Source organism: Pelobates fuscus, chromosome 2 (genome assembly GCF_036172605.1).
Source record: "Pelobates fuscus isolate aPelFus1 chromosome 2, aPelFus1.pri, whole genome shotgun sequence".
Taxonomy (NCBI): domain Eukaryota; kingdom Metazoa; phylum Chordata; class Amphibia; order Anura; family Pelobatidae; genus Pelobates; species Pelobates fuscus.
Genome location: NC_086318.1, coordinates 378,140,059 through 378,208,372, shown reverse-complemented (window position 1 = coordinate 378,208,372; position 68,314 = coordinate 378,140,059). Strand labels below are relative to the sequence as shown.

The window sequence follows — 68,314 nt, the reverse complement described above, 5'->3', positions numbered from 1 at the left end:
CACCCCTGAGCGGCAGGTGGGGGCCCTAAAGTAAAATAATGGGGGTGGGGGGAACCTATTGTCCTCCCCCCGGCCCCCACCCCTGAGCAGTGTGTGGGGGCCCTAAATACCAATAAGGGGGGGACCTAATGTCCTCCCCCTGGCCCCCACACGTGAGCGGTGGCTGGTGGCCCTAAATAAAAATTGGGGGACCTAATGTCCTCCCCCCTGGCCCCCACCCATGAGCGGTTGCTGGGGGCTCTAAATAAAAATTGGGGGGACCTAATGTCCTCCCCCCTGGCCCCCACCCCTGAGCGGTGGGTGGGGGCCCTAAATACCAATTAGGGGGGGAACCTAATGTCCTCCCCCCTGGCCCCCACACCTGAGCAGTGGGTGGGGGCCCTAAATACCAATTCGGGGGGACCTAATGCCCCCCCCCCTTGGCCCCTCCCCGTAAGCGGTGGGTGAGGGCCCTAAATAAAAATTGGGGGGGACCTAATGTCCTCCCCCTGGCCCCCACCCCTGAGCGGTGGGTGGGGGCCCTAAATACCAATTAGTGGGGGACCTATTGTCCTCCCCCCTGGCCCCCACCCATGAGCGGAGGGTGGGGGCCCTAAATTTGAATAAGGGGGGGACCTATTGTCCTCCCTCCCGTCCCCCACACCCGAGCGGCAGGTGGGGGCCCTAAAGTAAAATAATGGGGGTGGGGGGAACCTATTGTCCTCCCCCCTGGCCCCCACCCCTGAGCGGTGGGTGGGGGCCCTAAATACCAATAATGGGGGGACCTAATGTCCTCCCCTCTCGCCCTCACCCATGAGCAGTGGGTGAGGGCCTTAAATAGAAATTGGGGGGGGACCTAGTGTCCTCCCCCCTGGCCCCCACCCCTGAGCGGTGGGTGGGGGCCCTAAATACCAATTAGTGGGGGACCTATTGTCCTCCCTCCCGGCCTCCACCCCCGAGCGGTAAGTGGGGGCCCTGAATACCAATAAGGGGGGGACCTAATGTCCTCCCCTCTGGCACTCACCCATGAGCGGTGGGTGAGGGCCCTAAATAATAATTGGGGGGGGACCTAATGTCCTCCCCCTTGCCCCCACCCGTGAGCGGTGGCTGGGGGCCCTAAATAAAAATTGGGGGGGAACTAATGTCCTCCCCCCTGGCCCCCACCCCTGAGCGGTGGGTGGGGGCCCTAAATAACAATTAGGGGGGGAACCTAATGTCCTCCCCCCTGGCCCCCACACCTGAGCAGTGGGTGGGGGCCCTAAATACCAATTAGGGGGGAACCTAATGTCCTCCCCCCTGGCCCCCACACCTGAGCAGTGGGTGGGGGCCCTAAATACCAATTGGGGGGGGACCTAATGTCCTCCCCCCTGGCCCCCACCCGTAAGCGGTGGGTGGGGGCCCTAAATAAAAATTGAGGGGGACCTAATGTCTTCCCCCCTGGCCCCCACCCCTGAGCGGTGGGTGGGGGCCCTAAATACCAATTAGTAGGGGACCTATTGTCCTCCCCCCTGGCCCCCACCCCTGAGCGGCGGGTGAGGGCCCTAAATAAAAATGTAACCCCCCCAGGTGACTAGGGGTCCCCAAACCTCTCCCTAAAAATAATGAGGGGGGACCTTTAACTAAGTACCTTTAAAAATAAAATAAGGGCGTGGAGCCAGCTGCCTAAGCGAACGGACACGTCCTGCGGGAGCTCCAACTTCACAAACAGCCAAAATAGACAAAAAAACGTAGTTTTGACCCGAAAATCCTGACCAAAGACGGGCTACAGCTTGCAACCACGATGGGACGCAAGTCGAAAAAATATCGGGCAGACAAGCCCCTGCCAACCGCCGATATCGGCAATCTCCTTTGGAGGCCCCAATACTCCATGAGGCCTGACATGGCGCCTCTCACAGATGGGCCGTCGTGCTCATCCAGCGAAACTTCCCTCACCGACTTGAGAGACCTGGAGGCACCGGCACACAGTAAAAGGACTGACAAACGGTCCGATCGACTACCTGGGGCACCAGTGACGGAGATCACCCTAAAGGCCCTCCTGGACGAATTGCGACATAACATTGCCACGGACATCTCCACATTCCGGTATGAAATCAGAGGAGTCTCAGCCCACCTCCATAACACGGAGGTCACCACAGCAGGCCACGAAACAAGACTCGCAGCAATGGAGCGGGAACTCACCACCCTGAATGGCGAACAAGCTAAGATACAACACCGCATGGCCGCAGCAGAAGACCGGAGGCGGTGGAAAAATATAAAGATCCGCGGCCTACCTGATACAGTCACTACAGCGGAACTACCTCACTTAATCCGTAGGCTCCTGACCCAATTATTCTCAGCCAAACAAGCCAAAATAATGCAACTAGACGGCAGCTACAGACTCCCAGCGCCACCCGCAAGTGCTACAGGAGGGCATAGGGATGTCATAATCCGCTTCAGAAACGGCCCTGACAAACAGGCGTTCATGGCAGCCACTCAAAATAAATCGCCCTACACCAACTGACTTTCTTCCCGGACCTCTCAAGAGCGACCTTAGATTGGAGAAGGTCCCTGAAACCCCTTACGGCAATACTTACGAAATTCCAGGTGCCTTACAGATGGGGAACACCGAGGAGCCTCCTGATCACCCAAGAATCCGGGAAAGTGCAGGAGGCTGAAGACATACCCAACGCTCTACGGAATCTTGGGCTACCAACCACCCTGGAGGGATCACCGACCTCCGCTCCGGTTGCACAGCAGAGCACCTGGGACCCTGAGAGGGTCCGCCCGTTTGTTCCTGCTGCTGTGCGGGGTGATCCTGCCACAACTGCTGTGCCCTGAATGGCCACGAACTGCAACCAGTGACTATGCCTTATATTTGTTATTGTTTATTATGTGATTCACACCACTATCTTTCTTTCTGTTTAATGACCTTCGATGTTTGTCCTACACATTGATGCAAATACCATACCCCTAAGGACGCATCCCCATACCTTCAGATATACGCTGGCATTGGGAGCACACTCCCTCTATAACCCCCCCCCCCCACTCACCTACTTCTCGCTTGCAGAACTAATATATAATTGAAGTGAGTGCCAACCTCTTGCCACTCAATTGATACGCAAGTACACTCTCCTACACCGCAAGAGGATCGAGACCCGCGATACCCCCTAACTACTAGACACACTTCACCATACATTCCATAGGGATCGCGAGTTCAGTCTCCACTACTCTCTGACTCCTTACTAATAATTTTTACTTCTATTAAACCCTTATCCACAAACGCACACAACCATCCACATATAGGATTTCGATATACATCGAACATTCCAGTCGGAGCACTCGCATTCCTGAACACCACAGTGGATCAACCTACTGACAACGATATCACACAAAAAAAATTGTGCTAATGTCTGCTACAGTATGCCACTCTAATGTTATCATACGATATGTTGTGCAACTCAGCTGCTGTTGTGGCACTGCCTGCAAAGATGTATAAACCTGCACTCCTAAAATAAAGAATTTAAAAATAAAATTTACCATTTGATGTTTTCTTTCTTCTAAAATCTTATTTTTTCAGCCCCAAAAAAGGCCAAATAAAAATCTATAATAACCCACTCACTTACAAAAAAAAACAAGCGCAAAAAAAATAATCCATCTTCACCAATGGAGGGCTCCGCGCAGACTGAGCTCTGCAGGGCGGGGAAAGGCTTATGAAGCCTTGCCCCACCCTGCAATTAGGCTCAGAGCACTCTGATTGGTGGGTTTAAGTCATCCAACAGGTAAGTCTCTACATTTGGAGGGCTCTGCGCAGACTGAGCTCTGCAGGGCGGGGGAAGGCTTATAAAGCCTTGCCCCGCCCTGCAATTAGGCTCAGAGCACTCTGATTGGTGGGTTTAAGTCACCCAACAGGTAAGTCTCTACATTTACCTGTCACAGCACTCTGATTGGTTGACTTGAAATCCACCAATCAGAGTGCTCTGTGTCATTTTACACAGTGTGGGAAAGTTCTTTTGAATTTTCCCCACGCTGTGTAATTTGACTTATAACACTCTGGTTACTTAATCCACCAATCAGAGTGGTCACCTGGGTGGGGGGGGGTTAAATTTTTATTTAGGGCCCCCACCCCTGAAAAACAATAGGTCCCCCGCCCTCCCAATTTTGATTTAGTGCTCTCACCCAACGTTCAGGGGTGGGGGCCAGGGGGGAGGACATTAGGTCCTCCCCCCTTTTTTCACTTTAGGGCCCCCACCCGCCGCTTGGGGGGGGGGGGGCAATAGGTCCCCCCTTTATATTCAAAGTCCCCACTCGCACGTCACGGGTGGGGGCTCGGGAGGGGGGCCCCTTTTTTTTATTTCTTTTTTTTTTCATCTTGACAAGGATAGTTTTAGAACATAGGCAACATGGCTTATGCAAAAGCCTAAAAATTTGCGACATGTTTAAACACTGTAAAACAATTGACAACTCATAGCATATGCAACTTAACAGTAGTAGCAGGCTTGTCTAGTTACCCGTCAAGGTTTTTTCCATTTATTAATCTTAACAAAAGATATAATAACAGAGTATATGCTAAACTGTAGTATGCCACACTGTAGTATCCTGTGTGTTCGTCTCTTTGACAACCTTTCCCCATTGGTACAGTGCGGCAGGGGTGCCTAATGTAACTAGGTTGTTCCCGTGGTTACCCCCTGCGATAGGGCAGGCACTGTGTCCACCAGGGCGGTGCACTTTTCGCTATTATTATTTATCTCACTGTGCAGTAGCGTGTGGTGTCGTACATTATGTAGTACTTTGTGGCTAAAATTATGATATGGTAAAAATGAAAATTAGAAAAAGGTAACAGAACATAGAATAAGAAAGAAGGTAGAGAGTTAGCTGGAAAGGAATGGGGAGGAAGGGGGGGGGGGTACGTCAATCCCTTGTAGTATGGCATTGTGCAGAGTTCCCTAGTATATGTCCGAATCCTCTGGGGGGTTCTCAATTAGTTAATACCCCTATTCACGGGGGTTGGGAGGATGTCATTTCGTTGGAGAGGTCACAATTCTGCCAAGGTTCCCACAGTTTGTCGAAGTTGGTCATGGCCCCTTTTAGTCGGGCGGTCAGGTCGTCCATTAAATATACCTCTTTTATGTTGGATATGACCCTCCGAGTCAGTGGCATTTGTGTTTGTAGCCAGGTCTGCGCTATCGCTCTCCTGGTGGCTAGAGTGATCTTATGGAACAGCTTCTGTTCCCTCCTTGTCCAATAGTCTATAGATCTGCTAAGCAGATATATCCAGGGATTTAAGTCGGGCACTCTATGAAAAATTATTTTAATCATATTGTATATCCTTGTCCAAAAGGATTGTGCTTGGGGGCATTCCCACTACATGTGAATGTATGTGCCTCTATGGCCGCATCCCCTCCAACAGGTGTCAGTAGGTGTTTGTTTCATGCAGTGCAGTTTAGCCGGTGTGGTGTACCATTTAAACATTGTTTTATATGCCTGTTCTTGAAGGGATACTGAGCTGTTAGCTTCCCAGATTTGTCTCCCTTCTATTCCCTCTAGTACCTCCCCTAGATCCCGTTCCCACGCTTCTGTGTACGCTAGGGATCACCATTCCTCTGTTTCTGAACTTAAGTGCGTGTATAGGCTGGAGATTAGGCCTCGTTGTGTGGTTTCTTTAATGCACATCCTCTCAAAAAAGGTCTGTGGTGTTTTAGCGGCCTCTTGCACTACTGGTTGCTGTACATAGTCTCGAATTTGCATATACCTGAAGAAATCGGCTGGGGTAAGATGCGCTAGTTGTCGTAATTGATCAAACGTGATCAACTGACCTTTGTCAAAAATTTGACAAATCCGTTGTATTCCCACCCTTTCTATGTTCGTGAAATCCCTCGCTGCCATACCCGGGGGAAATGCTCTGAGGGGAGTCAGTGGGGATGGGAAGGAGTTTGTATTTAGGTACAGAGGCATCCCAGACTCTCAGAGAGTTCAGTATAGCAGGGCACGTCGTTCTTAGGATGGCCCTATCTTCCCTGGGGACCCACATGTGGTATTGCGGGAGGTCCACTTCGGTTAGGAGGGACTCCAGGTCCACCCATCTCCTCACTTCCAATGGTGCGTGCCACAGAGCAACCTGCGCTAGTTGCGCCGCTAGATAATAATAGTACAAATTTGGCAGACCCAGTCCCCCCCCTTTGCTTATGTTTGTATAGGATATTTCTGGAAATTCTATGGCGGCGATTCTGCCATATGAAGTTGCCTATGGTTTTTTGTAAGTGGGCTAGGTCGGATTTTACGATTTTTATTGGTAGTGCTTGGAAGAGGAATAAGATCCTGGGGAGGAAATTCATTTTCACTGTGTGAATGCACCCTATCCAGGAAATGGGTCTATCTTGCCATTTTTCCATGTCTCTTATTAGGGTACGAATAAGTGGAGCGTAGTTTAGTTGCTAAAGTTTTGTCGGATCGCTTGGCAGGTGTACCCCAAGGTATTTCAGGTGGTCCCTCACCATAGGAATGTTATAGGTGTCCCCCAACGCCGCTGCGTCCTCCGGACATGCCCATCGGGAGAACGCTGGATTTGTTTAAGTTTGCCTTATACCCGGAGAATGTGCCGAAACGGGTAAGGAGTTCTTGCAGTGCCTCTATGGACTCCTCAGGTGTCGTAAGGGTCAGCAAAACGTCGTCCGCATACGCGGAGACAAGGAACTCCTGCCCTCCCACCAGTATCCCCTTGATGCGTGGATGTTGTCGCATGGCTTACAGAAGTGGTTCTAATGTGAGCACAAATAGGAGTGGGGATAAGGGGCATCCCTGCCAGGTTCCATTCCCCAGTTTGAATGGTTTGGGCCCTGTCCCTGCGATCTTGACCTGTGCGGTTGCGTGGTTGTACATTGCTTTGATCGATGCAACATATCTGTCGGGGAAACCAAGATATTCCAGAAGGCTGAATAGATAAGGCCATTCGACCCTGTTGAGACCAGTAGAGTTGGTGTGTTGATAGTTTTTTGTCTCCAGATGAGGTCAATGTTCCTTCTGGTGTTCTCGAAAAGTTGTCTATCAGTTATGAATCCCACTTGGTCAGGGTGTATCAGCGTCTTCAAGCTGGGGTTGAGTCGGTCCGCAAAAATTTTTGCCAGGATCTTGATGTCTTGATTGATCAAGGAGATAGGTCTGTAATTGTCAGGCAGTAGAGGGTCTTTTCCTAGTTTATGTTGGCCCTGGACATCTCGCCATCTGTGGTTCCACCATCCATGAGGTAATGAGGAGCTTTTCCAATCTTGGCGAGAGGTCTTCTTTGAAAGTTTTATAATACGATCCATCGAATCCATCAGGTCCGGGGGCTTTGTTGCCCTTGAGTCCTGTTATTGCCTTATCTATATCCTCGGTTGTGATGGGCTCATTCAGGAGTGATGCCGCAGCCGTCGGGAGTTTTGGTAACTCCAGGTCTCGTAGGAATTCCTGCATGCTTTTCAATGCGTCTTCCTGTGCCTTTAAGTTCCTGGGTGTGTGGTTGTACAGCTTTGTATAGTAATCTGTAAATACCTTGGCTATATCAGTTGGACCATATTTAATGGAGCCGTCTGCATGTCTGATTGTAGTGATGGGGGTTCGATTCTGTCTTGGCCGTAGGGTTCTGGCTAGTAATGTGTCCATTTTATTGGATTTCTCATAGTAGGTCCTCTTTGTCCATGCCATAGCTTTGGCGGTGTCGTCCAGCAGCAGTTCTGTTATAGAGCTCCTGGTCTCTCTCAGCTGTTCAAGTAGTTCTGGTGTAGGAGCCGTCTTGTGTTTCTGTTCTGTCTGTCTTAATACCTCTTGGTGTTCTTTTTTTTTTTTTTTAATTCTTTATTTTTATCGTGCTTTGAGTGGATAACAAACAAGCTCATGGAGCCCCAAAAGCATACCCCGAGCATATTTTTCAAGCTTAACATTTGGAACAAGGAACTTATCAGCACATTTTATAATGTTAAAATAATGTCGCTCAGAACAGGATGTTAGCAAAAACATGTTACATTAGCATGGGTTATGATCACAAGAGGTGTAATAACATGTCTATCTTAGGTAGATCAAGCGATATCTGCACTCAAGTGTCGGTTGTGTAAGCTTTGCCCTCCTACCCAGGGTGGGATGGGGGGGGATGATTGCCTTTGTGCGTGGTTGACCTCTCAAGAGAGGCTTAGCCCCTAACCAAGGGGGTAGCGGGGGGTGTGCGCTTCAATGATTGGTCATGTGTGGCTAGATGTAACCGGACTAGGGTCATAGGTGGCGCAGCTTCGTGGGTGTTTGGGTGTAGTGTCGTGAGCCTGGTGTCTTTATGCCCAGTGGGCCAAGGCTGAGTATTGTGTCCTCTAGTGGGTGATTCTACCGCAAGGGACATAGACTTATGGCATGGAAAAAGAAGAAGGAAAAAAAAAAGAGAAAAACAAAGAAGGTAACCCAAAAACAAGCAGAACTTTACATCTCTACAATTTTGCAGCCTAGGGCTGTCGGATCAGTGAGTCCCTCCGTTAGATTTGGACCGGGCTGGAGATGACCCTGCCAGTCAGGAATCGGGTGGGCAGTCGGCTACAGTTCTTGGGACAAATGGTACCACTCTGGATGGGTCCCATCCATGAGCCCGATTTGAGTCCGTTGGTGCTACCGTTGCCTCTTGCATGTCTAGAGCTGCAAGGAATGCTGGGATATCAGTCCCCGTAGTTAGCCGTTGCGTGGACCCCTTGTACGAGACAAGGAGGGATCGTGGTGTTCCCCACCTGTACGGCACTCCTGCTGCCCGCAGTCGGGTGGTGACAGGGTTCAGGGATTTTCGCCATTGTAGTGTGGCCTTGGATAAGTCCTGGTAGAAGGACAGTTGCGAATCCTCAAAGAGCAGTGGGGTCTTGTCTCTTACCGCTGCCATTATTTGCCCCTTGTCTTGAGGTAGTGTGCAGCGGAGTATGACGTCGCCGGGCGTTTTGGCGGTGGTTAAGGTAGACGTTGGTATTCTATATAGCCCAGCGATGGTTATTTTTTTTTTGCGGTAGCAGGTGGCAGCACTGAAGCCAGCAGCCTTCTGACGTAGTGTGGCAGTTCCTCATGGGGGACCGTTGCCGGGATACCCCGTATTTTCACGTGGTTGCGGCAGTACCTGTCCTCCTGCGCCGCCACCTGCAGTGTAAGGGCCTGTTGGGCTGTTTGTAGTTGGAGTATAGATGCCTGCATGGTGGAGGTGTCTTGGCTTAGCTCCTTAAGATTTGCCTCTGTTGCCTCCATTCTGCCTGTTAGTTGATGCAGGGATGATTTTAGGATAGGCAGGTCTGCAGTGAGGAGGTTTTGAATGTCCTGCAGCATAGTGTACAGGGTTTGGAGGTCCTGTTTGGTTGCAGGTTCGGAGTTACCTGCTGTTGCTGTGGGCTGTTGATGTGAGCCCTCCGTTGTGTTCTGCAGCTGAAGTGTTGCAGATGCGTCCGTGTGGGGAGCCTCTGGTGAGGTCGGGCCTTTCGCGGCCGCCATCTTGGAGGAGGTGTGCCGCTGAAGCATGGCTCCTATGTCCCTCTGTTCTGGAGCGTTACTGGGGGTACTCTTCTGATTTCTACGTCCCATTGCCGTGTCAGCAGGTGATGCAAGGGTCGGCCACCGCTCCGCTGTGTCTCCCGCGGGGACTCCGCCCCAGAGAAACTCGAGGTCGCGGTTGGCGGGTATGTGGTAGGCCCCGGTCCTGCGTCTTGCCTTTAGATGCTTCGGGGAGTATTGGAAGGGCATCTGGGGATTCGGTGTGGTGTCCCCAGGCTGTAGCTTACGGTTTTGTAGTTGGATGGCGGCTAGTCTCCAGGATATCGCCTAGATTGTGTGTGTGATCGACGGAGCTGGGAGAGATGGCGTCCGGTCCGGTTCAGTGCTAGGCTCCGCCCCCCCTCTTGGTGTTCTTTTAGTGTCTTCATCTTTTGTGCCTTTTTTTCTCGTTGCTAGTTTGATACAAGTGCCCCTGATCACCACCTTGTATGCCCCTACTAGCTTATATAGAGGCTGGGTCACATGCTGCACTGGCCAGTCACAGCCATGCCATTAGTAGGCATGGCTGTGATGACTTAGAAGGGCACACAAGTCAAACGCTTGTTGATTGGCTGCCCGGCAGCTTTTCAAAACGTGCCATTAAATCGCCGAACACCGAACTCGAATCTGAACTGTTACTGAAATGTCCGGGCTCGGGTCGGGGTCAAAAAATCTTAATGTTCGGTATGAACGCTAACTTTACAGTTCGGGTTCGCTCAACTCTACTTATGACTTCTGGACTGTCAAGTCCACATAATTAATATCCTTTGCCATTGCTCAAAGTTACTCTGTCATTTCTATGGAAAAACTAGCTACAAATTATGTGCCATTTTCTTGTTGCTGCAAGATGAGCACAATCAGGAAATTATCCAGTTGTGTTTCTACTCCATGAATTGTTCAAAAAGTAGGAGAAAACTACTTGACAATTAAGTAGATTTTGTGCATGACTAGATAATGGATGAGACCGAAATACTGCTACTTATTTCAAAGTGTTTTACCTAGAAAATGAAACCAGTATTTTTACCACGTTCAGAAATATCAAGGGAAAAACCTGCAATTTCATTTATGGTGTTTGAATATATAAAATAATAAAGGGATATTTGAAACACCGAAATTACTTTAAAGTGGCCAGTGGTGGAACTAACGTGGAGAGGGCCCTGGTGCAAGAATTATTATGGCCCCCCATCTTAACGGTGGCTAAAGGGTAGATCCCCATCTGGCGTACAACTCCCACAAAGCTTTGCTAGCTGGGGCTCTATCATTTTCCCATCCTTGCAGGGTTGTATTTAGCATTGAGCAGTGTTTGTGTGTTTGACTGTAAGAATGTTTGTGTATGGAGTATGTGTGTGTTAATGTAGGGGTGTATGAGCCTTGGTATTTGAATGCAAGCATGCCTTTATGTGTAGTGTTGGTGTTTTAACACAGAGATGTATTTGGATGTAGTGTTGACGTTTGGATGCAGGAGTGAATTTGTGTGTAATGTTGGCATTTGAATGCGGAGATGTATGCACATATACACATACACTGCCCCACACACACATGCAGATGTACAGACATATACACTCACGGACACACACAGGGGCGTATTAGCCGCGAGGCAAACAAGGCATTTGCCTTGGGCGGCATTTTCCAGGGGGCGGCAAAAAACGCCGCCCCCAAATGCCCAGGGCAAATGCCTTGTTAGCCTTGCGGCTAACAAGGCTGCCGGTCGGGCTGCTGGGCTGGTTGCTGGGCGGGTGGCTGGCGAGGGAGCTCTTCCTCTGAGCTGTCTGCTCAGCTCCCTCGCGCGCCGCAGAGTGAAGCTGGGAGGCGGAGCCGGAATATGACGTCATCTTCCGGCTCCCAGCCTCACTCTGCGGCGCGCGAGGGAGCTGAGCAGACAGCTCAGAGGAAGAGCTCCCTCGCCAGCCGCCTGCCCAGCAATCAGCCCAGCAGCCCGACCGGCAGCCCCACTAGACCCCAGGGAGGTAAAGAAACCCCCCCCCCAGCATTCCCAAAGGTAAGGAGGCTGGGGGGGTAGATTAAATTAATTATATTATATATATATATATATTATATATTAATATTATTATATATTATATATATATTATATTATTATATATATATTATTATATATTTATTATTATATATTATATATATATATTATATTATTATATATATATTATATATATTATATTGTATATTATATATATTATATTATTTATATATTATTTATTATATATATATTATATTATATATATTATATTATTTATATATTATTTATTATTATATATATATTATATTATATATATTATATTATTTATATATTATTTATTATTATATATATATTATATTATATATTATATATATTATTTATTATTATATTATAATATTATATTAGATAATATTATATAATATTATTATATTAGATATTATTATTATATATTTATATATTACATTATATTATACATTACATTATATTATATATTATATTATATTATATATTATATTATATATCAGAGAGTGTGTGTGTCTGACAGAGAGTGTGTGTGTCTGACAGAGAGTGTGTGTGTCTGCTAGTGAGTGTGTGTGTCTGACTGTGTGTGTGTGTGTGTGTGTGTGTCTGTTAGCTAGTGTATGCGTATCTGTCAGTGAATTTGTGTGTGTGTGTGTGTGTGTATTTAGAAGACGGGGGGAGGGGAAGTGTTGGGTGGGGGTGTCGCGCGGGGGAGGGGGCGCCTGAGTTTTGTCCTGCCTAGGGCAGCACAAAACCAGGATACACCACTGGACACACATGCATACACACTGACACATACAGATACACAGACAAATACATACACACACAGATACAGTTAGACACACACTGACACACAGACACAATTACTGTCCCCACCTCTCCTCCCATCTCCCGGTGACTAGGGGGACAATAAAATGTAGTGGAGTTGGGTTTAAAAAACACCGGGATGCAGCCATGACAGTGTTGCTTTTAATCACTTTGTTTATTCAGCCTTAACCACATTTCCCCTGACTTTGACTCACACAGTGTCTGTGAATAAATGCTCCACGCGCCAACAGGTAATTAACAGAGCAGGAGATAAGAACATCTAAATTAAACACGCTATGCAATGAGTAACATTTAAAAAATACACCTCTTTTTCAAGAAGTATTTAGGAAAGCTGTGTGTGAGCCACAGCCCAGACAGAGGATGTGTGACTAGGGCTGCATAAACAAAGTGATTGACCTGTTATTTGGCAGATCATTGAGCAGACAGACAGCAGGGGAAGTTGTTATGGTGCTTAAAGTATCCCTTTAGTACACACAAATGGCTAAATTTAGTTAGCCAATAAAACCATATTGAAAAAAAAACCAAAACTGTGAGGCCTTTTATCATTGCACTGTGACCCTCATCAGATTGTCCACTTGTGGTTTATTTCCCAAACACAAGACTGTAGTGATATGAAAATCTAGACTAACATGGCTGTGACTACAGCAAACTGAAAGATTTTTCCAAATCTTATTTTGGCCTAAATGTTGTCATTATGTTTTTACTTTGCTGCCATTTTAGTTTAGTTGGCGTTTAGTGAATAAACAGCACATTTAGCTGATTTGCGTTTGATTCCAATATAACGAATAACCAATTTTACAAAGTTAACTTCCTCGCACACTTTTCTACATGCATAAAGTATTTTAAAGTACTACAAAAGTGTTTCAGAGGCGAATGCTTCCTGTTACGTTACATTTTGCTGATGTGAAATGTGTGCTATATTAGTGACACATTTGGGAACTCCCCTTGTTTGTTGTGAAAAAAAGACACAAAAAAAAGTAAAAGGCAAAGATAATGTGTAGGCGGACATTATGTGCTAGTAAGGTGCTTACAGGCAAACTATATGTGACTGCTATTAAAAACAACCTTTCAACAGGTTGAATTTGAGATTATTTTTTTTCGGAGGAATCTGCGAAAAGAGGAAATGGAGGAGAGAATAAAAAAAGCTTAGCTTTTCTTATTCTTGACCCATTTGCTGTCACCTCCTTCTCCGTCACCACATTTCCATTTCAGTGTGTGCAGTGCGTAGCTTGGTGTAGGAGTCAGTGTAATCTGAAACTATTCACGTGCATCAAACCCTACTTGAAGTTGATCGGGACTTTTAACGGGCCCTGGTCGTTCATACAATTTTTTTTAATTTTTTTTTTTTATGTTCAGCATGAAGCACCTGTTAATTGTTCAATCAGTGGGATGGTGGCTGGTATGTTGTGCATGGGAAAATGCTCAGAGTAGTGTTCACAGAATTATGTGAGTTGGAGTCTGCAGCACTTACATAATAAATATCCCCCCACCCCACCCCCACGTCAAAGCGGTCTCTGTGTAACGTGGTGGTTCTCGGTCTTATCAATTGATGACGTCTGGTTTTGTTCACTGAAACTGGAATTGTAGTGAATTAACAAAGGAATTATATTCTCTGGTCAGTTCTCTTTTTATTTTTTTTCACAGATCTCCGTGTGGATGGTATAAATGTATAAATTTGAGGTTAGAGGCTGCTGGAGTTGCACAATCTGCTATCATATATTACTGCAACATTCATCAGTGTGAAGTAGTATTCACTGACTCGAATACCTAATATTATTATTATTATTATTAGAATTTGTATAGAACCAACCTATTACAAACTCTATCAATATGAAGTACTACTCACTGACTGATACCTGTTGTTATAATTATTATTATTATTAGAATTTATATAGAACCAACCTATTACAAACTCCATCAATATGAAGTAGTATTCACTGACTCTGATACCTGTTATTAGAATTATTATTATTAGAATTTATAAAGCACCATCTTATTGTAACCTTCATCGGTATGAGGTAGTATTCAGACTTATTACCTGTTGTTATTATTGGCATTTATAGAACACCAACGTATTCTTCAGTACTTTACAATATTATAAATATGGAGATTTAGCAATAAAGGTGGCAAAATATTTAAAATTTTGACAGAAACTTTACATTGATGAGGGTCCTGCTTGAACAAGTTTACATTCATGTCATCCATTTCCACCAATGACAACCTGTAGGTGTTTGAAAGTCATGATCACTGTCTCATCTCACCCTGTGGTCACTAGCAAACATCTCCAAGGACATCATACCTTCTCATTGTAGTAGGGTGGACTGGTAGGACTTGGATGCTACATTCCACCTACTAATATCTCACTGGACCAGTCCAGACAAGGATAACACTGACTGCACAAGCATACACAGTGGTGCACTGGCCAAGACCCTGTGCAATTTTTGCCTGCTGCTTGCATGATGTGAGGCTGCAGGTCTTACCCCTTGCCAGCCCTCACATGCTTGAGGCCCAGGGTACAGTTGCCCCCCTTGCCAGCCCTCCCATTACAGGACTTGAAGCAGGGCCTTTATCAACTCATGTTTCATTCATTTCCCTTAGTTTTGTGATCACTACCATGCTTTGTCTGTGGATTCAACATGTCTTCACTCTTTATGAATAATAATAATTCTTAATAGCCCGGTGCACTCCATTACTATAAATCATTTTGCAAGGAAAAATAACAAGACATACTGCATTTGTATTGTCATTTACATGTATTAATTTGCACACACAGTATAAACATGATAGAATAAGTACAATTCCAGTTTTCAACTGGAATAAAACAAACATTGTGATTAGAGGCATCTGTAAGATGTTAAACATTCAAAATAAAATAAACATCAGAAAATAGTGAAGTATTAAACGCTCTATTCCTCAAAATATTGAGGAGGAAATACAGTTTAATATTAAACAATAGAAATTGAGAACTTTATCACCAATATAAAAAAATAAACAATTAAAAACTCTACATAAATCATATCATCAAATTGTGATTGCTCTGACAGTATTCTTTAAACATTATAATTATACTGACAAATTGCTAACAATCGTGTTTATATGCATCAGTATATACAGTGGAATGACTAAAAAATAAAATCAGCAACATATTAACTATGCCATTTTTAAAAATAAGATGGCGATGACTATCCCTAAGTAGGGAAATGTACTAGGATGCTTTAGACACCAATACAAACAGATTTTTAATAAATCTGTTTTATATATTTTAAGAAAAGAAGTACACATAAGCATTAAAGAGCTCTGATATAAACTAAAAACTGAAGGCAGCATTTCATAACGATTTAACCCATTTTGCCATAAATTACTGATTCATAGTGTACCATTTTTTTTATAGATATTATATTGCATTAAAAAAATAAAATAAAATGCTACATAATCACTAGCTCTCTGATGTGGCAACCATAGTTTGTTACAATCCTTTCTATGAATGACATTGAAAATAAAATACTGAGCCCCCAGCAATCTGATCGCATCAATGTACTAGGGAGCCCAAATCCCGATTTGCCTCGTATTTATTTTCAATAGTATACAAGTATACAGTGCATACTTATTGGCTGTCTAATGGCTTACCAAAATAGTGCCTAGTTGATGTCTCAAGTACCTCTTCACTTAGCTTAGGCCTAAATACAATGACATAGTCATTAAATTCATTGATGAACATTTGCGTATCAGCAAATACTGCATAAGTTCTAACATATAAAAGTATAACCGTATAAAACATTTTGTCAGAACTCATGCTTTAAAAAACTGGCCATTATATACAAGTTACAGTATGATCAGTACAAAATAAAAGAGCATAACATATATATAATACAGTAGCTGTGTGTCTATTTTTCATGTAATTATTTATTTTTACGTTTTCTTATGTCTTTAATATGAGAGATGTATTGGGCTATAGTTCTTCCTTAGCCTCTTTACCCACTTCAATTCCTAAATTGTAGCTAATTCAGCTAAAATACTTTTGTGGAACCAATATTTTACACAAGCACCTTAAAGTAACCAAACCAAGCACCAATCTACTTTTATTATTGAGAGACAGAAGATGGGCCGGGCACTCAAGATTCAGAGAAGAAGAATATTTATTGGGAGGGTGTACAGCAACGTTTCGACCCCAGACAGTCTTTGTCAAGCTTGACAAAGACCCTCTGGGGTCAAAACGTTGCAGTAAACTCTCCCAATAAATCTGCTTCCTCTCTGAACCTTGAGTGCCAGGACCATCTTCTGTCTCTCAGCTATCATTTGAGGTTTGGCCGACCTTGGGTCAGGTTGCACCCAGGTTCTCAAGTGAGTGCAGTGTTCCTTTGTTACAAAACAAGCACCAATCTACTTTTATTATTGAGAGACAGAAGATGGTCCTGGCACTCAAGATTCAGAGAAGAAGAATATTTATTGGGAGGGTGTACAGCAACGTTTCGACCCCAGACAGTCTTTGTCAAGCTTGACAAAGACCCTCTGGGGTCAAAACGTTACAGTAAACTCTCCCAATAAATCTGCTTCTTCTCTGAACCTTGAGTGCCAGGCCCATCTTCTGTCTCTCAGCTATCATTGTCAGGTTGCACCCAGGTTCTCGAGTGAGTGTGGTGTTCCTTTGTTTCATCAATAGTAAAAAATAAATGAACTTTGGCACTATTTAAAAAATATTGGACCAACTAATTGGGTTGGGTAATGAATACGTGCAACATAAGTGGGACAACTCAATACGTTTGAGACTTCTGAGCGGAACTTATTACAAAGCAGCTGCTGCAATGCCTGTGTGGTATGTGATATTAAAGGAATAGGATAAAGATTTCTATTTTAACCCTACACTTCCTGAAATGTTTATGTTGCACATACTTACAGAGTAGCAGTGTGGGGATCATTTTGATACATGTTGCATTGCTATTAGTGGTTTGAAATACCTCAAAGTCCATTAACATTCATCCAAAATATGTTAATCTCTTGTGACTTATACTACACCTACAAAGTAGTCCCTTAAGCTTTTTCATTGTTTCCTTGTTTGTATTTTTTAGATGATGGTGATGAATGGTAAGAAAGGATGAGGGGATACATTTAATTAAATGCACAATATATAGATTGTAATGTAACGTGTTGCTTTTCTATACATATTATTTCATAGACATGCACATTTTTACATCTTGAATTTATGATTGGAGATTCTCTTTTCCAGCCTAGCTATGTTGGCCTAGTTTGGCAAAACCGCAACTCACTGTAATTTTTTTATTTTTTTTATAAATCCATAAATTATGGAATTAATTTTCTCAAAAAATAACATTTAAAAATTGTACAGTTTATCTTCCATGTCTATTTTTAAATGTCCTCCTCTGAAATAGTCCAGTGGTCTACATGGGACTTTAAACTTTTACAACATAACATATGGAATAAGTCACATTTTGTTTTCAAAACTATAGGCTTTGAATTAACTTTGAGAAACCCAGAAAAAAATACTGAGAAGAACGTTTTTGACTGGTTATATTTTTGGGACGTGGCCCAACCTGAGCCTGCTGTGATTTTGAAGAGCAGATAACGACGGCTAATTTGTGGATGGATTTGTTTGACTATTGCTGTTTCTTCGTAAATCCAAGAGAAAGTGAACCTATCTTTCCCAACCATAGTGTGAGCCAGAATTTTATGGTCCAATTTGAAATTGTGCATTCTGTTTATCAAGTGTAAGAGAATTCCCATAATTTAATATTGATTCTAAGTCAGAAGAATCCAGAGTTAAACCTAAACAAAGGTCATCATTTTGGTTGGATTTCATGTAGAAGTCGTTTCTGCTGATCGCACTCGTCTGATCTGTTATATCGTCATGCGGCAATGTCATCTGTTCTGCATATCCAACTGTCTGAGAGTTATTGGTTAGTACACTTGGACAAGAAGATGCATTCATGTTTTTCAGTCCACTCATGAAACATTCATTCCTGAGTGCTGTTGGTTCTTTTAGGTTTGGCTGATAACTGGTACTTTGAACAGTCATGAAATCCACTTCCCTTGAGACGCTAATACAACTAGACACTGCTCCATTTGTGGCAGACATCAAATTGCCTGGCCCTTGATCACAAATGTTAACATCATTTCTATGCAATGTGGGAGCAGAAGTGGAATCACCGGTGGCTGTAAATGTTGGATGGTATGGAACATTCAAGCCATCGGAAACGCCATCAGAGAAAGAAAAAGGAAAGTCACCAATGGATAAACTTGTCATGAACTCATTAGATTGGCTGGTGCTATAATTCGGTTGAGTCCAGACTGTAGAAGTGATATGCTGATTTCCAGGTGCCACTGAGTGTAACCTGTGGGTATCTAGCATTGTTGAGATGCCATCATTAAACAAAGACCTTGAAGAAGGTGGCATGACTTGAGTAGGTTTCACACAATCTTGCTGGATAAATACAGGCTCTGTTTTAAGCAAGGAAACATATTTTTTTAATAAAGTCAAGGCATATCTTAATAAAGTCAACAGATGTGTGCACAGCATTTGATATTATTCGGTGGAGTACGGTAGGTTGTTTTTCTGCTAGTGAGAGGTGTATTCATAGGGAGTCACAAGTTTATTTTTATTCAAAAACATAAGTGCATACAGAGACATGTTCTCATTTTTTTTTTAAAGTAAAACATTTCTATCTATCTATTTATCTACCTACCTATCTATCTATCTATACAATTGTACTTGATTTTATGTGCTCTATTTATCCTTTGATGTGTTTTTGTCCATGTGGATACAATTTGGTGGGAAAACAATATCAAATTAATGAGTGCTCCCAATATAGTTATGGCAGTTTCCTTTTGCAGCATGGTACTGTTGCGTTTTGTTTTTTTTAACTTACCTTAAGCACACTCATACAATTTCTATCGGATCCAGCACTGCCGTTAGCGCCCCTTCATGGGCGTGATCCTCCTTGTTTGGACTGCCTCCATTTAGGAAGCAAGGATCACAGCAACACATTGAAGCTGGGACCGAGCACTGCCCCTATGCATGTTTTTTATGCAGGCAGGCATCCGCATAGAGTTTATGCCAATAGTTTGTCTGTTTTTAGCATTGTTTTATAAAGAAATGCATACACTTGCTAGCGATTTGGTTAGCACAATGTATAGATGAAATATGAAGAGGAATTCATTTCTGCCAAGTATAAAAGTGACATGACAGGTACCCTTTAAAGGGACACTGTAAGCACCCAGACCACTTGAGCTCATTGAAGTGGTCTGTGTGCTGTGTCCCTATTGCACTTAGTGCAGCTCCAACTCTACCCTCAGTGGCTGTCTACCAGACAGTCACTGGGGGCGCTTCCGGAATTGAAACTGACCTTTAGTCTGTTATCTGACACTGGACATCCTCACGCTCTGCATGAGGACTCCAGTGTCAGATTTTCCTATGCGACCGCGGTCATTGCCGCGCATGCGCAATAGGTCTCCCCCCCCTTCCCGGCTGGTGTCCGCAGGAGAGGAGCCTGACCCAGCGCTGGATTCAGGTATGTGGCTGGAGTGGTTTTAACCCCTTCAGCCCTGCAAGAGGGGGGCGCCAGGGAGGGGGGCTCCTTAGAAACTTATAGTGCCAGAAAAATAGCTTTGTTTCCCTAGACCCTTTGGATCCCTTTAATCTATGATACCCTTATTAGAAACTGCAGAATCTGCCCTTTTAAATGAGTGGTCTCTTTCCCCCTTATGCTGCGGGTGATCACCATTACAAACAATGATCTCCTATCTCATTGTCCATCAAGATAGTATTTTATGGATGGGGTGGGATAAGGACTCTTAAATATACCTTCTCTCCTTTTTTTGTTTATCTTAGAGAGGCCTGAGAACCCTTTATATGACTATCACCTTCCTAATATGTATACAGTATGGGGAGACAGGAGTCCTTATCCCCTCAAATAGGTTTTACTACTTAACCATTGCTTTAGCTTACTTTGCTTTTAAAAAATAAATAAAAATAAATACAGTATTGAACAGACGAGAGGCTAAGTATATTCTGTTATGTTACATGCCGTATAAGATTAAACATAACATTTAAAGTGAAAATTACCTTGTTTTATAAATCGCTCCGCTTGGCGAAATATCTCCTGTGGTATTTTTGACGTTTCAGCAATTTCTGGGACAAGACATAAAGTAAGGAAATGATTGGAAACAAATTAGCATACATAGGCATCTTTAATTCCTATTGTTTTTGTCAAACGTACTTATACTTCTTGGGAGGTGGAGGGGAGAGGAGCAAATAAATAATAAGAACAGTTATTGATTTCAAGCATTTTATATTCCATGAAATCTGTTGGCCAGAAATGATTCTCACTTACCATAACTCCGTTTGAACTGCTGTAAAACTGAAGATGTCCTCTGCCTTTTAATTTTATTTCCATATGGATCTATGATAAATTAAAATAAAATAAACATAAAAAAATGAAACCAGAAACATTACTTTTTTTTATTCTACATACAATTGTGAAATTATTTGCACTATATATTACTACACATTATTACTAATTAGAAATGTACCAGCCCCATATATGTTTTTTTTTCTTTTTAAACTATTTATAAATTGTATAGATTTAAAAAAAAAATTACAAACATGTTTTTACTAGTACAACTAATGTAATTTGGTCAGGAAACAGTTAAGGTTTATACTGTGAAAGTTTAAAGCTTGCTCACCCTTTTCATCAGGCAGATATCTAAAATCCATAGCTTCACTGACTTCTTGATCGGATGGCCTTCGAAGCTGCATCTTCACCGTAACAGGGTCCGTGATGTTACGGTGAAATGGAGGAGTTTTGAACACAATAGCAACTTGTCTGTGTACATCAGCCTGTCCGAATGTGCCTTTAGCTTCCCAGTTTTCTGTGAAAAATCTGACCTCAATGTCATCTTCAAGAAAAAAACAGAAATATAATAATGTTATAAAATTGTATAACACAGGGCTCTGGAAGGGTTATATTATTATTTTACTTGTAAACAAAAAAAACGTTTGTTGCAATCCCTAGATTATCTATCTGTCTATCTAATCTATCTATCTGTCCTCCTCTTCATCCAGGGAGATACATTTACCCTGCACGACACCATTTGGTTTGATGTGACATTGGACTGTGTATTTTTCACAAACATTCTGAGTTAAGGTGAGGATAGATCATTGTAGGAAAAAGATGGCTAGCCTTGGCACAGGAGGTGCTCGTGCCCTACAGTTCCCATGATTCTCATCCAATCATCAGTAGTGTCAAGTTTAGCCATCATTGCCCTTTGAATACAGGCAGATATTGGTTACCTATGAGGAACCCGAATTCTTGATTGCTATGTGAGGCTGCTGGCTGTATGCAAGAGTAAATGGTACTTTGTACCCCTCCACCGGAAATTGGAACAGAACCACTCTAATAAGTTTTTGTGCCTGAGCCTCTCAACTAAACGGGATATAATGCACCTTTTAAGTTCAGATTTAAAAAATAAGCACCTTTCTGAACCTTGTCACAAAGAAGGAATATTTCATCATCTCCCCTGACACTTCCAGAAGTCTTGTTCACACGGCAGATCCTCAGCTCGGCTGTGTTAGGAGCACCTACGACATAGTAAACCAAGTCATCATTTTAAGTTATAACACATTCACTGCTACTACTAAAAAACCCAAAACAATGAGCCAATTGGCTGACATAGAAAAAAAAAATGTTTTCAGTAAAAGCATTTCATTTAATGTCATGCAATTGATGCACTTACAGTAGCCATTGAGATGAAATAACAGAAGATAGAGGCCATTTAGAATAAACGAAAGAGCCTGCAGGTAGACAATTGCAATGTTTCACTCTTAGAGGATGATGAAGGAAACATTGTTGTCACTTTAAACTGTGATTCATTAATGTGGTTGGAGATAGTTTAAATTGTATTTATATCACATGCAAAGCACGAAACCTGTTTCAGGACACCCACAGAAAGATCCGCTGAGCTGTAACCACTCTATTCTAAGTCCTCTTTTTTTTTTGTTCTTTTTGTTTTTAAAAAAAACAGTGCGCCGTTTCATTTTATTTTTAAATGCACTGTTCAAACTCATATCTTCACGCAGAGATGTTTGTTTGTTTTAATGTTCATTTTCAGGTTGAATTACAAAAACCAGAGGACTTCGCTTGCAATGGCACAATGAGAAAATGTAGATTTCCTTAGTATATAGCGCCAACAAAATTATTTACTAAAGTCAGGATTCAAAGCAAATTTAACATTTATGGCCAAGGAAGCCACAATGGAAGCAGAGCTAAATCTTTGCCTTTCAGCTACTTTTACCTTAAATTTTAAATTCACTTTGAATTCTCACTTTAGTGAATAACTCTACAAGTGTTTTTATGACATAAGAGTGCTTTGGGTTGACACACAAGTTTGCAAAGTGAATTTCACATTTAAGGCCAAGTAGCTGGACTGGAAGCTACAATCCAGTTGGGCCAAGTTTTGATAATTTCTGACAATTTTTATGGCGAATAACCAGACCACATGCAACAAGAAGCTGTTAGGACTGGGAGTATAGGATAGTATAGAGTATATGACATGATCAGATCAATGCAGCACCTTTACCATTTGGATGGATAATGAGGTGAAACTCAAAGGGTTATTTATCAAAGTATAAACTCAAAGTGATTTTTTAAATCCAAGGTAAAAATAGCTGAATTGAAAACATTCTCTAGGTCAGTAATGCTTCCAGCTCAACTACTTTGGCCTTAAAGTTGAAATTCACTTTGAATTCTCACTTTGATGAATAACTCTGTTAGTTAAAATTACTTAACTATTTATGATATAGCCAGCCACGTGGGTCAATTTTGGATTATCAGTAATCCTCTGTTATTTTGTGAAACAGCTTCACAACAGTTTGATACAACTGGAGGGACTGCAGCAAGAGCCTCCTAGCACCCTAACCACTAGAACAAGCTGTATTGGTTATGGTGCCTGGAGTGTATTCTTAGAAACTTAAGGAATCCTTTTCAAAATGCTCCAATCTAAAGCAAATCGATGTGTGTCTCTAAACATCTATCATTTTAAAGGACTGTTACAGTCACTCAGACCACTTCATATCAATTAAGTTGTCTGGGGGCAGTGGTTGTGTCATTTCATCTCTGCTTGACGGCCGATAGAATCCTTTCCTCCTCCAGAACTGAGTGCAACTCAGTCCTGGAATCAAATGCTGCTAATAGCTGAATTCGATTGCAGGAGTGTGACGTTTGGCTGCGCATGTCTATTTCCAATCCATTGCTTCTCTATGAGGAGAAGCATTGGGCTGGAGCAGATCGTGGAAGACTTCATCAGGCATGCAGAAGTCTTTGAAGGTGAAGTGGGCCTCCTGGCACTGGAAACAAGTAATCATTAGTTTATTTTAATTTTTAAAACCAAAGGGGTTGGACAGAAGGGTACCCATTGTCTTGAAAAGACGATTGTTCATTTTGGAGCTATATGTTCCCTTTAATAACACTATATAGCATATAAGTGATAACTTTTTTAATTTTATTTCATAACATTTAATTTTATTTTATAACATTTAATTTTATTTTCTCACTCTTTCCTGCTTGATTTTGGAATACATTTACACTACATGTACTATACCTTTTTTTTTTTTTTTAATTATTATTTGTAGAATTACATTTTTATTTATTTAGTAAAGGAAATAAGGTGATGGCTTACGATTATCATATATTGGGTTTGAGACAATTGGCATTAAGGCTCTCGTATAATTCCCATGTTCATCAGGAAGGAAGACTTGGAAGCACAATCGAACAACATTCAGGTCATAATCTTCAATGTTGAGTAACTGCTCATCTCGCACTGCACAAAGAAATAAAATTATATTAAAACTGAAATCCTTCTACATAGTGCTAATGTACCAACATACTAAACCATCAAAAATACAATATATTGGCAAATCTTATTTTTTTTCCATACTCATTTTCTTTGTTAATACTGTGAAAAACAGGGAGAAGGAGAGCAAATCTGAGTAATTCATTTGAGAAAAACAACCTGAGTGAAATATTGTAGATGGTCCCTTGGGTAGCTTGAAAAATGCCTTATAGTGACATATCAGATATAATTAGGGGAGTCACCATGCCTTATATAGTGTAGGAGTGTGCGCTAGTATGGGTCATATAAATTCATTCTACAAAAATGGAAACAGGTGTCTAGATGAGTGGCTGGTTTGCACGTCACACCAATAGTCAAAGATTTAGGAATTTTCCCCCTTATGTTCCCTTGGGGATACTCACAAAATCTGGAACATTGGTTGTACACAAAGGCTGGAATGGGAACTACTGGTCTACATAGACACAAAATCTCAAACAAGACAACACACAACTTCTAAAACGAAGTAACACTGTCAATAGTAATAAATATAGTGTAGCATTTAAATGAACTTTTTTCGTAGAGTCTCACAAACAGAACAAGAAAATACACTAACATAGGTGACGCGCTGTGTTTATTAGAGTTTTGAAAGTTGTATATGATCCAGTGAAATTTTGGAACCATAATTTTCACTAAGGAAGGCATCAATGAATGGAATTTGAATTCACAATTCTGTGTTTAGGACTAGGTCTTCTAGCTTATCTAATATTAATAATTGAACTTGGCACCAATATCTGGTAAAATAGCCACCCACATGTGCCATGGCACATGGATAGCTGCTGATATAACGAAAAGTTTTAGGGAAGCAAATGGAATATACAGTCTATAGTGTCAGAATTTCATGTTCTCTACACAATTCATGACATTGATGCTAAGTGAATCCCTTGATATATGGTCTATAAACTCAAGGACACTGCAACATACTTCACATGGTCAAGCACAGGGGTATGCAAATTTCAACACTTTGGATGTTGTGGACTATCTCTACCCTAACACTTTGCCAGCATTATGGCTGTTAGAGAATTATGGGAGATGTAGTCCACAGCATCTGGAGTGCCAAAGGTTGCCTACCCCTTGTCTAGCACAATAAAAGGTTTTGAACATCTGTCTGTGGAATAGTGCATGAACAGGGCAAAATCCATCCATCCATCTATCTATCCATTATTCACTGGTGTATAAAAAGGGCAAACCTTTTTTTTTTAATTTGTCCCTCTGTCCATCCATCAGTGGATTTACATATAAAAAGGGATAATTCTATCTTTTTATCCATCTATCCATGGACTTAAAAATCATGTAAGCAGGGCAAACTGTTTCTATGTATGCATTCAACTCATTTACTAAAACAAGTATAAAACTATATACATGTTTGTTCCTAGGTGGCATAATCAACATTTCAGGGGTTTGGCATTAATCAATATTTTACTCAACGACCTAGAATATGCTGTTTTGTAGACAGTAGTTGGTGAATGAGGCTGACGCGAGTATATTTTAACAGAAGAGTCATTTGCCTCGTAACCCTGCATGAATGAAGTAGGAAGTGTGGTTTTGAATAGCATGCTTTAACTATTACTGCGTGTGCAGGTGATGTATCTGTGGCTGGCTCGACAGCCCACTTGCCGTGCCTCCCTCACATATGTTAGCTACTGCAGGATTAACATTCACGTTCACAATCCACCCAACTAATCATTCTGAATGGAGTGTTGGCGACAAGGTCACTGTACCGTAGTATGTCATCAGTCATTTCCTCTACACCTACTACTTAAAGGCGAAGTATTACATAAAATGCTGCCCACACACAATATAATATTTGTACTTTCAATGTAATCAAAAGGTAGTAAAAGTCCAAAATGTAATCAAAAGGTCCAAATGTAATTTGAATTTTACTATTTACTTCTCAACCTTAACGTCTACAACTTTGAAAATAAATACATTTTTGCAGGCTCTTTGTTTACCCCAATGGCACAGAAAGGAAATTTAAAATGATAAACATCTGCACTTTTTAAGAAGATCCCTCCTTCCATACTTGTTTTTAATTAATGGCCTACTTCTAAAAGGATTTGTAAAAAAAATATGTGTGAGGACTTGACAAAACCTTTTCTACAAATTAATTGCAATTTAGCATACAATATTATTTTGTGTTTATCCACTTTTAAGTCGTACTGTGTAGTTTGTTGTGCTAGCAGAGCAGAGAAACAAACTTGGGGGCAACTCCACAGTCAACACCAAGGTGACGAAGGCCGTTTCCATTGGCTTAAAATAGTGTGGCTTATATTTTAGCTCACTGCACCTCCATTTACTTCCCCTTCCCTCTCTGCCCCTGCTCCCTCCATACTATGAAAGTAATCTACTCAATGTTAGTATGATAACACAATATTTGGATGCTAGAAATGCTTTAAGTGAAGGTAACTCAAAGAAATTAATTGAAACCCTCTACCTTGGTTATTACCACAGGTTTATATACTCGTTTAATATAAACCTCTTCCTATAAGGCTGATCTGAGAAAGGGCAATGGTACATTGCTACCAGCAGAAACCTCAAAGGTTCTGTCTAGTCGTACTTAGCTCTGCTCATAGAACGAGACCCTGCTTTTTGAGCAATAATGACTTAAGAGACCATTTTATTGTCCTATCAACATTCCTAAAACTGTTTTTTTTGGGGGGGGGGGCAGGGAATGTTTGAGTACACAAACATTAATAGTAATCAGGGTCCTTGAACACAAATTACATTTTGGTTAATCTTACCCTGCTATACATTACATATCCAAGGAGACATCTGACTGCTATTTTGGGGTCAAGAAGGAATTTTTTCCTAGTTTGTTGCAAAATTGGAAGCACTTCAGACTAGGTTTTTTGCCTTCTTTTGGATCCACAGCAAAAACATATGTGAAGAAGGCTGGTACGGATTGAGTCACTGTTAGGCCTCAAGACGAATATTATTATTATTATTTTATTATTTATATAGCGCCATCAGACTCCGTAGCGCTGTAGAATATCTTTACGTATTGATTCTAGAGGCAATACATTTTAGTAGTCATCTATCTAGGCTGACGAATCAATTAGGGATAAATAAATTAAATCCAAAGAGTCATGTTTGTTTAATAAAGATTATGTTAACCTTAAAAGCTACGTATACACACTAAGTAACTGAAAAAAAATGGTAAAGGTAATATATGATGTATAATGTTTCCATTAAAAGATAAGACTGTAGCAAAAGTCTCAGCTACATCTTTTCAAATGAAACAGTGCCCTTCTAAGTTTCAAGCATATGCAAACCAATGTCCTATGTTTCGGGAAAAGGGTGAATCGGTTTTGTGAAAAATAAAACATAAAAAAAAAAATGGGAGAAAACACTGAAGCAACCCTTTGAAGGTTAAGATAAAGAAGAATGATGGAAAAAAGTACAAAGGGCTTTGCCCCATCAGGTACACCACATTGCACGTAAGCACATGCCCCCGCATCACTACATCAAAGGCAGCAATGAGAAATGAACACAAAAAAGAAAAACAACATGCCTCGTTCACATCTTCTGCATCAGTTAAGAGATATTTTTTTTGATAATTTTTCAGTATTGCAGAGACAAAAAGCTTTCAAAACTTCATACGCAATTCCCCTAATTAAATGTGTGGGTCCAAAATATTTCCCACCATGTTCAGCCAGCTACTGAAATTAAAATGAGTGCAATACACTAAAACACAATTCAAACAATCTCTTGCATTATTTAAATAATTTTTTTTTCACTAAGATTCAACATTAAAGGGCCATTCCAAGCTTCAGTGGTAATGGTGCCAGGAGTGCGCTGGCGTGCCTCCACTGTTAGTCATCAACCGAATGGTTTGATTTCTTACCTGGAATCTCTGTGCCGCCACGAATTCTGAAAGTGAGCCGTAAGCTGACGCTCTCAGCCAATGCGCTAGCTTATCTCAGGATAGCTAAGGGAAAGTCCTGATTAGGAGCTTTGGTCTACTGCATCAGTAGTAGTGAAAGCAGGGAGCAGCACCTGGCAGACCCCATGTAAGAAGTCGAACAATGCTAAAACTGTTCGACTACTTACAAAGCTGGGTGCCACAAACTCCTGGCACCATAACCACTACAGTGCACTATGGTGCTTTTGGTGTTTGGACTATTCCTTTAATTTGTTGATTAGGCAAATTTAGGCATTACTTTCCTCTGTGACATGCTGAATGTGAACCCTACCGAGATTAGAAAGAAGCTCAATAAATCAGGAGCTTCTCCCTCTGTTCCACTGGGTCTACTCTTATCCTATAAATGCCTTTCCAGCAATGGCTTATGGGATATGTTGTTTAGACTAGACTAGTTGAACTGTTAAATAAACTTATTACAGCAGTTTTGTGAATGGGGCTGTGAGCAGCTTTTAAAGTTGGTCTTAAACCATAAATGACATCAAATTGTAATGAATGAATAAAATTTTCCAAGGTTCAGTGGAACAAAACAGCCACTTGGTGTTGTTTTTTTTGTTTCTCTCAATTTTGGCATTTTACTGTGTTAGTGCTAGAATGGCAAGGAAATGACTAGTTGTGGTGGCTTGTGATCTCGGGTAGTGCGTACTATGATTCAGCTTAGAGAGGTCTCTAGGTCTGCTATATTCTTAGGTCTTGTGAAACGTAACTGCCAGTCACCAGCTGTCATGCTAGACTACAAATCCCATGATGCATTGCCAGTTTTAAGCTATACACCTCCCAACATTTCAAATGGACACAAAAGGACGCTTTCATTTCTGGGATGTGAGTGGGGGTGTGGTGAGGGGCAGGGCTGTTCTGAGAAATTGTAGGTGACTTCCTAATGAAAATGCATAAAACTAAAATGTAATTTAGAAAAGGAAAAAAGTACCTGATTTGCACAGACTGATTTCTAAATACATTTCTTGTACTTTAAAGACACATTACTGTGAGTATTATTACTGTGGAGCTCTGATATACACAGCAACAATATAGAGCTCAAAGAAAAGAGCGACATTATGGTAGAAAAGAGGACAGAGGACTCAAAATAGGGACTGTTCCTCATAAATAGGGACACTTGGAAGGTATGGTAAATGATAAAGTAATATAGGAGACAAAGTTAAACAACAGCCAAATGTCTACCTGATCCAAGGTCATATGCCTATATAAAGAGTGTTAAACCACATTATATGATGGCCGTGGTGTGTTATAAGAGTTGCTATCAGAATCGTTTACTACATTATGACTAAAGTTTGAAAAAAGGGAATTCATATTGATTTCAAATTTAAGGCTACAATTGCCTTACAGGAAAAAAATATCATATTTTCAAAATTGGCTATTTTGACCTAAAATGTAAAATTCCTTTGAATTTCTGATAATTCACACTTTAGTTAATTACTCTGCATATGGTTTAGTTAGAGCATTAAAAGCAGGAAGTAAGTACTATCAGGAGAAAAGAGGCAGACATACGCTACTTCCTCATTTCACATTAACTAAAGTTAGTGAATGGAATTCAGTAAATTATTATAGAATAGTTAATCAATGGGAAAAGTGGTAAATATTAAGACATTTGCACGAATGGCAATGAGCCAGGCTCATATTATATGACACCGAACAGGTTAACACGGATTGTCTTTTTGTTTTTTAAATTATTTTGCACTTTTTAGTTGGCTTGCAAACCAAACATTTTCACTTCCTTATAAATAGAAAAGGCACTATGAAAACAAATGCATTCTGCCTCGGTTCTTTTTAGGACTAAAAATATATTCTTGACAGTATTTGCAAATTAACCCTACGCAGTGCATGGTGAATGCACATTGCATCAATTTTGTGACTCTATGTGATACAATGTCAAGCTTAATGTCGTAGCAATTAGTTTGTGACAACATGTGGTGCTGTAGGTGAATCACACCACGGTGCAATTATCACTTATTTAATGACTCAAAATAATGCCCTCCAAGACCGTCTACACTACAGTCACCTGATGAATCCATACATGCTCACACCTGCCCAGCTGCCCATGCTGTCTCTCAGTAGTGTGTTTTAGCCTTTGATCACCTACATTAGTAGTGGCCTGTCTTGATACTAAAGATGTTTGTGAATAACATTTCATTTTCAGCTGGTTAAGTATTATTGGAAAAGACAACCACAATGTTAGTTTGCCATCCCGTGGGTCTGTGTGCACTTCCACCCTAATGACTATACCCACAGATATCAATGCACACCATAATACAGTATTAAATAATGCAACTTCCAACACTTCACAGTCAGGGCCGGATTTTCCTATAGGCTAACTAGGCTTCAGCATAGGGCCTCAAGATCAATAGGGGCCTACATTCAAATTGTTTGCAAAATTAAAATTACACTATTCTAGAAACAGTGAACACTAAAACACTGAACCGAAATTCTACGCATTTGATATGACCAGTGGCGTACTAAGAAGGGGGCGGTCCGCGCCGGGTGCCACTTACTAGGGGGGTGCCCGGGGCAGACTGCAATGCCCCTCCTGCCGCGATCGCCGAGACCAGCGGTCTGCAGCTCCACAATGTGCAGAGCTGCAGACCATGGATCTCGCGTGCACTGCCCACCAGACCACCAGGGACCCCACCGGACCACTAGGCAGCCCCCACTGGATCACCATGGATTTAAGGTAATTTTTTTAGTCACCCCCCTCTCCTCATCACCCCCTCCCTCTCACAATCACCACCCCTCTCCTCATTACCCCCTCCCTCTCCTCATCACCCCCCCACCTCTTACAATCACCCCCCCTCTCACAATCACCCCCCCTCCTCATCACCCCTCTCACAATCACCCCCCTCCCTCTTACAATCACCCCCCTCTCCTCATCACCCCCTCCCTCTCACAATCACCCCCCTCTCCTCATCACCCCCTCCCTCTTACAATCCCCCTCCCTCTCCTCTTCACCCCCTCCCTCTCACAAACACCCCCCCATCACAATCATCTCCCCTCTCCTCATCACCCCCCTCCCTCTCACAATCACCCCCCTCTCCTCATCATCCCCTCCCTCTCACAATCACCCCCCCTCACAATCACCCCCCCTCTCCTCATCACCCCCCTCCCTCTCACAATCACCCCCCCACCCCCTCCTCATCTCAATTTTTTTTAAATTTATTATCCGTGCCACATTTTTTATAAAGGTTAGTACCAATCACAACATGTTTCATTTAACATATTGATATATATCACAGTAATGATGTATTTTATTGTCTCTAATGTAATTTACAAACTTAAAAATGGGAGGTAAAAGGGCCTCATAAGTGGAATAGCTTAGGGCCTCTTTTCATCTAAATCCAGCCCTGTTCACAGTATTTATACTGCGTCCAGTCAAATACCCCATAGTTACTTATAGTACAAAGCAATACATTTAAGTTTGTAAAAATCAACAAATGATGTTTGGACCCTAAATGCAGAGCTGCAGTTTATTGTCATGACAACAATCACAGCTTGTGAATGCGCATTTTCCAATTGGCTGCTTTTAATACAAAGATAATATTAATATCATATACCATAAAGCCGGGATAATATTAATATCATATACCATATGGCGAGGATAATATTAATACCATTTATCATAAGGCCAGGATAATATTAATACCATATACCATATGGCCAGGATAATATTCATACCATATACCATATAAAATAAGGCCAGGATAATATTAATACCATATACCATATGGCCAGGATAATATTAATACCATATACCATAAGGCCAGGATAATATTAATGCCAAATACCATATTGCCAGGATAATATTCATACCATATACAATATACCATAAGGCCAGGATAATATTAATACCATATACCATATGGCCAGGATAATATTCATACCATATACATTATACCATAAGGCCAGGATAATATTAATACCATATACCATATGGCCAGGATACTATTCATACCATATACCATATACCATAAGGCCAGGATAATATTAGTAACATATACCATATGGCCAGGATAATATTAATACCATATACCATAAGGCCGTGATAATATTAATACCATATACCATATGGCCAGGATAATATTAATACCATATACCATAAGGCCAGGATAATATTAATACCATATACAATAAGGCCAGGATAATATTAATACCATATACCATAAGGCCGGGATAATATTAATACCAAAAATGTCCTCATAGAGATGCATTGATTCAGGGCATCTCTATGAGGAGGTCCTGATTGGCCAAACCAGCATTTGCCCCCACCGCCCCCTCCACCCCCCACCCTGTGACGATTTTAGCCAATCCAATGCTTTGGATTGGCTCAAAATCAGCCATTTCGATGATGTCACAAAGGGGGTGGCGCTGGAAATAAGGTGAGTTTTATACTTTTATAGGGTGGCTAAGGGGGCAGCAAGCCACCCATATGGTGGGATTAACACTAAAAGGTCAGGAATACATGTTTGTGTTTCTAACCCTATAGTAATCCTTTAATGATAGCAGATTAATGACAGTGAATTACTTCTTTCTGTTTCAAGTTCTCAAGTTCTATATGATCATGGATTAGAATGTGTCACCAAAGTCTTAAAGGGCACTACGCACATACACTGCCAGTCTATGTTCTTTCTTTGAAGGAAGATAAAGGTAATAAGCGCTCACAGAAAGAAATCAGTGTTACCTTCTATATATACAATTGTATTCGAATAATCAGATTTTTCTGGTAATCTATAGACAAATAAATATAACAGACATAGTGTAATCTGTATATATAGTATAAGTGATGGAAAAAGATTTTACATCAAACTCACAATTTCCAGAGCTTTTTAAAAGTTAGCTCTAAACTTATAAAGCGTATTGTCTCCTCCTTGAGACATATAATGAGGATACGTCAGATGGGTCCTCAAGAACTTGAAGCCGATGGAATTTCATCAGACTCCAAAATAAATATAAAATGAATTTATTTCGACAAATAAAAATGTATAAATATACAGTAAAAAAATAGCACAACGCGTTTCAACCATAAGAGGTCTTTCTTAAGTGCATCTGATTCAATAATGGGCTTTAACTTCCATTTACATGTCAGTGATAACAAGGTACAAAATTAAATCATTATTTACACATGTATATACATTCCCACCCACTCCCATATATGGTCATAGCCGGAAGTGTCACGCCAAACACAAAATGGCTTCACTTCACTTCACTGAAGCCATTTTGTGTTTGGCGTGACACTTCCGGCTATGACCATATATGGGAGTGGGTGGGAATGTATATACATGTGTAAATAATGATTTGATTTTGTACCTTGTTATCACTGACATGTAAATGGAAGTTAAAGCCCATTATTGAATCAGACGCACTTAAGAAAGACCTCTTGTGGTTGAAACGCGTTGTGCTATTTTTTTACTGTATATTTATACATTTTTATTTGTCGAAATAAATTCATTTTATATTTATTTTGGAGTCTGATGAAATTCCATCGGCTTCAAGTTCTTGAGGACCCATCTGACGTATCCTCATTATATGTCTCAAGGAGGAGACAATACGCTTTATAAGTTTAGAGCTAACTTTTAAAAAGCTCTGGAAATTGTGAGTTTGATGTAAAATCGTTTTCCATCACTTATACTATATATACAGATTACACTATGTCTGTTATATTTATTTGTCTATAGATTACCAGAAAAATCTGATTATTCAAATACAATTGTATATATAGAAGGTAACACTGATTTCTTTCTGTGAGCGCTTATTACCTTTATTTTCCTTCATTTTATTCACATTTTTTAAGTGTAATAGGTGTCACTACACTTGGGTAATTTTAGCTGCACCAGTTTTTTTTATATATTTCCTTTTTTATAAGTTCTTTCTTTGACTGGCAAAGCATCATGGAAGTGGTAGGTCCACAGCCGACAGACAGGAACTTGTCGCCCCCAATATAAAGTAGGGCATGTATAACTGCAGATTGGACAAAAATTGTAATAAGGTTACAATGATTCAGAACCTTACATTTAGAGAGTTAATTTAAGTTACATTGTTGATTTAAAACAACAAACAGTGAAAGTAAGTAAGTAAAAGTAGTGAAAGCATTTGTGTTTTTTTGCTTTTTGCTATATTGCTGAAATAGTTTATTACCTTGTTGTGTGTAAACTCCTTAAAAAAATTCCACAAATAAAGAATTTAAAAAAAAAAAAAGTCACTTCAAACCTTTATTTAGGAGAACATTATGCATGGTACTAAATGCCTTTTGTTGGTTTAGAACAAACAGGAAGTTGTTTGATTGAAGCTTTTATTGTACGGTTTCCAGACTACAGTTCATGTGAACAATAACATATTAAAACTAGTAGTTTCTTTAGCCATTTGTGAAGTCCCCTATTTTGATATGCAGATATCATACTCACTCACACACATACACAATTTTCTCACACTGACATCACACAAGACTTCTGTCACATCCTCACCCACACTCTACCCACTTTTTCCCTTTTCTCACACCCTCAAGTTGTCTTACACACCTTACAGGTTTATACTGCCTCCTACTCTCTCCCCTACCAAATACTCTCTCCTTCCATACCATCTTCCCACACTTTCCCCTTTAATTTCATCCCCTACATCCTCAGCTTTTATGCAATTCCTACACACCCTCCCCTTTCATGCCATATCGCCACATTCTTCCATTTTATGTCAGCTCACTAATTCCCTCTTTAACACAATCCATGCACACTTCTCTGATTTGTTCCTCAGTTTCTATCACCATCCAAGTCCCCCCCAAAAGACCCTACCTATATATGCATTGTGTTTGATCTGAATATGACAGCTGTTTAACATTAAGATGAGCTAGCAAAAGGAAAGAGTTCAGCTCAGGTTAGCCAACAAAACGCCAAAAGATAAAAAAACAACAACATATATACAGTATATACAAATGAATGCTAAGAAAATATAAACAGACAACACTTAAACTGAATAGAAAGGACTCCATGCACCCCTGGAAAATGACCTTTGCAATAATATTTGAAACGTATTATGTTGGGTAATCAATGTATATTTATCGAACTTTCACCAATACAATAAACATCAAAAGAAACTGAATTGGAGTACACAATAACTCTGTGCAAGAAAGAAAAATGAAATAATAAAACGGGCTGCGTCACATACAGAGGAGCGACTAAACAACTAAATAAAATATAAACCAACAAGGGTATGTGAGCACTCCAAATAAAATATGACCACTAGAAATTATACTCCAAAGCAGCAGCTGTTGATTAAATAAAAATGTAAATATACACAAAGTATTTATTTAAACATATATAAACAATGAAATAAATCAAACGTGGATACAATAAAAAAGTTGTTCAAGGTTTTTTGTCTTGAGAAAGTCCTCCAAAGGGGACGAAATGCGTAGACGATCTGCTTTCCGTCTCCTCTGATTTTCAACCCGGCTTCATTTATGGTCCGGGAGTGATTTTCGGCAGCTGTTGTATTCGGACCTACACATCCTATCTCGCGGTAGGGAGTTGGCGTGCTCCCCTTACCTTACACGAAGGTCAGGTGAATAGGGTAAGTTGCTCTGACTTACTCCCTAGGTTTTCAACTCTGGGAGATTATTCACAGCGGCACCCTCTACCTTAACCTAGTTGTCTGGCGGGTTTAAGAGCTCCCTCCCCCAGGAACGATATATGTGTTTGGGGTCTGATGTTCATTTTTCAATGTTCTACATTTTTTCATTTTGATGTGCACAGTCCTTTGGTTTCTTATTTTGATACACAATCAATATTAGTGTTGGGGGCCCCATACTGTGTATCTTTGAACTCTGGTCTGGACATATTTTTGTGGTAACATAACTTTTTTTTATTGTATCCACGTTTGATTTATTTTATTGTTTATATATGTTTAAATAAATACTTTGTGTATATTTACATTTTTATTTATTCAACAGCTGCTGCTTTGGAGTATAATTTCTAGTGGTCATATTTTATTTGGAGCGCTCACATACCCTTGTTGGTTTATATTTATCGAACTTGCCAATAAAATATTTACACTAGTTATAATTGGGGGAGGGGATGCAATTACCCATGTAATGCAATTTAGTTAGCCAAGAACACTTGAATCAGTGGACGAAAAGCTTTACAGTGTTCTGAAAAGCAACTTTAGCTTAATGAAGTAGTTTTGGTGTATAGAACATGCCCCTGCAGTCTTACTTTGTTTATACAGCCCTAGTCACACCTCCCTACATATGACTTACACAGCCTTCCTAAACACTTCCTGTAAAGAGTCACCTAAAGTTTACACCTTTTACACCTTTATTGCAACTTATGTTTAACCCCTTAAGGACAGACGACGGATATATTCCGTCATGATTCCCTTTTATTCCAGAAGTTGTGTCATTAAGGGGTTAATTTAGAATTACTTATTTCCTGCTCTGTCAATAGCTTGCTAGACCCTACAGGAGCCTTCTGTATGCATTTAAAGTTCAACTTACAGAACAGCAGATGCAAACTTTAAAGTAAGTTACATGTGATTGAAAATTAAACTTTGTTGTTTTCATGCAGGCTGTGTCAGTCACAGCCAGGGGAGGTGTGTCTAAGGCTGTATGAACAGAAATGGCAAAGAATTGAGCAGTGAGTCTGCAGAGGCATGACCCATACACAAAAACTGCTTTATTAAGCTAAAGATGTTTTGGTGGCGATAGTGTCCCTTAAATTAAAAATGCTATGCTTGTTAACTTGTTAATATTAATCGTGAAAAGCATCTAAAAGTTATATATTAAAATACAAAAGTATAACTTACCAGCAAATGGATTAATTTTGCGAATAATTCTCGAATGGATGGCTTCTCTCACTTCTTTTCTCCGAACGCATTGAATACCCAGGTTCTGAAAACTAGACAATAACTACAACGTTACAATGTGTTATTTTAAACATATGTGGCATTTAGTGGGCAACTACAATAAAAAATAGGGTTGGTTTCATCAAAGAAAACAACCAACCAAAAAAAAAAAAAAAAAAGATCATTGCTATCCTAAAGCTTCACTATCTAGATTGTTATTACCTTGTAAATCATTTAATCTCATCTCACGTAACTGCGCTTGTAAAGCTGTTTTTAAAGGAGGAACTAGTTTGTCACATGCTGCAATCACGCAGTGTAAACTCTCTGAATAAAAAAGATCAGGGAACTTGTGAACTAGTTGAAGCTAACTCAGTACGTGCCTGCTGAAAAAGCAAAGTGGCTACACCTACTTTAGTGATATTAAACGCCATTGTTAGAAAGTCACAACTGTGTAGCACTTGTTTACTAAAGCACGAAGTGATGTGAATCTAAAGTGAATTTCAACTTTTGAGCCATAATAGACTAGATGGGCTATTTCGACCTAAATTCACTTTACATTCCTGATAATTCACCCTGTCAAGGAAAAGTTAAAAAGGTAATCATTACTTTATATTATTTAGCTGCTGCAGAATGTAAAAGTTAAATATTTCCCAAGTATGGCACATTTGAAAAATGGTTAAATTTAATGCAAATACTAATGATAATTACAATTATTCTGAGTGTATAGCAACTGCTAGAAAAGTGCAGCTTCGATCAATAGATCACACAGTTTTAATTCTATTGCAGTAAATAGACAAGCTGACAAATATCATGTTCGTGCATAGTAGTTGTAGACATCAATTTTTCAGAACTACAAACTAAAAATAGTACAAACAAAAATAGTAACATTAACAAAAATATGGAAAGAAAACATGTTAGTGTCAAAATATAAAACTGAGCAACAAGCAAATTCCTCGTGCCCCCTCCTTTCTGAAGTTAATGGCGAGTGATAAGAAAGTTGCACAATTGTACAAAGATATCAGTTTCAAGGAGCAATAGGAAGATGACTTTCTGACAGTCATTGCACATAGCAATTTGCTTATGCAAATGCACAATGTCTTTTTGTGAGTAGGTCAATATCTTGTGAATTCAAGGGAAGTTTCGGGAAATGTTAAAATGATTTAAGGACTTAACGGTTACTCCAAGCACCATGACCTCTGCAGTGATTTGATGTATTCATAGTGCCCTACATAACATAAGCCATATGTTTAAAAAATCCACCTACAGTTCAGATCTGGTGGGACCATGCAAGAGGGAAAACTGGTGTAAAACGGTTTGCCCCATTACAGGGTGATGACGCCAGGGTACTCCTCATGTCACTACATCGAGTTTTAGTATTTTTTCATGGTCAGAGTAGCCCTTTACTATGTATCATAAAGTTGAACCCTCTCAATGTTAAAGGTCTCATTAAGTCAAGGTCCTTTATCAAGATTCCTAACAGCTATTTCACTGGTGATGATGCGCACATGCAGTTAATAATATCAAATGCCAGCGTACAATAATGCAAAAATTTAAATAATTCTGAAAAGCAGAATCCTGCAAATAGTTACGCAAGTTTGAAACCAATTAGTATTCCAAAGAATTGTTTGAGCAATATGACCTAGTTATTTAATATTAGTTCCAACCTTTTTTTTTTTTTTTTACAAGTTTGACAATTTAACTTACCATAAAACTTTACGATCCGAACCAAATTCTATTTCATAATAGCCATCTCGACAGTCTTTCCCAACGAGATCATGGGGATGTGGTCTGTAAGGGTCATTCTTTGTAACCAGAGTGACTCTCACTTTTCCTTTACCAATGTAATTCATAATCTGCAAATATAAGCAGCACAACCAGATCAATAAAATAAACGAATTTGTAAAACGCAACATTAAAATACCGCTTTGATGCATCTGCAAGATTTACAACTTTTAAGTAAAAACTAAAATATATTTTAAAAAAATGAAAAAAAATAATAAAAAATAAATATATATATCTATATATAAATATATTCTACTGGTAACTGCAAAACAATGAGTGGAATCAAAGTTTCTGAAATATTAGTTTTATCATGTAAAATAGCTAACGTTTTGCTGGCTGGCAAAGAATTATGGGTGTTTTGTATCATCAGCAGGTGGTCCAAGGCTGTGTTTCGTCCTACACATTTTAGGTGGTTTAGACATACATACTGACTCCACAATGGAGAAATACAATCTTAAAAATGAAGGGGGGTAGGGAGAGGTTGAAAAAATGCATTAGAACATCCCACCTGTTAAGCTGGCTACCTACAGACATCTTCCTATGTGAACCACTGCAGGGGGAACATTACAATCTGACATTTGTAGAGAGCCTGTACCCAACCCACATATATTGAGTTGGTGTTCTGAACAGAAAGGCCAACACTTCCTACACTTTTAAAAATGGCAATTTAGCATCTTCTGCACAGAGTACCATATGATGAGCGAGATTTTTTCCAAAACTGGAAGGGTGGTCCACGTTTAATGCAGATGTGAGTTGTATCTAAAATAAGATATGAAATGCTAAAGGGATAGCACCGTTGCATTGTGTGACACCACTAGAAATCAAGGTTAGTTGCAAATTCTTTTTTCATCTTATGTTTCATAACCTGCACAAGATCTAATTTTAAGAACACTTCAGACAATCATTTCTAAAAATTGGAATGTTAGTGAAAATGATTCCTGTTGAAGTGCTATAGGCATTATAAAATTGTTAAATAAAACATTTGACATGATCTTGAAAGAGTTTGGTTTCTTTCTTCAGTCCTTTTGATGTTCCCCTGCAAACTTACCTGTATGGATGGGTATACTCGGTTATTTTCTGTGCTGTGTTCCCCAAGAATGCTCCCTGCTGAGCGACCTTCACATTTGTACCTAAATCTCATTCCTCTCTGACGGGGCTGTTCAAATATTTCTATGTACGGTTCATGTGCAGCTAAAAAGAAAAAAAGTTATAGTGAAAAAAAAATAAATATTAATTAAACATGGAGATCTGTTGGAGCAGATTCAGATATCATACAATCTGACCTCAGAATTTATCAGACATATGATATGTGAAGAAAAAACTAATCATCTTATTTTTTTTTACTGTTTTATGTACTTATTTCTCCCCCCTTTTTAGCATGTCATGGTTGACACAAATATGAATCCTCGATATCTTTTTTTTTTTCTTCTTCTTCTGCTGATTGTATGATTTTAATGAATGGGGTATTTAATTCTCAATGGAATCCATGTTGCTAGCTTTGCTTGAATTTATAAATACATTGTTCAAGTACTGCTATGCTTATTTGTGTAGCCTCAAAGACAGCAGATAAATATGTTCTAGTAATTATACATTGGGAATCGTGAAGACTGACAAAGGATTTGCAAATTTCAACTCAAAATATTTGATCTGGAAGTTAAAGCTTTATAAAATATAGTAATAATGAACTCCCCTAAGTAAGATCATTTAAGTATGCCCCCTCCTCTAAGTAAGATCATTAAGTATGCTACATCTCTTGACTGCAGAAGGTAATCATGAGAAACTTATATGCATCCAGGGTTTAAATCAAGTTACAATAAATGTGTGTGTGTGTGTGGGGGGGGGGGGGGAGGGGGGGTAAGCCATCCGATTATTCTTTGGATTATTCTTTGGATTCATTTTTATTCAATATTCCCGTTAGTCATAATTTTATTTGGTTCTGAGGAATTGATAATCTAACAGTCAGGAAACACAATATTGTATTAGCCTTAACTAATATCAATGCCCAACTTCCAGTGATTACAGTTTAGTTAATTTATTTTTAGAGTATACTCTAGTCAACTTACCATGAAGAGTGTTCTGAAAGCGTCCAAGACTTTGCACTGTTGGGAAAAAAAAGATTAATTTTGTGGTGTGGACACAAGATATTTTACATATCAGAGATAGTAGTAGTGTATTCTAAATTTGATGAAACAAAATACAATATTAGTATAGTAAGTGGTGAAATAATAGTATTGCAGTAATATTTAATACAGTTGTGTTAGAATTATAGGCTGTTTTTGTTCCATTTATCATGGGAGCGGATCCTGGAAAGGTGTCATTCCAAAATTCTGTTAGACCAGAAAAATACTGAATCGTCTTTTACTTTAACCCATATCAGTGAGACTTACTGATTCAGGAAGTGTGATCATAATGTGCAGCCTTTAGATCTTAAATGACAACAAATTTGCTGAAGCATGCACTTTTTTTAACATTATTTTAGAATTTTTGAATTAGACTAGTTTAATGTTGGGTCACGTTTCGAGAGAAAGTGAAACTTCTATTTGGCAGGTCTTACTTAATGGGAGGCAATGCGGATTTGCATACCTCTCAACAGTTTATATATTTCTTTAAAAGCAGATCACAATATCTTTCAGCATGGGGAGTCATCATAGGTCCCTCTCAAGGGGCATAACGTGCTGTAAAAGAAATAAATGTACTCTTCCAATTAAGGGAAATACAAATGAGTTGGACCTAAGAAACCAATTAAACATCAACTTTTATTGAAATGGCCAATACAGTTGCAGGAACAATTACAGCTTATTGTATTTGTTCTGGTGAGTGTAATCATTCCCCTCATGCTTTTTGAAGTAAACACTGTATTTTTAGAGAAAATGCAGTGTTTACATTACAGCCTAGTGATACTAGACCAGTGCACCAGACCAGTCCCAGTACCAGGAACTAAATACATGATGAGGAAACATAGAAGAGAAGTCCAGGCACTCCCAGGATACAAAAAGGCAAATTTATTCAACCCACTGCAACATTTTGACCTAAACGGTCTTTGTCAAGCTTGACAAAGACCGTTTAGGTCGAAACGTTGCAGTGGGTTCAATAAATTTGCCTCTTTGTATCCTAAGAGTGCCTGGACTTCTCTACTGTGTTTCCTCAGGCAGCATTAAGTATACGGTCAGCCCGGTGTACGCACTAGGCTGACAAGAACCTTTTTCCCCTCCCACTCCCCAACCCGACTAAACACCGATAAATCCCTGCCCTTATATTGTTTAAAAAGCAGAATAAATCCTGCTCAGGGCACATTTGTGACATACCTAAGGCCTGTGATGATGTAAATATATGTCAGGGAAGCAATCAAAAAAGAAATTAGTTTTGTCATTATCACGTGGTGATTTGAAAGGCTGGTTACCTACGTGGCCTATAGCGTCAAACAAAAGAAGCCTTTAAGGCTGGCCATAATTTCTCCAGAAATTACGCCACTGAATAAAACCATTAATCATATTCTATAAGCTGTGGGCACTTCTTTGTCATGTGATCCTCTGTTCTCTAACAATCCAGTTCAGTCTAGGCACAACCAAGGCAGAATCAAGTCACACATTGCATTATTTCTGTTTACTCTCCTCCAGCTATGCTGACTGCTAGGAGCAAAGGGTGGAGCTTATTGAAAGTGATTGACAGGAGCTAAGCTGGATGTAAATACAGCAGTCTAGGTTTATAAATTTTATTTTATTTTTCATACTTTATATTTGATAAATATAATGTACGGTATGTCTATTTACTATTAAAAAACAAAACTGTGACCTCATGTTTCCCCTTTAAAAGTAGCTGCTTGCATTTGGGGGAGGGAGATATATTAAAAGGAATATATATATATATATATATATATATATATTTGTGTGTATATATTTTTGAGATCCTCAGCGCTTGTGCATTTAATCAAAATGTGTGAGTGCACTCCACCACTTGGCTTTGCGCACAGTTGGTTTAGTTAGATAATCTGACCAAAGAAAATATGGCTGCCCCATGTAGTAACAACTTGGCTGTCTGAAAATTGCAATTTAATTTTGAATTCACAACAATTTGTTGTTTAGTGAATAAACCCCTCAATAAATCATGCAAAGTTTCAAAAAAATATTGAGTGTAAATTTACTTTGTATTTTGCCAGTAACTGGATATAAGCCAGTATGCTTAAAGGGACACTATAGTCACCAGAGCCACTACAGCTTAATGTCTAGACCAGGGATAGGCAGATGTTGTGTACTACATCTCCTTACAACCATAATATTGGTAAAACATTATAGGAGGTGTAGTCCAAAACATCTGCAGTGCCTAAGGTTGCCTATCCCTGGTCTAGACTCTAGAGTCTGCCCCTACAGGCTGAGCACTGTAAACCCTGCATTTTCAGAGAAAAGTCAATGCTCACAATGCTGCCTAGTAACATCTCTAATGGCAGTCACTCAGACAGCCAGTAGAGGTGCTTCCTAGTCCAGTGCTGCACAGTGTGCAGCACTGGCGTTCAGTGGCGTTCAGTGCCTCTCCACTCTGTATGGAGACACTGCACGCTCCCCATAGATATGCTTTGATTCAATTCATTTCACTGCAGAGATTCTGATTGGAGCAGCACAGCGTTTTTCTTATGGGAAAGCATTGGATTGTCTGAGATCATCAGAACAGCCAGCCGCAGAGAGACCGACACGGCGTGGGAGAAAAGGTGAGTAAAATCACCTTTTTACTGCTATCTAAGGGTGACCTAAATTGTTATTTTAGCAATATAGTGTCAGGGATACATGTTTGTGTTTCTGACATTATAGTGTTTCTTTATCTGTTTACTGGAACAGCTGGAAAGGAATGCAGTCCAACTTGTAATGTGACCATTTTCCAATGTCAATAATCAGGTTACAAAGTATTAACTATTAAGTTGCAGGAGAAGCCTCGTGCTCAGTGGAAAGTGTTAGAGGCGTGAGTTGCGGAGAGCTATACAGTTCCCCCTGTTTGTGTGTACAGGAAGTGGAAAACTTGTCATAAGCATAGTACGATTCAGTTTCTTCTTTTTCAATGAGCTGTTTACCTTCACAATAACTAGTACTTTGCATACGTTTAGTGGCACACATCATATTTTTTTTTTTTATCAAATTTCATTTTATAAACTGCTGGATTTAATATATTTAACAACTGTATTTGAGGCTCATCGGCCTCCAGAGTCTGACTGAGAGTTATGGGGATCATGGTTCACTGGCTCCACCGTGAACTGCAGACCATGACTGCTGAAAAGCCCAAAGTAATCTATCGCTGAAGAAAGATTCCAGGCCAGGTTACAAAAAAAAACCTCCCTGCCTAATGGCAGACATTAGATTTTATATTCCAGTGCTGAGACGGTGTGGAATACATTTTATATGGTGCTCTGACAGCCAGAGACTTTTTTTGCTAAATTTGTTTTCCCCAAACACCTTCATGTTGTAATCAGAAGGTCTATGAATTTAAAATGAACCTCGTGTTTGTATTTATTTTGCTGCTTAACAAAAAATGGCATTACAGGGAGTGGGTGGAGAAAAAAAAAAAAGGAAGTCAAAGTGAGAATGAGGGAAATAAATTGTATTAAGCAAACAGTTCTTTTGTATCACTTAACCACATGATCTTAGTTCTTCAATTCAATACACTACAGGGCCTACTGGGCCAATTCATGTTAATTGGATGTAATTGTAGTAAAGTCAGAGCCAAATATTGTTTGTTTGTTTTTTTCAATTCTTTATAACTTGCCCAACCAGACAGATCAACAAGGATCATGAGGTCTGGTTGATGCAGATGAATAAAAACTCTAGGGGTTTTAATTACTGAAAATTGAAATAGCAATATTAACGGAGTACTCAAAACACCATAACCACTATGGCATACAGCAGTAGTTATACCGCCAGGAGTGCCCTTGGAACCACTCTCCCCCAACATAAGCAGTCAACCCGTTTGCAAACAGTTTGACTTCTTACTTAGGGAACATCAAGCGCCGGTCACATCCTCTATAGAAAACCACAAGCTCCTGCTTGGAGCTTCCATTAGCTCTACTGAACTAAAACCTTCTGTGCCGGGTCAGCTCATTGCCTGAGATTGTCTACATTGGGTGGGCTCCATGGCACTCCAAGCACCATAACCACTACAGTGCACTGCATGTTCCTTTAAATGAATGATCTGATGTTTTAGCAGATCAGTGTGAAAAAAAAGGTTATTTTAAAAGCAAATGCTTCTTGGGATTTAAAATAAAATGGCAGTTTATTATATTTTGACTGGTTAGGAACCTCCAAAGAAAATGGCCTGATGGGTTGGGTTCCAAAGAGATTAAGTTCAAAACTGCTGGATAGACACGCTTTTTTTATGACACAACTTATTTGGTAAAATATCTGCATTACATTTCCTTTACAGGTTTCTAGACTAGGAAAGCAGCCATGATGTAATGAGAATGAGACAGTGTTTAGTTGGCTTTTTAAAAAAAAATCTGCTTTTGGTATATTCCAGTCTCTGTACATTTATACACTTCCTCTTCTCTATTTATATAGGAGCAGCTTCTATTTGGAAACTCTGCAAATTCTGTTTCACTCTCGCAGCCTTCCATGTGTGCATACCTCCCAACATATCAAATGGACAAAGAGTGACACTCTAATTTTAGGAGTGTCAGTGTGGCCAAGGTCGGAGCCATTCAGAGCGGTTTTAGGTGACTTACTAAATAACAATTTTTTTAAAATTAAAATATAACTTAGAGCAAGAACAATGTGTCTTATTTACACAGACTGATTGCTAAACACGTATTGTAGTTTGAAGACACCTTACTAAAAGCATTGTTGCTGTGGAGCTCTGTTTTACACTCAGACACAGCAACAATATGATGAAGCTCCTAGAAAAGAGGGATACAGTATTAGGATAGAAAAGAGGGACAGATGGATTTGGGCCAAATATAGGGACTGTCCTTCCTATATAAGGACACTTGGCAAGTATGTGTGTGCAACCTCAACAGTAATACATTATCTCTGGGACTTCAAACAGTATGAAACTAATGGTATTTGCTTGTTAATTTGGGTACAAGAGGTGTTGGTAGTGAATGGTGGATAATTTATGTCTAAACGGCACTTACACTAACAAAGTCACCCAGGCCCAGAGGAGGCGGGCTGAAAGCTAGCCGGATAGGAGGCATGTGTGGGTGTGGTGGGTGTGGGTGTAAAATGGGTGTGGCATTTAGGTTAAGGGTTTGGGTGGGGTTGTATAAATAACGGACATTTTGTCCCCTTCACCTCAGCCATCTTAAAATAACGGCAAGGTGACAATCTCTCCCCCTGTTTCCTATCATTGTGTTACTTTTGCTTACCCCACGGCCAGAAGCATGGATATTGACGGAATCCTTGCTGCTCTTCGGGCTGAGGCCCTCCAGGACGGTGGCCGGCACCTGCAGGCCCAGCTGGTAAGGCTGCAGGGTGCCTCCCTGGTAGCTGCTCCCTCTGTCGGCAGCCAGGGTACTCCGCGCCGCCGGGCGCGTCCTCCTACCCGTTATAGCCCCTCGCGGGAGGGTCGGGTGAGGGGTAGGAGCAGGAGCCCCGTTGCCGGCCCGCGCGCCAGGTCCCCCGCGGCCGCGGGCGGCAGCGTGTCAGTGCAGCCTGTCGCCTCCTCCCCGAGGCGGTCTAGAGCTACCCGTGCGGCTGCCGCTTCTCGGGGAGGTGATGGCCATCCCGCGCCGGTTCCTGCTCCTGTGATCTCGCGGGCCTCCAGGAGGTCGTCCGCGAGATCACTTTCCAGCACAACGATGGCGACAACCCGAGCACCTGACAGGCGCTCGGTTCATGGTGGATCCCAGGCGGAGCGCGAGCAAGTGAGGTCGGCGGCCGGCTCTTCTTCAGGAGTGATGAGTAGGCCGCGAGGCGGCAGGGCAACCAGTAGGGGGTTGGGGGGTTCGGGGGGTCGGGGTATGGAGCCAGGTCCGGCTACTCGTGGGCACAGCCCCCCCCCTTCTCATCCTCCCCGCTCTGTCTCCCCTGGCCCGGCCACTACCACACTCCCATCAGCCTCATCCGTTCAACAGGCACTTCCATCAGCTTCATCCGGCCAGCATGCACTCCCATCATCCTCAGCCGGACAGCATGCACTCCCATCAACCTCATCCGTTCATCCTGCATTCTCATCATCCTCAGCCGCCCATCAAGCTCTCCCAACACTATCTCCTGCCCATCCTACCCCCCTTGGCCCCCTCCCTATGGGTCTGATGCCCTCTGCATCTGCCCCGCCATTACCCACGGTCCATGCTGCCCCCTCTGGGGCTCTTTCTGCCATGCCAGTTTCACACACAGTCTTTACCACTTCTGCGGGTCCCCAGTTAACTGGGTTGGGTGGGCAGGGTTCTTTTTCACCTGTCCTGTCTTCACAGGTCACCCCTGGTCGGCTGACAAGTCGGTTCCCTGATGCTGTGACTGGTGCAGTGCTTCCTGCGGTCGCAGTTCCCTTGGGGCCGTTGCAGCCTGGTGGGCATGTTGAAGTCCCGCTACTACCTGCCAATTCAGCTCCTGCAGGTGAGTACTCCGGTATAACGGGGTCGGGTTTGGGGGGCGCTGGCGCAGGGGAAGTGCAAGAATTGGGTTCTGTACTCCAGGCTATGAAACAGGTTTTGCTAACCCTTGAGCGGGGTTATCGCCCCGGGGCTTCCCCCCCGGTGGCGTTAGATAACCAACTTCGGGCGGGTTGGGCAGGTTCCGCAGGGTCTGATCCTTCTGCAGTCGCGGCGCCAATGCCCGCTAATATGACACAGGCCCCCATCCCCTCAACCTCGGCGTTACTGCCGGTGACGCCGGAAACTGCAGTGGGCACGGCCGGGGACGCCGCTGCTCTCTCGGGTTTGGGGGTTGCTCCGGCTGCGCACGGTGCGGCGTACATGTGCTGGTCAGGTCCTCTGGGCCTCCATCTCACGCCGGAATTGCGCGCCAAAATAGACAAGGGGGAATTTGTTGAAATTTTTTCCCTCCTCCCTATGGAAGATCTTCCCCGGGTTGACGCTGACGCTAAAGAGTCCGAAAAGGACAAAGAAAAGTTTCGGTACCGGAAGATTCCGAAAACTTTCGGAAACTGGATCCGAGCCTTTTCGATCTTAGCCAGCGTGATAGGTGAGAAGACTCCCGCCAAATGTTCTTCCCTATTCTGCTACCAGGACGTCATATGGACCGCTTGTCGGGTGTACGGCGGTTTAGGGTGGTGGCGGTATGATGAGCAGTTCCGCCAACGTTTAGCAGTTCGGCCTTCCATGGGCTGGGATCAAATGGACATTGGCTTGTGGTTAGCTATCATGACCCGCCCAGCCTCACATCAAGGGGGCCTGTCGTCCTTTCTTGGGGGGGCCGGCGCGGGTTCTTCAACCGCAGCGTCGGCCGGGCAACGTAAAACAGGCTGCTGTTGGCAATATAACGATGGCCAATGCAAATTCGGGTCTAGTTGTCGCTTCAAGCATGAGTGTTCGGGGTGCGGTGGGTCCCACCCCGCTTCAAAATGCTTCAAACGAGCCAAAACTGGCGACAAAGGGGACTCCGTGGGCGCTAAGAGCGAAGACGCCGGTGGACGTCGACGCGATGCGCCCATGGCTAAATCGTTATAAGAATAAGAAGGCGGCTGCCTTATTGCTGGAGGGATTTGGGCAGGGGTTTTGGATCCCTCACCGGCCTCGGCAGGTCTCCGGTTTTTGCAGAAACCTGAGATCTGTTTCTGAATATCCAGGGGTGGTCAGGGAAAAACTGGCGAAGGAAGTGGCGCTGGGCCGAATGGCGGGCCCATTTCGGGATTCGCCACTCCCCGATCTAAGGGTTTCACCCTTGGGCGTGGTGCCCAAACGGGAACCGGGAAAGTTCCGGCTGATTCATCACCTGTCGCACCCTCATGGGTGCTCGGTAAACGATGACATTGCAGCTGAATTATGCCGCGTTTCCTATGCGTCCTTTGACGCTGCTGTGGGCATAGTCAGGGCCGCTGGCCCCGGGGCACTCATGGCAAAAACTGATATCGAGTCTGCTTTTCGCCTCCTACCAGTTCACCCAGAGTGTCATCATCTCTTGGGATGTGCATTTGAAGGTCATTATTACGTGGATATGTGTCTCCCCATGGGTTGTGCAATATCCTGTTTTTATTTTGAATGCTTCAGCTCTTTTCTAGAATGGGTAGTGAGAATGGAGTCCGGTTACGATTCCCTGCTTCACTACTTAGATGACTTTCTGTGTGTGGGCCCCGCGCATTCCCCGATATGCTCCCAGATCTTACAAGCAGTGTCGGATGTGGCCTGTATGTTCGGCGTGCCGCTGGCACCTGACAAAACGATTGGCCCTTCCACGTGCTTGTGCTTCCTCGGGATCGAGATTGATTCGGTCGTCGGGGAATGTCGGCTTCCGTTGGACAAGTTGGCTGATCTACGTGGGGTGGTCCAGGAGGCGAGCTCCTTGCGGAAGATCACGCTGCAACGACTTCAGTCCTTGTTGGGCAAATTAAACTTTGCCTGTCGGATTATGCCCATGGGTAGAGTATTTAACCGACGCCTGGCGGCTGCCACGTCAGGGATACTGAAGCCGTTCCACTTCGTCCGCCTGACCAAACCGCTCAGGGAGGATTTAGCGGTTTGGGCGGTTTTTCTGGAAGAGTACAATGGTAGGTCTTACTGGCAGCAGCCCGAGGTAGCAAACTCAGTGCTGCACCTGTTTACGGATGCCGCGGGTTCGTCGGGTTTTGGGGCTATCATGGGAAAACAATGGTGCGCAGAACCTTGGCCAAGATCGTGGTTCGACTCGGGCCTGACCAAGAACATGGCGTTCTTGGAGCTTTTTCCCATTGTGGTGGCTCTCCATCTTTGGGGGCCGGAGATCAAGGACAGGCGTGTCGTGTTCCACTGTGACAATTTGGGCGTTGTCCAGGCCATTAATCGGTTGACAGCCTCCTCTCCTCCGGTGGTCAGGCTCCTGCGGAGCTTGGTTCTGTGTTGCCTGTCTTTGAACGTTACATGTCGCGCTGTGCATATTCCCGGTGTAGAGAATACCACGGCTGACGCCCTTTCTCGTTTCCAATGGCAGGTGTTTCGTCAGATCGCGCCCGAAGCAGATACGATGGGCCTTCCCTGTCCCAGAGAGCTATGGTCCCTTGGCCTGAGCGAATAAGGGAATGGATTCGGTCTTCAGTGTCGGATGCTACTTGGGCCCGGTACGGTAAGGCATGGGGTGACTGGGTCGCTCTGGAGCAGGACCAAGGTGGGTTTTCTTCATCTGCGGAGAGGGTTCAGGGGGTTTTACGGTTGCTCTGGTTTTGGGAGGCCAGTGGTTGTTCCCCAGCCACGGTAGCAGGGAAGCTATCAGGTCTGAGCTTCTGGTTCAACCTGACTCGCGTGCCGGATGTGACCAAAGATTTCATGGTCCGGCTCGCTATGCGTGGCTGGCGTAGAGGTCCGCAGCCTCGGGATTCCAGGAGACCGGTTTCTGGCGCACTGCTACTTGGTATCGCGTCGGTCTTATCCAGGGTCTGTTTGTCCGATTTCGAAGCGCGTTTGTTTCGGGTGGCTTTCTCTTTCGCCTTCTTTGGTGCTCTGCGGATTGGGGAACTTGTGAGCCCTAGCAAGCGGATTCCAGGCGGCTTGTTGTTCCATGATGTGTCGGTCGTGGATGATACGGTGCGTTTTTTGGTGCGAAAGTCGAAAACTGACATTTTTGGTAGGGGGGCATGGGTGTCCCTTCGCGCCATTCCCGGCTCGGCTGTCTGTCCCGTCGCAGCTTTTCAATCTTACCTTCTGTGTCGCCCGGATGTTGTAGGCCCATTGTTAATCCATGGGGATGGGTCTTTTCTTTCTCGCTTCCAATTTCTCCGGGTTTTCCGTCTGGCACTCGAACATCTGGGTATTTCGAGCACAGACTTTGGGGGTCACTCTTTTCGGATTGGGGCCGCTACGGAAGCCTCTCGTTTAGGTTTCTCGGACCAGGCCATTCAAAGGATTGGTAGATGGGAATCGGGGAGGTTTCGGTCCTATGTTCGGCCCACTCGGCTGATCGGTATTCCCCTTGTGTTTTCTCCACAGGGCCCGGCCGACGGATCTGGATAATCGGTCATTCCTACATCTACTGGGCCCACCTGCGGGCTGGGGTTCGCCCGGGTGGGACAAGGCTTGGAATACCTCGGGAGCTGGCGGAGGTCCGGTGGTTCGGGTTCCGGGGCATGAAATGGGGTCAGCTGTTGCCTGAGGTCGTGCAGTTATCCACGTTATTAGGAATCCCGGATATCTTGGTGGTGCATCTGGGGGGAACGATTTAGGTTCGCTGCCCGCGTGGGGCTTAGGGGAGCTGATCAGGCGAGACTTGGCGCGCTTGCGAGTACTTTTTCCAAAAATTTGCTTAATATGGTCAGGAATAGTTTCCAGGAACTATTGGAAGTGCGCACGCGATCAGGGTGCTATGGAGCGCTGTCGCATAAAGATTAATAAGCGGGTTTCCAAGTTTGTGCTAGGTATCGGGGGCTTGGCAGTTCGACACCGTACTTTTGAGCGGGAGGCGGCTATCTTTTTCCGCCCGGATGGGGTCCATCTCACTGATGTCGGTTTGGACTTGTTTAACCTAGAGCTGCAGGATGCGTTGGAGCAGGCCATGGCGTTGCTTGGGGGTCGCGCCCGCTGATTTAGGCGTAAATGCAGCGGGGCTAGTGGCGGGTATGGTCCTTGCCGAACCAATTGGGAAGAGGAGTACAAGAAAAAGAAGGATGCTGGGTCGGGCCCCCTCCCCTAACCTCGGGAAAGGTTTGGGTATTTGCGCGTGCCCTCTGTGCCAGGAATGGTGGCCAGGGGTTGGCATGTGGTATTGGAAGGCCAAGGTGAAGGCCAGGTATCATGGACGAGGGGGGAGGGCTGATGCCTCGGTAGGGCGTGTACCCTAGAGGGTTGGTGGTACGGTTGGCAAGGACTAGTTCAAGTTAAATAATGTTTATACCTTGTTTTATTTATGGTTGGTTTTATAAATATGTTTGATAAATTATAAATAAAAGCTGTGGCCTTTTTATACCACACATATATGTTTCCTAGTTTTGATTGGGTTAAGGGTTTGAATGGGGGTGATGCATTGTGTCGCACCACACGTAACCGCTACCTACACACATGGTACTTTGACTGAAGAGTGCAAGGACAGGAACTGAGCTTCTAAGAACAGTCACCTCTAGGCACATGGGAAGCTGATTTTGAGCCGTAGATCTGTTATCATAGGATCTGTTATCATAGATTTTATTTTTAGCTGGGATTGAAGGAATGTATACAGCTATATATTTGTCTTTCAACATATGATCCCTTGGGAGACAACAGCATGGAGATAATGTGAATTATTACCAAGTTATAGAAGTTATATATAACAAGTGTATATATTGTACATATATATTACTGATGAAACATGTATTTTGCAAACACCTTTCTCCTACTGTTGGGAAATATCTTTACTTTGGGACTCTTGGCACCATATACCTTAGAAGCATTTTGCTGTTACAAGTTCAGACACTGCTTAATATACTTAAAGAAACACTGTCGTGTTAGGAATACAAATCTGTATAGTGAATGCAAACCTGTAATACTTTCCTAAGGGGACTTTGAAGATGTTAGACATCCTAATACAAAGCGTGAGATTGTCCAATGTAATTTAATGGAGTAACACCCAGTTAGGGAGCAGAAAGTAATAATAGTGGATGTCTGTAAGACAGCCATTAGACGTGGACTTAACCCTGCAATGTAAACATTGCAGTTCCTCTGAAATTGCAATTTTTTACATTGCAAGGTTAAGGGGACAGGGGTACTGCACCCAGACTACTTCATTGAGATGAAGTGGTGTGGGTGCCTATAGTGTCCCTAGTGTAGCAGTCATTCATGAAAGTGAATGCCAAGAGGTCACATGTAGGCTGGCAACATAAATTAATCCATGTTCACTATGAATTGTAAATGTCCTAAAATTGCATTCTAACATTTCATTACAAAACAGGAATTGATGAGGAACATGCGTGGTCTATTAAAATTATGTTTTATTTTATGTCGCTTTGTTGGATATATTCAGGCAGATTTGGAGTCACCAGCAGAACTAAGGTACTGTTGGTACAACTGTTGTCATTAACCTGTAAGGTTTTATCAGCAAACACATCTTGTGGGAATCTGACTCAGTTCTCTGACATTGGCATCATCAAATGCTGATCACAGAGAAGCACTGGATTCAATGCTTTCCTATGAGAAGCATTTGAGTGGACGAGCACGTTGTTAGCCCCTCATGTGCATCTTGTCCCCCATGCTTCTTTATGAGAAACATTGAATTGGACGAGAAGCCAGGAAGCGACACTTCCATGAAAACGTTGTCGGAGAATATGCTGGTGGCAGCACCAAGTGAGACTCGGCACTCTTAGACAAGTACAGGACCAGTCTGGCCATTCTATGTCTTTTATAGTAACAAATACATTACTCAAGGGGGGCGGGGCCGGACCGCCAAGCTGGAAGGTCGCAAGTCAAAGCGGCTCCTGCAAAACGCTACGGAAAATCCCCTAAAATCATGCATTGCCAGCTAAAACAACAGCCGACAACACAGATGCCCAGTGCCAGGGGCCTGCTGGACCCGGGGAGAGGCTGGCTCGCTGAGCTTCAGTCCCCCGGGGGAGAAAATCCTGATGACCCAACTCGGGACTTCTTCTGCGGTTAGTGGGGCAGACGGCCGCTGCCACACTATCCTGTACCACAGTACCCGGCCAAAGGTGCAGACTGACGCGGATCCGGCTCCGTTCCCCCCCCAATGGACCGGGGGGGTGATCCCAGTCCTCACCCGGTGGCCATGAGGGTGGCTCCATGGTCAGGGAAGGGGAGCCTGACCGCTACATCCAAAATGGCGGGCGCCATGTGCACGGTCAGCAAGGAGAAGGATCCCTCCCTCCTGGCGCCCACTGTTGATCTAACAACCCCTGACACCCGAATTCGCCAAATAGGGAAGCGGGAACACACCGTGCCAACCCTCCCAACTGCCCAGCCACCAACACGGAAAAAAGCAGCGTGAGAAGGCAAATGTCAGCGGCAGCACCGAGGGGACCGCACCAACCGCCCAGCGAGACAAACCCACCAACGGACTGACCCTGTGCTCGCCTAACACTCAGCCTGCAACAAACCTGCCTGGAAAGCGGTGGATCTCCGGGAATAATGCCTGGCTTCTAACCAATGAGGACACACACCCGCGGAAGACCGATGACATCCAGCCAAACACACCAAGCCAGCAACCCAGAGGAACAAGGCAGAACAAAACAAGCCCTGATGCCTGCTCTGGAGGACGCTTGCACCCTACCACACAGACACAACAGAGCAGGTATCGGATAAATTCGGGACTGCCCCCATATGATAAGGCCTTGGTCCACTGGTCCACTGGACTGCCGACCCCTTCCCACGGAGGAGGCACAAAGAACCCAGGCGCACCAGGGTGACAGCCTTGCTAATTGTCCCAATCATACTTCCCTCTCTAAAACGACACGCATAGATCTCGCCTAGTGGTTAACTCCTAGCCTGTACAAAGAGGTGATAGCATCCCTGATACCGGGGTTGGAGGGGGATCTCAGATAGCATGAAAGTTATGTCAACACGTCTGTGTAACTCTTCTACTAGATCCCCAACCACAGACATCATAGCCATCTCGGATTTCTTTGTCTTTTATATATATTTAAAAATTGGGAGATCACCATCCTCATATCTGGACGCTTTAGAGACGATTTCCTAATGTTTTACGGATACAGCCGCTCATATGGGCTCTATGCCACAAGATGTATGTTTTATGTGTCTAAACCTGTGAATATGTCCGATATGTGATATTTCTATTGATTTTGTTTGTATTGATGGTGTTCAACCTTGTTATAAATAAAGAATTTAAAAAAAAAAAAAAGAGGTGATAGCAGGTTAAATACATAAATGCAAAAATATGACACACATAACCAACGTTATAATCCTGCACCACAAGTGTCACTACAAACATAGACCCACACTACTCAAACCCAATAATCTAGCTATGTAAATATTTACTATATCTTAAAATAGGCATTCAGTTTAAGCATGTATTAGAATTGTCATCTCTCACTGACACTATCACTGATTAGTACTAGCTTGTTTATGTAGCTACCGAGGAATATATTTGTATTACGCTTGACCCATGCAATTTATAAAATGTGCAGCTATATCAAATGTCACACATGTTTAACAACTGTTTTATTCAGCCTGCTGATGCTGTCGTGGCATTGCATGCATGTATGTTCATTCTCGCACCAATAAAATAAAGAATTAAAAAAAAAAAAAAAAAAAAATACATTACTCAATGTTCTGCTGCAGACTAACCAAATCTCTGGAAGTAGTATTGGTAAGGGTTAAAAAAGATAGAAGTCGGGGTAACAGATTCATTGTAACAGCAAGCAGCTGGCCAATCCATTGATCGAGTATGTGTCCCATCATTCGAGTTTTCACTATGGTTTCATTTCATTTAGGGGGAGGGGGCTGTATCTAAATAGTGAGGACAACACTATACTATTAGGAATACATGTAAATCCGGTCCCCGGCACTTTAGTGTTCCTTTAATTTGAATGTGAGAAGCAATCACTTTTGGCCATCTATTTACATCATAAATCAAAATTATAGCTGCTACTTTGTTAAAGCACCAGAAGTACTATACAGTGTTAATTTTAGTGGCAAATTTCAATTTAGTTTTGGTCATAGTCTTTTGACTAAAAAGCCATTTTAGTTTTAGTCGCATTTTAGTCATCTGAATTGTTTTCGTTTTAGTCTAGTTTTAGTCGACTAAATCTCTAGTAGATATTAGTCGACACGACTAAAATCTAATGGGCTTAGTTAAAGCCTCTATCTGTCTCTTTTGCTCCTTCCCAAACCCTTCTGTGTCTTTTTGTGTCCTCCCAGCCCCTCTAGGTGTCTCTCTCCCAAGCCCTTCTGTGTCTATTTGTGTCCTCCCAGCCCCTCTAGGTGTTTCTCTCCCAAGCCCTTCTGTTTCTATTTGTGTCCTCCCAGCCCCTCTAGGTGTCTCTCTCTCCCAAGCCCGTCTGTGTCTATTTGTGTCCTCCCAGCCCCTCTAGGTGTCTCTCTCCCAAGCCCTTCTGTGTCTATTTGTGTCCTTCCAGCCCCTCTAGGTGTCTCTCTCCTAAACCCTTCTGTGTCTATTTGTGTCCTCCCAGCCCCTCTAGGTGTCTCTCTCCCAAGCCCTGATCTGTCTCCTTTGGCCCTTCCACAGCCCTCTAGGTGTCTCTCTCCCAAGCCTTGATCTGTCTCCTTTGGCCCTTCCACAGCCCCTCTGTGCAGTGTGAATTTTGGTGGAAAATTTAGTTTTAGTTATTTTAGCTTTAGTCGTATTGACTAAAATTGTTAGTCAGTAAAATTAACACTGGTACTATATACCTAGAGCAGTGTCCATATCTGGCATATATGGCTTGATATATTAAGATATATATTCATATTTTTTGGTGTTTTTACATATTATTTATTATATTTTATTGTTTTACATGTGAAAAGGAGAGTAATAGTATTTGCATACAGGTATACATCCCACCTTATTATAATTTATGTTTATTGTTTTCGGTGTATTGTAGAGAGGTTAATAATAGACAGGTGTTGAAAGTACACTTTTTGTATTATTTTTTTTGTTTGGGCACTTTGTTTCACACTCTTTATGTTCATCTAAACTCTCATTTTAATTACGCAGATTTTGGTTTTGGTGTAAATAAAAATCCCCATTAAGCTCAAATTATTTGATGTCTACCAGCAACTAAAATGGAACGGTGTACATTTCAAAGCAATTTACCAGACAGGGGAAAACCCAGATCTAACAGAGTATTAACGGTTATTCCAAAGCAAATCTTTATGTATGCTTGGAAATAAAATGCCCTTAGCAATGCCAAACAGAATGGATGAGTTTTCTTTATTTTCCTTTATCCTGCACCTCAATGGTGCTCCTTGGTTTGCAAAGTATTCATGCTTCGATGTATTAAATAAGTCATTATATCATAACAAATCCACTGGGATAGTTCATACAGCGAAGGATCACACCCTTATAAAATATATTAGACAGCATGATTCTCAAGACTGCATTATTAAATGGTTCATTACGCCACCTTTGTACAAAACAGAAAAGGTAGTTTTTTTATTGAAGTAATATTCCAAACACCATAACCACTACAGCTTGCAGTAGTGGTTATAGTGGCAGGAGTGCTCTGGTAACACTAGATTGTTAGTAGTCAAATCATTTTCACATGATTTAACTTCTCACCTGGAGTCCGCCAGGTGCGGTTTCCCACCTTTATAACTAGTGTCAGAGACACAACAGGAACTTCTGGTAGCTCTCCTGAGCAAAGCCCTGCAATGCTTGACTACCTAAAATGTATGGCACCAGCCACCAGGGGACTACTGGCAACATAACCACATCAGCCAAGGAGGAGGCTGCAGCAGCACTGAGGGAGACTCACAGTTTTTTTGTTTTTTTTTAATCACTGGGGGGGCCTGAACTAATCAGCACACCAAGGCTATAGTTTTTGGGAACACAGTTTTTGGGAACACAGATATGTATTCCTAACGCTACAGGGTTCCTTTAATATACATATTCAGTTCTGGGGTAGGGAGGACCATGGGAGGGAGACCAATATGGCATCTATAGAAAGCAATTAAACCAAACACATGCAGCATATCATACATCTTTATTCTCAAAGCAGCTATCTGTTAGGTGGACTACTTAGGGGGAGAGTGCAGTTCCCCCAGGTGACTGTCGGCAGGGGTTACTGGGTAACATAACTTTGTTGCACACCTCTCTATTAGCCAGGTAGTGTGGAAGGATCACATTGAATGCGTAGCCGAGCAACATGTGCTTGTTTCCAGCTACAATTTCATTCTGATTCCAGAAAGTATTAGCAGCACGCTGTGCATGGGGATATGCCATCAAGATTTCCTTTGGGTCAAGTCTGAGGCGGCTCTGGAACACCCCTGTGTCTCTGCATAATCGGAGACTAAAACTGGAGGATTACTTCAGGATTAATACATTTCTCTCAAGACTACAACTGGTAACACATCAGCAGATGGAGAGTTTTAAAGCAAAACTGTCCCTCTCTCCAGTCTGCTATAGGATTTAAAAACTACATACTGCAAGTTCAAAGAAATTTAGAAAACTTCTGGTTGAACTTATCTCTTATAACCACTAATGGGAGTCCAACTGAGATTATACACTGCTACTTGTTTAAATTCAAGTCTCCACATTGTGGGAGAGATATCAAAGTACTGAAAGGAGGAGTCATCAATGGAATGTGAGTGCTGGTTCTAATGGTTTCCACGGTGATGAATATGGCACTTTGATAACTCTACTCCATTGTGTTTATTAAAGCAATAATATAACCGATTTTTCTCAGGGGAAGAGAGAAAAACAGTTAGAAACCAAGATATAAGATATCAATGGAGGGCAGTAAGACCTTTAAAGTAAAACCAAACAATATATAAATAAAGAGTTTAACAACTGTTTTAATTTACTGGAGCTGCGCCATAATGCAGGTGCAGTACCCTCTAAACTCACCTTGAATAAACGTATACACTTTGCACAGTTTTTGTGCCTTTTATCTACTTAAAAGGTTACTCCAACGAAAAACACTTTTAAGAAAACATTGGCTTTCTTGGAGTAGCCATTCATAGTCTGAACACTAAACTAAGCTCAATCCAGCACCAAGGCCGAGTTCTCTCCTCAGTCTGATCTTCCTCCTATGGCGAGGAAGATCATGGAATGCAGACAGAGGGGAGGACGTGCCGCCATTGGCTGTGCATGCTGTTGTCAAAGACCATTTTTGCACTGGATTGACATTAGCCTCCCCAAAACTCTTGTTCTGGGTTGGCTAATAATGCCCAAGTATGCTGTTGAAGATGGAGTTACATCTCCTACACGAGAGGGGTTAATCTCCGTATGTGCAGCGTTTCAAAGCGAATGTTTAGTCTCCAGGCTGCGGCACCATGACCACTTAAATTCACTGAAGTGGTCATGGTGCTTGACATATTCCTTTATTAAGGACATATGCAGAAGTGACAAGGTAATGTCAAATTGGAACCTGGAAAAATTCTTATCATTTGTCCGCAATCCCCAGTTTGGCCTGTTATTTGTTAATAGGAATGAGTTTAAATGAAAACAGCTATAGGTTATACTTTCCATTTTATTTTTTATTTAGTTTTGTTTTTTTGTAGAAAATGCTTTCTTTTAATTACCACGATGAAAAATCAGGAGAAATGTGGAGAACAAAAATATCCACATGAAGTAAAATACAAGGGTGACACAGCTCCTGGTAAAACAAGGAAAGGATTGCTTTGATAAATGTTGTGCAATCCACAAAGTCAAAGGATGCCATTAATGATTGATTGATGCTGAATTGTGTTGTAGACCATTATATTTATATTACCTCCACCCTTCAATTGCAACATCATCCACAAACATATACACACATACATCACTGCACTGTGAGATAACACATTGTTAGAAAGTCTTGATGATTTAAATACCGAATCTGTTGGTGTGACAGTTATTTTGAACCTACCTGTACATGTGCATATATTAAACTAGCATAGTGATGATATGTGAAATGTTGATATGATGTCATTGGGGCCAGGGTGTGATGCAATTGGAATGTGACAGTAATCGCAAAAAGTAATAATATACAGACTGGGTGGAACTCGGACACACTGCTGAGTTTCAAGGATGAAGATAATGCCAGGAATGATGACAGTAAAACACACAACAAAACAATCCGAAAGGAAAAAGAACGGTGCAGGTTTTTTTGGGGGTTTTTTAGGGTAATTTATTCAAATACCACAGGAATACCAAAATGTTCCCGTTTATTACCTATTTGCCATGAAGTGAACCTGATATCAGAAATTGAAAAAAATTACAACTACCATGTGGTTAATTGCTGATATGCGTACGTAAACTTATATGTTATGAATTATTCTGCCCTGAGTAATGTGTGAATTTTTAACCTCTCTTACAACGCACTTATCACTAAAACATAATATCTGTACAATCTGGGAAGTATTGATAGGCTGAGAGCAGTGGGGTAACCAACTCAACTGCTTCCAAATGGATTGACAATAAAAAAAGATCACCTTCAGACTTGTTGTACCATAACCACTACCCTGAGATGTAGATGTAGGAAGTTACAGTTGCATAGAGTGCAGCTTTAATGTAGTACTAATGTAATATACTGAAGGGTTCGCTTTTCATGGGAAAATGTTAAGTGCAATGAGGGACAGCAGTGATTTAAAGCAGAGCTACCTGTCACTAGAGATATTTTAACACAACCAAACTAACTAAATGTTTGCTATGGGTTGTGCTTTAATCTTCTAAAAGTTTTATTTATTTTTATTATTATTATTACTGTTTTTTACTTAGTAGATATGGTAGGTATGCTATGTAAATTATATTAAACACTGCAGTGACTCTTGCACAAAGGCATTGAACTAATGTCCCAGGGTGCATGCCCTTGTACAGCATTTCTTTGCAGGTGCAACAAAGTAACCCTTAACACACAAATGACGAGGAGATAAGTATGTTTTTCATCTACCTCCACATCACTATTCACCCCACAAACAGTTGAGTTGAATAATGTGGAGTGGGGGAACAAGTAGCAGTAATTTCTAGGGAGGCAACAGTTCAGATTTGAGGCAACTGAGATCCATTTGCCAAACTTTTTGGTGAAAAAAATTAGTGCTACTTAAAAATGAAAACAAACCTAATGGCAAGGAGCCATGTTTCATCCTCTATACAGTGGCCAAACTGCCAGGGTCACAAAGGTTGCAACTGCCCCTCTGTTCCATCTGTTGTTGTGGGGAAGGGGGCCAGCGGACCTGAAAAGTGCAAGCAGAGTCCAGCACAGCTCCACTCCTCATCCTCTCCCTGGTGGTCCGGGGGGAGGGGGGGAGGAGGATCGCTCCATAAGGACATGCCGCCATCCCATGGCACTTCCTTCTCTGGTAGTCCAGTGCTGCTCTGCACCCCTTCTGGTAACCCAGCATGCACTCTAAATCAACTTTTAGTGCAGGTAAATGCGAGGCAGAGGTTATAATAGAAGATTACTGGGAGGGGGCAGAGCCTCACATATCACCATTGGACCACCAGGGAGTGTATAAGAACCAGCAGCAGCACTGGACCACCAGGTGTGGTGTGGGTGGGATTATGTTCTGCTTAAGTTAGTGTGGGGGAGGTCTTACCTCAGTGCCACTTGGGATTCGGGCCAGCAAACAGCTTCCCTCCCGCCCGCCCTATTAGTATATTTAGTCACAGCTAGCCGGGGGTATGTCCTTGCCAATTGAGTTTGATGGGTTACGTTTAAGTATATGGAATGAGATGAACAAGTTTTTAAGGTCTCAACCTCCCCTGCTTCAAACGGTTAACATTAGGTTGCCTGAGGTGTCGTGCCCATCAAGCGTGGATAAGGTCGGCTGATGGCGGTCATTGGAAAGATATGATTTTTATGACGAGGGGGGAGGTGAGAGGAAGTGGTGATTAGGAACCACTGTATGTTTATTGGCAAGGACGGTTGGGTCACTGTATAGCACGTGTGGAGTTATATATGTATATATGTTAATTTATGCTTATTTATGTCTAACGTTTTTGGTTACAGAAAAAGAAGAGATTTAATAAATAAAGTTATGGATGTGTTATGCAGTAATTTAGTTTGTGATAATAAATGCTGTGGCCTGTTTCATCCATACTAAGTGGTCTGTCGTTACTGGGGGGGGTTGAATGGGGTTAGTTCTTGTTCTAGGCTGCATCGCGATTCCCCACTACGTACATACAAGTGTGTCTACCTGTGTCAGTGCATGCATCAGTGTATGTCAGTTTTGTATGTCAGTATATGTTTCTGTTTATGTGCATCAGTGTATATATTTGAGCATGTATCAGTTTGTGCATCTGTGCATGTGTGTCAATGTTTGTATGTGCCAGTGAATGTATCTGTGCATGTTTGCTAGTGCATTCATCTGTTTATGTGAGTCAGTGCTTATATGCTCCCTTGATAAAGGCGGATAATGCCGAAACGTTGGGGGCTATTTTTTATTTGACGTCTATACCCTCTTCTCATATTCCTTGTTTTTTGGCATGTATCTTTTTGTTCAATATTATATACAGGTATCATAATACTGTTTTTTTTTACATGAGTGGTTATACCACTCTAATTGGAACATTTTGATCATAATTAGTTTTTCTATTTTTTCTTTGCTTCTAGTTATTGTTTGCATAGTTGACAGAGATGTTTGAGTATTTTGACACTCTAAGATGTTATTGTTAATACCTGTTATATGTGTTTTTGTCAAATAAAGCTTTTTTGTATTTTTTTATCGGTTGTGCTCCCCTTTCAGTATTATATCAGTGCTTATATGTGCCAGTGCAGTGTATGTATCTATACATCTGTGTTAGTGTTTGTGGTTCTGTGTGAGTGATATGTGCATGTATGTAAGTCAATGTAACTGTGTATGTGTGTCCATCTGTGTGTATCTCCCAGAGTGAATCTGTGTGTATATGTGTCTGTGGGCATCTTTGTGTGGCAGTGTATGCAAGGTTTCTGTGTATGGTATTGTGCCCCTGTATGTGTATGTGTGTGGCAGTGCATTTGTATTTGTGAAAAAAACATTACATGCAAGAACCAATATTACAGACAGACAAATTCCTGCATTCAAACGCCAACACTGCACACAAAAGCAGTTTTTCATTAAAATGCCAACACTACACACAAACACACCCCTGCATTCACATACCGACATTACAGACAAACAGACCCCCGCATTCATACACTAATGCTATATAAACAATCTTGCATTAAAACACCAACACTACAGCACACACAACCCTGCATTTAAATGCCAGCACTAAACACAAACAGACCTCCTGCATTCAAACATCAGCATTCTACACACATACACACACATTCACAAAAGTATACTCAATACAAAAACAGTCCTACATCCACAGATACTGCATAAAAATAGAACCTTGCAAGCGTGGGTAAATGTCAGATTCACAGCTGGCAAAGCATCATAGGATTTGCACAGCAGCTGAGGATCTACCTGTTGGCCACCCATGCTGTATATTGAATAAGGGGCCGTTAACAGATTAGTTTCACCAGGGCCCTAAATTTTCTAGTTACGCCCCTTTCTATGTATGTATTTGGTAGATACTGTAGCCAAGCAGCTATGCAATAAAAAAAACATGTGATACTTCCTCCTTATCATAGTTTCACATTAGATACGCATGAAAACCAGGAAGTTACAGTTACTTGGTTAAAATTCCCTTTTGTGCTAAATTCCATTCAGATATGTTAGTAAAACACTGTCAGGATTATCCACTAAAGTGAGAATTGTTACGAATGAAGATGTTGGGGCACTGGATTCTGATGGGTGCGCTAATCAAAGAGTATCAGGACATGGCAGAAATTCTAAATATTTCTCTGCAGTATATAGCAAAGAAGAACTTATGGCTGTAGATTTGTTAATGATATATAATTGATAAGTATGTGAACATGTTGTTTATCAAAAAAGAAATGCGATTGCCATTATGGAGTCAAGAAGGATTTTTTTCTCCTTTTTGTAGCATAAATGGCCATCACTTTAAATTGTTAGTTTTTTTGGCTCAACAGCATAAAAATATATATTTTAAAGGCTGAATTCGAGAAACTTAAGTCTTCTTTTTTTTTTTTAAACTTAGATTACTATGTAACAAGGTAACATAGCTTCAATGACAATGTGTTGCTGAATATGTACACAGGTCTGAATTCATGCACAGCTTCTAGGGGACATTTTTGCTTCTTCAGTTTGTAAAATATAAAGATTGTTTTTAATTCTTGATGGACCTTTACCAGGCAGTAATACTGTGCAGATCAGTAAACACAACAGGATGAACTCTTTGCAAAATGTGATAGTGTTAAAGTTTCCCTTTAAAGTGGCACTGTCACCATTTGGGGACTTTGCCGAATTTGCAAAGTCCCCCAATGGTGACATCATTACAGGAGTTCTGGTGGCTGGAGGTGTTGGGGGCTGGTAAAGGTGCATGCGCCAAAGTAGAGCATTGAAGTCTATCTAAGAGGATCTCGCCTCCATAGACTCCGCCAATTCCCTGCAGCCGTCATTGTTAATGGCTGTCAGGATTGAATACTTCCTGATATTATTTTAAACCTTTGTAGTGGTGGTTTTTCTTCTTTTAAATATAGTCTCCTCCTTTACTGTGTTGATTCCCTTTATGTATTTAAATGTTTCTATCATATCCCCCCTGTCTCGTCTTTCCTCCAAGCTATACATGTTAAGATCCTTTAACCTTTCCTTGTAAGTTTTATCCTGCAGTCCATGAACCAGTTTAGTAGCCCTTCTCATTATGAGTATTTCCTAAAAACTCCATCTTTATGAAGTACTAATTTTCGGGTGGAGGGGTGACAGTGCCTTTTTAAATTACTTAATTTTAATCCCATTACATAGCGCAGTACTACGGAAAATATTAGTGCTTTTTAAATTATAAGCATGTCAGGAAATGAATGTGTCCAGATGGTCTTTAAAGAGCACCTGTCATGGTATACATAAGTTTCCATACATTTTAACACAAGAATTTTGCTAACAAATGTATAGATTTTATAATAAAGCTGCATATACATAGGTCTCTCAAATCTAGGCAGCAGCTTCACTTATCCACATAGCACCAAGCCAGGGAGTGGATTGACCAGCTATCCCTTCCACTCATGTCATTTGCCTTACGGGACACCAGAAAATGTGGGAGATTTACAAACAAACAAGCATGTGATGGCATAAAAGAACCGTTTGGCCCATCTAGTGCTCAATTTTCTAAATACTCTCACCAGTCCCTTGCCTTATCTTAAGTTTAGGATAGCCTTATGCCTATCCGACGCATGCTTAAACTCCTCTACCACTTCAGCTGGAAGGCTATTCCATGTATCCACTACCCTCCCTGTAAAGTAATAGCTCCTGAAATTATTTTTAAACCTTTGCCCCACTTATTTAAATCTATGTCCACTTGTTGTGGTAGTTTTTATTCTTTTAAGGAGTTCAACATCCCCTTAATATAACCTCTTGAATGTCAAAATATATATATTTTTTAATTGTACAAATTCAGACTGTTAACAAATGCAAATGCAATATCAAAACTTTCTCTGGTAGATATTAACAATGATTGTTATTCTGCCATCAGAACATTTTCTATACCGTTTGTTGCCATTTTATGAGTAACAGATATCCAGCAAAACGTAGACATGTAAAGCATGGAACATCATTAGAGAACTGTTTCCTGCAATGGAATGCTGGGTGCTACGCTGCAAATACTAAAACTCTGATTGGTTGCTGACATCACATGTTCTCCGCAGCCAGTCTTTAGTTGCAGCTGTCAATAGCTGTCACTGTGGGTTTGAAAACTGTGATGCGGTTCCAAGATGGCCGCCCCCACACTGAATATCTGTCAGTTCTTTCGTTATAATGCTAGCTAAACGCACTAGAACTTCCTCAAACTAAAATAATGATCTATTACTATTTAAAACCATTTTCAGAAAATACAGCTTCCCGGTTTGAGAATAGTGCATTTTTAAAAAAAGTATGAATTAGGTTATTTCTTTCACCTAAAATGTACTTAAGAAAGTATTACCAATATATATGACCTCAAACTATGGTGCTCAATTGAACAAAATGGCTCCTAGTGTAAATTTGTCTCCTTTTCCTTTTACTCAAATAAATGCCTGACTTCCTATAGCTCTATAATAACACTACAGACAAAAAACACACATGAAAAACAAAACATATTAAAAAGAACATCCTGGTTGTAACAAAGGCAGCACAACATTGTAACAAGCTGTCAATGAAAACATATGCAATATAATGAAAGAAATGTAAATCCATTACAATTCATTCTGGTGTCTGCACGGGAAAAAAAAAAGATTGAGATTCGCATTAGACAGATAATTTTATCCCCCTCTCCTCCCAAAATATGTGTATTTTATTTAATTATATTTCCATCTCTCTAGTACCTTCAATTTTAACTTTAAAAAGTTTTTTGCCATATTTTAGAAAAATAAAGTACTGGCCGTTTTTTTTAGCTAGAGTAGATCTGACGGAATACAAATAACACACTATTTTAATATTATCATGCCTCAAATTGACATTGCTAACTTTAATGCACTTTGTGGAATAAAACAGAAAATGTTGGCCAAGTTGGACGCCATTAGTCCTTTGAAGAGTTTAGCACTAAATGTGTCTGTTCAATTTTAATCAATTTCCCTCAATGCTTAGCCTTAAATGAATTGTCCTCAATGAATATTCTGTACAGTGACCTTTATGTTTCAAGATCTGTGATTTGTTATAAGTTATAGTTGTCTGGTTGGAACCAGGATATGTGTCCCTCCCAGACTACCTGAAAATAAAACTTTATTTCATTTTACATTGTTGATTAGATACTAGGATATGCCCTTTCTCAAAAATATCTGAAGGGTATGTGGCCCTCTTGACATCTCTGCTTTAGATAAACTGTTACATTGATTACAAAAGCAATCCAAATGTAAGAATCTTGACAGTTGGTTTGAAATATTAGTAAGTAGCCAAACTTATTTACGGCCTAGCCGGTAGCGGAGCTATCTGTCAGCTAGGCATGATATCACTGGGATCTACATTCATTGTTTCCTTTTCTGTCTGTGATGTTTCGAGAAGTAAGCCAGGCCTATTCTTACTCCTAATGGCTTCTCTTAACTTCTGCATTTCTGGTCTTTTAGACAACAGGGTTTTTTTTTCCCCTTTTTTGTTTTCGGGTAAAAAGAGAGCCATATTAAAATGATCTGCCTTTCTATATAGGCAATACCAGTCAATTAATTAAATGTTGACTATTAAATGATGGGAACAAGTGTAAGTGAATCAAAAATGGAAGAGAGATTAAAAGTGAAACTGTGATTTAAAAAAACCCTATAATAAAAAAAATAATAATAATATTAAGATCAGTATGTTTTCTTTCTTAGTGACAGACAGTGCTTTGGTCCATATTATACCATTATACTAAGTGCCATTTCTATTAATGCATGGCACCACAAACCTCAGTATGAATATGACTATCTTAACTAAGCAGTTATTTTCTCTGTGGTTTTTCAGGGAAAGAGAAAGTTGACATACATAAAGATTTTATTGTGTTGGTAATAAATTAGATCACCTTTATTAAAACCTATATTTTAATATAAAGAACTACCCAATTTGCACAGTAATAACTGAGCAGAACTTTGCGAATAATTGACAAGGGGGCTGAAGATTTTGGGCCCAAAATAGTACAACTGAAAATAATCTCCATTTTTCAAGCTCTGTTTTTTTCATGTAATGTTTGTAATTACCTTGTCAAAAATAACATTTAAAAAAAGTATATATATGTAAAAAAAAAAAGTAAAAAAATAATTATTGAGATAGATAGATACATAACGTATAAATAAAGTGGGCTTTTTTGAAGGCAAGTCTCTTTGGATTATAGTTTGCTTTGTGGGATTTTACTGAACCAAAACTAACTCGTGTTATGTTAACAAAGGGAACTGCAATTGAACCTGTTTGTGCAATATGTCTTGGCTGACTGGAGATCACAAAAATGAGGAAATAAATTGCAGGTTTTTTTTTTTGTGAGAAAATGTTGGTTTAAAATTACATTAAGCAGAATTATTAATCAGAAATAGATGCTTTCTAAGCAAACTGATCCTAGTATTTAACAATCATCTATAATATTATAAACAACAATATTAATATTTAGTATAAAGCATTGTTTAGTACAATAATATTAAAAAGGGGAAATGTGCTAATTACTTACCAGACATTGTGAATCCAGCAATCAGGTAGCTTGCAGAGGGGGGTCACCCAGTGAAGGGTGAGGGTTACTTTAGTGTCTGTAAAATAAAGGCCAGGGGGGATGCTGTGCCAGATAGGGGTGTCAGGCTGTAGGACTTGTCTCTCTGTATGAAATATCCAGGTCAAGGTTATATCTGTTATGAAGTAACACAGTCAGTGGCAAAGCTTGGTACCCAATGACAGCAAATGGGTGTCAGAACCAGCATCTGGTTTTACAGGTAATTCATCTTCTGGCTGCAGGGGAGGGAAGGAGGGAGGGATCCAGAAATCACTAAGAGACTAAGCTTCAGATCCACAGAAGACGATAGTGGAGTAGGAACTTCTGTGTTGACAGATCTTGGTGACTTCCCCAGCCTGGGAGCACTTGAGCAGTGCTTTGCTCTCTCCTGTTGTAACAAAGTGTCCAAGTTCCTCCCTTCAAAGTGTAGCCAGTAGCTTAGCAGGCAGTGCTGTGACAGTACTATGAATCCCTGTCCTCTGCTGTAAGAGCCTGTGAGTTCACTGCTGAGGGTGGAGTTTGTCTCTGTGTATTTAAACTAGTAGTGGGTGTATGAGGAGGCATGTGGTGAAATCTCTTTTTCAGCCTTCTTGTATTAGATGGAAAGTCCCTTCACCTGCCTAGTATAGTATAGCATCACTTTGCAAACGCTTATGAAGCCACAGGCTGTCATTAGTGCAGCCTCTTACACTGTACGTGATA

General features: G+C 41.4%; 1 protein-coding gene across 1 annotated transcript; it reads right to left on the bottom strand.

The window, feature by feature from the left end:
- Positions 1–17,026: 17,026 nt before the first annotated feature.
- REL (REL proto-oncogene, NF-kB subunit) lies at positions 17,027–68,081 on the bottom strand. The gene is made up of 11 exons (XM_063441406.1): positions 67,577–68,081; positions 40,793–40,828; positions 39,778–39,920; positions 38,652–38,800; positions 36,909–37,000; positions 23,987–24,127; positions 21,786–21,890; positions 20,996–21,208; positions 20,644–20,712; positions 20,376–20,441; positions 17,027–18,751 (listed from the first exon to the last, which is right to left on the bottom strand). The coding sequence occupies exons 1-11, from the start codon at positions 67,581–67,583 to the stop codon at positions 17,982–17,984; spliced, it is 1,791 nt and encodes a 596-aa protein (XP_063297476.1). The 5' UTR covers positions 67,584–68,081; the 3' UTR covers positions 17,027–17,981.
- Positions 68,082–68,314: the final 233 nt, after the last annotated feature.

What these genes read in the sequence shown, in the direction of transcription:
- REL (XM_063441406.1), bottom strand. An exon ending in CTTTCAGAACACTCTTCATG is followed by an intron (nt 39,921 to 40,792) that starts GTAAGTTGACTA and finishes TTTTCTTTTTAG; the next exon opens with CTGCACATGAACCGTACATA. An exon ending in TTGTGACAAGGTTCAGAAAG is followed by an intron (nt 21,209 to 21,785) that starts GTGCTTATTTTT and finishes TTTTTCTTGAAG; the next exon opens with ATGACATTGAGGTCAGATTT.